At 45.7% G+C, this 72,089-nt stretch overlaps 6 protein-coding genes across 6 annotated transcripts; 4 read left to right on the top strand and 2 right to left on the bottom strand.

Annotated features, from left to right (window-relative positions):
* Nucleotides 1-29,445: 29,445 nt before the first annotated feature.
* LOC147983670 (uncharacterized) lies at nt 29,446-30,499 on the bottom strand. The gene has a single exon (XM_087540823.1). It carries the CDS (start codon nt 30,497-30,499, stop codon nt 29,558-29,560), a length of 942 nt encoding a protein of 313 aa, XP_087396949.1. The 3' UTR covers nt 29,446-29,557.
* A 5,327-nt stretch (nt 30,500-35,826) lies between these two features.
* On the top strand, nt 35,827-37,197 carry LOC147983669 (xyloglucan endotransglucosylase protein 7-like). The gene is made up of 3 exons (XM_087539576.1): nt 35,827-36,107; nt 36,183-36,283; nt 36,392-37,197. Exons 1-3 carry the CDS (start codon nt 35,936-35,938, stop codon nt 36,971-36,973), a joined length of 855 nt encoding a protein of 284 aa, XP_087395702.1. The 5' UTR covers nt 35,827-35,935; the 3' UTR covers nt 36,974-37,197.
* A 10,891-nt stretch (nt 37,198-48,088) lies between these two features.
* LOC147983668 (uncharacterized) lies at nt 48,089-49,747 on the top strand. Its single transcript, XM_087540822.1, has 2 exons — nt 48,089-48,219; nt 48,901-49,747. Exons 1-2 carry the CDS (start codon nt 48,089-48,091, stop codon nt 49,745-49,747), a joined length of 978 nt encoding a protein of 325 aa, XP_087396948.1.
* Nucleotides 49,748-57,524: 7,777 nt separating this feature from the next.
* On the top strand, nt 57,525-58,685 carry LOC147983667 (putative F-box protein At2g02030; the record flags this gene model as incomplete). The annotated part of the gene is made up of 1 exon (XM_087540821.1): nt 57,525-58,685. A coding segment is annotated over one exon (1,161 nt), but the record flags the coding sequence as incomplete, so codon positions are not given.
* Nucleotides 58,686-60,340: 1,655 nt separating this feature from the next.
* On the top strand, nt 60,341-61,558 carry LOC147983666 (F-box protein At1g11270-like). The gene has a single exon (XM_087539575.1). It carries the CDS (start codon nt 60,341-60,343, stop codon nt 61,556-61,558), a length of 1,218 nt encoding a protein of 405 aa, XP_087395701.1.
* Nucleotides 61,559-65,183: 3,625 nt separating this feature from the next.
* Nucleotides 65,184-69,371, bottom strand: LOC147983665 (uncharacterized). The gene is made up of 2 exons (XM_087539574.1): nt 68,822-69,371; nt 65,184-65,224 (listed from the first exon to the last, which is right to left on the bottom strand). Exons 1-2 carry the CDS (start codon nt 69,369-69,371, stop codon nt 65,184-65,186), a joined length of 591 nt encoding a protein of 196 aa, XP_087395700.1.
* Between the last annotated feature and the right edge of the window lie 2,718 nt (nt 69,372-72,089).

Here is a 72,089-nt window from a genome sequence, read left to right as displayed (position 1 = left end):
CCTATGGCCCCCGGGTCTATTTTCCATCATACAAGTTTCCAATCTATTTTATTTTGTAATATTTACTTTCAATCTATATCATAAAAATACCAAAAATATTTATCTTATTATTATTATCTCTATCAGATCTCACTCTTGCAAGTGGTCGTGAAGGGACTGACAACCCCTTTATCGCGTTGGTTGCGAGGTTCTTAGTTGTTTATGTAGGTACGAGGTGACTCGCGCGTGGCCTCCTACTGGATTGATACCTTGGTTCTCAAAAACTAAGGGAAATACCTACGCTGCTTTACTGCATCACCCTTTCCTCTTCAAGCGAAAACCAACGCAGTGCTTAAGAGGTAGCAAGAAGGATTTGTGGCGCCGTTGCCGGGGAGATCTACGCCAAGTCAAGACATACCAAGTACCCATCACAACTCTTATCCTCCGCATTACATTGTTTGCCATTTTCCTCTCATTTTCCTCTCCCCCACTTCACCCTTGCCGTTTTATTCGCCCTCTTTTCCTTTCACCCTCTCTTTCCGTTCGCCTCTTTTTCCTTCCTATCTTTCGTGTGCTCGTTCTTTTTGCAATCTGTTGCCATCATGTCTGAAACTGGGGAGGTTATCGTTGGTAAGGATAGTAATATGGAAAACTTTGATGCTACTGATGATCCTCTTGAAAATCCTACTATTTTGCACACTAAAAAGTTTCGCATTGGTAGCGGTAATATTATTGGGAAGGGAGTTATCCAAGATTTCTTTACTTCTGTCGGCGCTTTGCCCACCATGAGTGGATCTATCCTTCATAAAACTAGTAGTCCCGCAGATGCTATATCTTTTCTCATAGTTGAACTTGAAAGACAATTTTTACATATGCAACCTTCCATACAAAGGTTTTTTCTAGAATTTTCTAATATTGAGCATTCTTCTGTTAAGCGAGCTACTACCATCTTTTAAGCTCATGAGTTCAGATTTATAATAAAAGAAGCCAATGAAATTTTTGCGCATTATAGGGTGGATGCTGGCCGTCCTCCCATAGAAGCAATCCTTTTCTATCAAGAAGACATTATGCGTTTACGATCGTTAGATCATGTTACTACGGGTGAGAAGGTCTCATCGTAGTCAACTCCTTGAACTTGTCGAAAACCTTTCGCAACAAGTCGAGCTCTGTAGATAGTAACGTTACCGTCAGCGTCAACATTCTTCTTGAAGATCCATTTATTCTCGATGGCTTGTCGATTATCGTGCAAGTCAACCAAAGTCCACACTTTGTTCTCATACATGGATCCCATCTTAGATTTCATGGCATCAAGCCATTTTGCGGAATCTGGGCTCATCATCACTTCCTCATAGTTCGTAGGTTCTTCATGGTCAAGTAGCATGACCTCCAGAACAGGATTACCGTACCACTCTGGTGCGGATCTTACTCTCGTTGACCTACGAGGTTCGGTAGTAACTTGATCTGAAGTTTCATGATCATCATCATTGGCTTCCTCACTAATTGGTGTGGGTGTCACAGGAACCGGTTTCTGTGATGGACTACTTTCCAATAAGGGAGCAGGTACAGTTACCTCATCAAGTTCTACTTTCCTCCCACTCACTTCTTTCGAGAGAAACTCCCTCTCTAGAAAGGATCATTTCTTAACAAAAAATGTCTTGCCTTCGGATCTGTGATAGAAGGTGTACCCAACAGTCTCCTTTGGGTATCCTATGAAGACACATTTCTCTGATTTGGTTTCGAGCTTATCAGGTTGAAGCTTTTTCACATAAGCATCGCAGCCCCAAACTTTAAGAAATGACAACTTTGGTTTCTTGCCAAACCATAGTTCATAAGGCGTCATCTCAACGGATTTAGATGGTGCCCTATTTAACGTGAATGCAGCTGTATCTAAAGCATAACCCCAAAGCGATAGCGGTAAATCAGTAAGAGACATCATAGATCACACCATATCTAGTAAAGTACGATTACGACGTTCGGACACACCATTACGCTGTGGTGTTCCGGGTGGCCTGAGTTGCGAAACTATTCCGCATTGTTTCAAATGAAGACCAAACTCATAACTCAAATATTCTCCTCCACGATCAGATCGTAGAAACTTTATTTTCTTGTTACGATGATTTTCCACTTCACTCTGAAATTCTTTGAACTTTTCAAATGTTTCAGACTTATGTTTCATCAAGTAGATATACCCATATCTGCTCAAATCATCTGTGAAGGTGAGAAAATAACGATACCCACCGCGAGCCTCAATATTCATCTGACCACATACATCAGTATGTATGATTTACAACAAATCTGTTGCTCGCTCCATAGTTCCGGAGAACGGCGTTTTAGTCATCTTGCCCATGAGGCATGGTTCGCAAGTACCAAGTGATTCATAATCAAGTGATTCCAAAAGTCCATCAGAATGGAGTTTCTTCATGCGCTTTACACCAATATGACCTAAACGGCAGTGCCACAAATAAGTTGCACTATGATTATCAACTCTGTATCTTTTGGCTTCAACATTATGAATATGTGTATCACTACTATCGAGATTCATCAAAAATAGACCACTCTTCAAGGGTGCATGACCAGAAAAGATATTACTTATATAAATAGAACAACCATTATTCTCTGATTTAAATGAATAACCGTCTCGCATCAAACAAGATCCAGATATAATGTTCATGCTCAACGCTGGCACCAAATAACAATTATTTAGGTCTAAAACTAATCCTGAAGATAGATGTAGAGGTAGCGTGCCGACGGCGATCACATCGACTTTGGAACCATTTCCCACGCGCATCGTCACCTCGTCCTTAGCCAATCTTCGCTTAATCCGTAGTCCCTGTTTCGAATTGCAAATATTAGCAACAGAACCAGTATCAAATACCCAGGTGCTACTGCGAGCTTTAGTAAGGTACACATCAATAACATGTATATCACATATATCTTTATTCACCTTGCCATCCTTCTTATCTGCCAAATACTTGGGGCAGTTCCGCTTCCAGTGACCAGTCCCTTTGCAGTAGAAACACTCAGTCTCAGGCTTAGGTCCAGACTTGGGTTTCTTCTCTTGAGCAGCAACTTGTTTGACGTTCTTCTTCCCTATACCCTTTCTCTTGAAACTGGTGGTCTTGTTGACCATCAAAACTTGATGCTCCTTCTTGATTTCTACCTCCGCAGCTTTTAGCATTGCGAAGAGATCAGGAATCGTCTTATCCATCCCTTGCATATTATAGTTCATCACGAAGCTCTTGTAGCTTGGTGGCAGTGATTGAAGAATTCTGTCAATGACACTATCATCCGGAAGATTAACTCCCAGTTGAATCATGTGATTGCAGTACCCAGACATTCTGAGTATATGTTCACTGACAGAACTATTCTCCTCCATTTTGCAACTATAGAACTTATTGGAGACCTCATATCTCTCAATCCGAGCATTTTCTTGAAATATTAACTTCAACTCCTGGAACATCTCATATGCTCCATGACGTTCAAAACATCGTTGAAGTATCGATTCTAAGCCGTAAAGCATGGCACACTGAACTATTGAGTAGTTATAAACACGCGACTGCCGGGCATTCACAATGTCTACAGTTGCCGGCGCGGGTGGTACACCTAGCGGTGCTTTCAGGACGTAATTCTTCTGTGCAGCAATGAGGATAATCCTCAAGTTACAGACCTAGTCCGTGTAATTGCTACCATCATCTTTCAACTTTGCTTTCTCAAGGAACGCATTAAAATTTAACGGAACAACAGCACGGGCCATCTATCTACAACAACATAGACAAGAAAAATACTATCAGGTACTAAGTTCATGATAAATTAAAGTTTAATTAATCATATTTAAGAACTCACACTTAGATATATACATCCCTCTAATCATCTAAGTGATCATGTGATCCATATCAACTAAACCATGTCCGATCATCACATGAGATGGAGTAGTTTTCAATGGTGAACATCACTATGTTGATCATATCTACTATATGATTCGCACTCGACCTTTCGGTCTCAGTGTTCCGATGCCATATCTGCATATGCTAGGCTCGTCAAGTTTAACCCGAGTATTTCTGCATGTGCAAAAACTGGCTTGCACCCGTTGTATATGAACGTAGAGCTTATCACACCCGATCATCACGTGGTGTCTCGGCACGACGAACTTTGGCAACGGTGCATACTCAGGGAGAACACTTGTACCTTGAAATTTAGTGAAAGATCATCTTATAATGCTACCATTAAACAAGCAGAATAAGATGCATAAAGGATAAACATCACATGCAATCGATATAAATGATATGATATGGCCATCATCATCTTGTGCATGTGATCTCCATCTCCAAAGCACCGTCATGATCACCATTGTCACCGGCTTGACACCTTGATCTCCATCGAAGCATCGTTGTCGTCACGCCAACTATTGCCTCCATGACTATCGCTACCACTTAGTGATAAAGTAAAACAATTACATGGCAATTGAATTTCATACAATAAAGCGACAACCATATGGCTCCTGCCAGTTGCCGATAAATATGTTACAAAACAAGATCATCTCATACAATAAAATTTAGCATCATGTGTTGACCATATCACATCACAACATGCCTTGCAAAAACAAGTTAGACGTCCTCTACTTTGTTGTTGCAAGTTTTACGTGGCTGCTACGGGCTGAGCAAGAACCGTTCTTACCTACGCATCAAAACCACAACGATATTACGTCAAGTTAAGTGTTGTTTTAACCTTCAACAAGGACCGTGCGTAGTCACACTCGGTTCAACTAAAGTTGGAGAAACTGACACCCGCCAGCCACCTGTGTGCGAAGCACGTCAGTAGAACCAGTCTTGCCTAATGTCGGTCCGGGCCGCTTCATCCAACAATACCATCGAACCAAAGTATGACATGCTGGTAAGCAGTATGACTTGTATCGCCCACAACTCACTTGTGTTCTACTCGTGCATATAACATCTATGCATAAACATGGCTCGGATGCCACTGTTGGCGAACGTACTAATTTCAAAAAAATTCCTATGCACATGCAAGATCATGGTGATGCATAGCAACGAGAGGGAAGAGTATCGTCCACGTACCCTCGTAGACCGTAAGCGGAAGCGTTATGAGAACGTGGTTGATGTATTCGAACGTCTTCACGATCCGACCGATCCAAGTACCGAACGCACGGCACCTCCGAGTTCAACACACGTTCAGCTCGACGACGTCCCACGAACTCCAATCCAGCAGAGCTTCACAGGAGAGTTCCGTCAGCATGACGGCGCGATGACGGTGATGATGTTGCTACCGACGCAGGGCTTCGCTTAAGCACCGCTATGATATGATCGAGGTGGATTATGGTGGAGGGGGGCACCGCACACGGCTTAGAACAATCAACTTGTGTGTTCTAGGGTGCCACCTGCCCCCATATATAAAGGAGCAAGGGGGAGGCCGGCCGGCCCCTGTAGGGCGCGCTAGGAGGAGGAGTCCTCCTCCTAGTAGGAGTAGGACTCCCCTTTCCTACTACTAGGAGGAGGAAAGGAAGGGGAAGGGGAGAAGGAAGGAGAGGGAGGAAAGGAGGAAAGGGGGGCTGGTCCCCTAGTCCAATTCGGTTTGGACTAGGGGGGCGCGCGCCCTGCCTCCTCTCTTCCACCACTTGGCCCATGAGGCCCAATACTTCTTCCCCGTATTCCCGTAACTCCTCGGTACTCTGAAAAATACCCGAATCACTTGGAACCTTTCCGATGTCCGAACATAGTCGTCCAATATATCGATCTTTACGTCTCGACCATTTCGAGACTCTGTGTCATGTCCCTGATCTCATTCGGGACTCTGAACAACCTTCGGTACATCAAATCACATAAACTCATAATATCGATTGTCACCAAACGTTAAGCGTGCGAACCCTATGGGTTCGAGAACTATGTAGACATGACCGAGACACGTCTCTGGTCAATAACCAATAGCGGAACCTGGATGTTCATATTGGCTCATACATATTCTACGAAGATCTTTATCGGTCAAACCGCATAACAACATACGTTGTTCCCTTTATCATCGGTATGTTACTTGCCTGAGATTAGATCGTCGGTATCTTAATACCTAGTTCAATCTCGTTACCGGCAAGTCTCTTTACTCGTTTCGTAATGCACTGTCACGCAACTAACTCATTAGTTGCATTACTTGCATGGCTTATAGTGATGTGCATTACCGAGAGGGCCCAGAGATACCTCTCCAACAATCGGAGTGATAAATCCTAATCTCGATCTATGCCAACTCAACAAGTACCATCAGAGACACCAGTAGAGCACCTTTATAATCACCCAGTTAAGTTGTGACGTTTGGTAGCACACAAAGTGTTCCTCCGGTAATCGGGAGTTGCATAATCTCATAGTCATAGGAACATGTATAAGTCATGAAGAAAGCAATTGCAGTAAACTAAAACGATCTAGTGTTAAGCTAACGGAATGGGTCAAGTCAATCACATCATTCTCCTAATGATGTGATCCCGTTTATCAAATGACAACTCATGTCCATGGTTAGGAAACATAACCATCTTTGATCAACGAGCTAGTCAAGTAGAGGCATACTAGTGACACTTTGTTTGTCTATGTATTCACACATGTATTATGTTTCCGGTTAATACAATTCTAGCATGAATAATAAACATTTATCATGAAATAAGGAAATAAATAATAACTTTATTATTGCCTCTAGGGCATATTTTCTTCGCTCACCGTCGTGCGTGAGTAATTCCATCGTAGGCTTGCTGGACGGTGATGGATTGGATGAGATTTATCATGTAATCGAGTTGGTTTTGTTAGGGTTTGATCCCTAGTATCCATTATGTTCTGAGATTGATGTTGCTATGACTTTGCTATGCTTAATGCTTGTCACTAGGGCCCGATTGCCATGATTTCAGATCTGAACCTATTATGTTTCCAGGAATATATGAGTTCTTGATCATATCATGCAAGTCTATAGTCACCTATTATGTGTTATGATCCGTTAACCCCAAAGTGACAATAATCGGGATACTTACCGGTGATGACCGTAGTTTGAGGAGTTCATGTATTCACTAAGTGTTAATGCTTTGGTCCGGTACTCTATTAAAAGGAGGCCTTAATATGCCTTAGTTTTCAATAGGACCCCGCTGCCACGGGAGGGTAGGACAAAAGATGTCATGCAAGTTCTTTTCCATAAACACATATGACTATATTCGGAATACATTCCTACATTACATTGATGAACTGGAGCTAGTTCTGTGTCACCCTATGTTATAACTATTGCATGAGGAATCGCATCCGACATAATTATCCATCACTGATCCATTGCCTACGAGCTTTTCACATATTGTTCTTCGCTTATTTACTTTTCTGTTGCTACTGTTACAATCACTATAAAACCAAAACTATTACTTTTGCTACCATTACCGCTATTATCATATTACTTTGCTACTAAATACTTTGCTGCAGATATTAAGTTTCTAGGTGTGGTTGAATTGACAACTCAGCTCTATTCTTTGAGTCACTTGGGATTTATATCTGCTGATCACTATGCATATCCCCGTTGAGGTAACCTAGTGTTATTCGAAATTTCTCCGGTTTCATGCGATTTAGAATGAGTTTGTTAAGAAGACTTGATCAACCTTGTTAGTGGATTCCTATTGATGAGCATGAGATGGATGAAGTTAGAAAGCACAACTCTCTATACCCTCATTTTACTTTCTGTTATTTAGTTTAAATAAAGCAAAAATAGTATTTTCTGTCTGTTTTCTGAATTATCCTTGCAATAAAAATACCTCGAAAATAAAAGTTCTCCAAATGCCCTAAAAATAATATGATTTTTTCCAGAATATTTGAGAATTATTGGCATTGAGAACACACCAGGGGGACCCACCATGTGCCCACGAGGGTGGAGGGCGCGCCCAGCCCCTGGACGCGCCCCCTGCCTCGTGGACCCCACGTGGGTCCCCTCCACTTATTCTTGCATCCACACACTTCGTCTTCCTCCAGAAAAAATCACCCACCAGCTCAAACCCGAGTTCTAGCTCATCTTGCTGCCATTTTTTATCTCCTTGCTCAAAGCTCCATTCACAAAACTGCTTTGGGGGTTTGTTCTTCGGTATGTGACTCCTCCAATGGTCCAATTAGTTTTTTTCTAGTGCTTTATTTATTACAAATTTTTGCTGCTTAGGTGACCCTGTTCTTGAGCTTGCATGTCAAATTTATGTGGTCAAAAGTAGTTTTAACGCATGATATGGCCTCTATGCACTTGTAGGAGTAATTGCTATCAATTTTGTTGAGTTTGGTTCACTTCTATTTTTGAGTTACAAAAAATTACAAAAAATTTCAGAATAAGATGAAGAAATTTTTGAGAGGCTCTTCGAGCCGAAGCTCGAAGGATAAGCAAAGTGAAGAAAATAAGAAGCCCAAATATAATCTCCCTCGCACTACGGAGGTTCGGCCATGTGAATGGCCTTGTGATGAGTTCTTGAGAGAAGCCGGGATTTATGAAGATTTTTATTATTTGGCTGAGAATGCAGGCCTCGCCGACTTCTTCCACGACCAGCGTGAACAGTATCTCCTACTCACCAATATTTTTGTGCAAAATTTTCATTTCCATGCTAGGAGATCGCCACCTTTGGTGGAATTTTATTTATATGATGAGCATAAGGAGATGTCACTTTATGATTTTTGCCGGGTTTGTAGGATACCCTTTGAGCGCGGCATACAGGAACCACATCGTAATGATGTGGAGGGATTTATTGATATGATTGTTGTAGGGGAAACAAGGAAATTTTCCGATGCAAGAATCACTAGCATACATTTTCCTGTTCTATGCTACTTTGCAATATTTGCTAGTAGATGCTTAATTGCTCGCGGAAACTGTGGAAATCTTAGTGCCCCTGATATTGTTATTTTGCGCCATGCTTTGTTTCGTGATACCACTTTCAGTTTAGGCGCTATTGTTTAAATCTGAACCGTACAAAGGGTCCCGTCTTAGGAGGCATCTTCGCCTCGCGCCTTTCCGCACACTTTAACATACCTATTAGGCATTATGAGAAAGAGGAAAAGTTGCTGCCTCATATTTTTCTAGATTATAAGAGTATGGTGCACATGATTTTATTGTTAAGAATAAGAAGAAGCTGTTTAACTATAGACTGATATTTGATAAAGACTACTTTGAGACTATTACCTTGCCTGCTCCTTCCTTGTTCAATATATTTTCAGGTATGTACCTTGTTCTCCTGGAGGCCATTCATGCCCTGACATCAGCTCCAGATCCCGAGCCGGAGCCACCACTTGATCCTCACCGTCAGTTTCTTTATCAGTGGGATCCGGAGGAGATCGCCAACCAGTGGCCACCCGAGGACCCTCCTCAGTACACCGAAGAGGGTAGTTTTGATCCGTGGGCATAGACCAACTTAGGCCAAAAGCCTAAGCTTGGGGGAGTACGTATCTCTCACCGACATTACATTCATATTCACACACTCATGCTAGTTGTCGGTGCTCATACTTTTTCATTGTATCATCCATGCTAGTTTAATTTCTTCTTAAGCTTTCTTCTTGTGTGTTTGAAAAACCTTAAGAAAAACAAAAAAATTAGTTGTACCTTTTAGCTAGTTTACTTTCCATGCTTGTAGCAGTAGTAATTAATAAGAAAACCCAAAAAGATTTCTCGTTATTCTTCTGCTTGTTGGGAGCTTTCCCGTGTAAAAAGTTTTATTTCTTTTCTTGTTCTTTGGGGGTCGAGAGGAGAAGACCATGATGAAAATTTTGAGTGGCTCTCATATGCATTATTGTTGATCTAACAAAGTGAAGGAAATATGCCCTATAGGCAATAATAATATTATTATTTTATTTCCTGATATCATGATAAATGTTTATTATTCATGCTAGAATTGTATTATCCGGAAACATAATACTTGTGTGAATACATAGACAAACTAAACGTCACTAGTATGCCTCTACTTGACTAGCTCGTTAATGAAAGATGGTTATGTTTCCTAACCATAGACATGTGTTTGTCATTTGATTAACGGGATCACATTATTAAGAGAATGATGTGATTGACATGACCCATTCCATTAGCTTAGCACCCGATCATTTAGTAAGTTGCTATTGCTTTCTTCATGACTTATACATGTTCCTATGACTATGAGATTATGCAACTCCCGTTTGTCAGAGGAACACTTTGTGTGCTACCAAACATCACAACGTAACTGGGTGATTATAAAGGAGCTCTACAGGTGTCTCCAAAGGTAAATGTTGGGTTGGCGTATTTCGAGATTAGGATTTGTCACTCCGATTGTCGGAGAGGTATCTCTGGGCCCTCTCGGTAATGCACATCACATAAGCCTTGCAAGCATTGCAACTAATGAGTTAGTTGCGAGATGATGTATTACGAAACGAGTAAAGAGACTTGCTGGTAACGAGATTGAACTAGGTATTGAGATACCTATGATTGAATCTCGGGCAAGTAACATAACGATGACAAAGGGAACAACGTATGTTGTTATGCGGTCTGACCGATAAAGATCTTCGTAGAATATGTGGGAGCCAATATGAGCATCCAGGTTCCGCTATTGGTTATTGACCGAAGACATGTCTCGGTCATGTCTACATTGTTTTCGAACCCGTAGGGTCCGCACGCTTAAGGTTTTGATGACAGTTATATTATGAGTTTATGAGTTTGTATGTACCGAAGTTAGTTCAGAGTCCCGGATGTGATCACGGACATGACGAGGAGTCTCGAAATGGTCGAGACATAAAGATTGATATATTGGACGGCTATATTCAGACACCGGAAGTGTTCCGGATGATTTCGGAGAAAACCGGAGTGCCGGAGGGTTACCGGAACCCCCCCGGGAGAAGTAATGGGCCTCATGGGCCCTAGTGGAGAGAGAGAGGGGCGGCCAGGATGGGCCGCGTGCCCCCTCCCCCTCTGGTCCCAATTGGACTAGGAGAGGGGGGGCGGCGCCCCCCTTTCCTTCTCCCTCTCCCCCTTCCTTTCCCCCTCCTAGTAGGAGTAGGACTCCTAGTAGGAGTAAGAAAGAGGGGAGTCCTACACCTACTAGGAGGAGGACTCCTCCTCCTTGGCGCGCCCTAGGGCCGGCCGGCCTCCTCCCCTTGCTCCTTTATATACGGGGGCAGGGGGCACCCCTAGACACACAAGTTGATTCACGTGATCGTTTTCTTAGCCGTGTGCGGTGCCCCCTTCCACCATACTCCTCGATAATATTGTAGCGGTGCTTAGGCGAAACCCTGCGACGGTAGAACATCAAGATCGTCACCACGCCGTCGTGCTGACGGAACTCTTCCCCGACACTTTGCTAGATCGGAGTCCGGGGATCGTCATCGAGCTGAACGTGTGCTAAAACTCAGAGGTGTCGTAGTTTCGGTGCTTGATTGGTCGGGCCGTGAAGACGTATGACTACATCAACCGCGTTGTCATAACGCTTCCGCTATCGGTCTACGAGGGTACGTAAATCACACTCTCCCCTCTCGTTGCTATGCATCACCATGATCTTGCGTGTGCGTAGGAATTTTTTTGAAATTACTACGTTCCCCAACAGTGGCATCCGAGCCTAGGTTTTATGTGTTGATGTTATATGCACGAGTAGAACACAAGTAAGTTGTGGGCGATATAAGTCATATTGCTTACCAGCATGTCATACTTTGGTTCGGCGGTATTGTTGGATGAAGTGACCCGGACCGACATTACGCGTACGCTTACGCGAGACTGGTTCTACCGATGTGCTTTGCACACAGGTGGCTGGCGGGTGTCAGTTTCTCCAACTTTAGTTGAACTGAGTGTGGCTACGGCCGGTCCTTGCGAAGGTTAAAACAGCACCAACTTGACAAACTATCGTTGTGGTTTTGATGCGTAGGTAAGATTGGTTCTTGCTTAAGCCCGTAGAAGCCACGTAAAACTTGCAACAACAAAGTAGAAGACGTCTAACTTGTTTTTGCAGGGCATGTTGTGATGTGATATGGTCGAGACATGATGCTAAATTTTATTGTATGAGATGATCATGTTTTGTAACCGAGTTATCGGCAACTGGCAGGAGCCATATGGTTGTCTCTTTATTGTATGCAATGCAATTGCGCTGTAATGCTTTACTTTATCACTCAGCGGTAGCGATAGTCGTGGAAGCATAAGATTGGCGAGACGACAACGATGCTACGATGATGATCAAGGTGTCGCGCCGGTGACAATGGTGATCATGACGGTGCTTCGAAGATGGAGATCACAAGCACAGGATGATGATGGCAATATCATATCACTTATATTGATTGCATGTGATGTTTATCTTTTATGCATCTTATCTTGCTTTGTTTGACGGTAGCATTTTCAGATGATCTCTCACTAATTATCAAGAAGTGTTCTCCCTGAGTATGCACCGTTGCGAAAGTTCTTCGTGCTGAGACACCACGTGATGATCGGGTGTGATAGGCTCTACGTTCAAATACAACGGGTGCAAAACAGTTGCACACGCGGAATACTCAGGTTATACTTGACGAGCCAAGCATATACAGATATGGCCTCGGAACACGGAGATCGAAAGGTTGAGTGTGAATCATATAGTAGATATGATCAACATAATGATGTTCACCAATGAAACTACTCCATCTCACGTGATGATCGGACATGGTTTAGTTGATTTGGATCACGTGATCACTTAGAGGATTAGAGGGATGTCTATCTAAGTGGGAGTTCTTTAGTAATATGATTAATTGAACTTAAATTTATCATGAACATAGTACCTGATAGTATCTTTCTTGTTTATGTTTGATTGTAGATAGATGGCCCGTGCTGTTGTTCCGTTGAATTTTAATGCGTTACTTGAGAAAGCAAAGTTGAAAGATGATGGTAGCAATTACACGGACTGGGTCCGTAACTTGAGGATTATCCTCATTGCTGCACAGAAGAATTATGTCCTGGAAGCACCGCTGGGTGCCAGGCCTGCTGTTGGAGCAACACCAGATGTTATGAACGTCTGGCAGAGCAAAGCTGATGACTACTCGATAGTTCAGTGTGCCATACTTTACGGCTTAGAATCGGGACTTCAACAACGTTTTGAACGTCATGGAGTATATGAGATGTTCCAGGAGTTAAAGTTAATATTTCAAGCAAATGCCCGGATTGAGAAATATGAAGTCTCCAATAAGTTCTATAGCTGCAAGATGGAGGAGAACAGTTCTGTCAGTGAGCATATACTCAAAATGTCTGGGTATAATAATCACTTGATTCAATTGGGAGTTAATCTTCCAGATGATTGCGTCATTGACAGAATTCTCCAATCACTGCCACCTAGCTACAAGAGCTTCGTGATGAATATAATATGCAAGGGATGAATAAGACTATTCCCGAGCTCTTCGCAATGCTGAAAGCTGTGGAGGTAGAAATCAAGAAGGAGCATCAAGTGTTGATGGTCAACAAGACCACTAGTTTCAAGAAAAAGGGCAAAGGGAAGAAGAAGGGGAACTTCAAAAAGAACAGCAAGCAAGTTGCTGCTCAAGAGAAGAAACCCAAATCTGGACCCAAGCCTGAAACTGAGTGCTTCTACTACAAGCAGACTGGTCACTGGAAGCGGAACTGCCCCAAGTATTTGGCGGATAAGAAGGATGGCAAGGTGAACAAAGGTATATGCGATATAATGTTATTGATGTGTACCTTACTAATGCTCGCAGTAGCACCTGGGTATTTGATACTGGTTCTGTTGCTAACATTTGCAACTCGAAACAGGGACTACGGATTAAGCAAAGATTGGCTAAGGACGAGGTGACGATGCGCGTGGGAAATGGTTCCAAAGTCGATGTGATCGCCGTCGGCACGCTACCTCTACATCTACCTTCGGGATTAGTATTAGACCTAAATAATTGTTATTTGGTGCCAGCGTTGAGCATGAACATTATATCTGGATCTTGTTTGATGTGAGACGGTTATTCATTTAAATCAGAGAATAATGGTTGTTCTATTTATATGAGTAATATCTTTTATGGTCATGCACCCATGAAGAATGGTCTATTCTTATTAAATCTCGATAGTAGTGACACACATATTCATAATGTCGAAGCCAAAAGATGCAGAGTTGATAATGATAGTGCAACTTATTTGTGGCACTGCCGTTTAGGTCATATCGGTATAAAGCGCATGAAGAAACTCCATACTGATGGACTTTTGGAACCACTTGATTATGAATCACTTGGTACTTGCGAACCGTGCCTTATGGGTAAGATGACAAAAACACCGTTCTCCAGTACTATGGAGAGAGCAACAGATTTGTTGGAAATCATACATACAGATGTATGTGGTCCGATGAATGTTGAGGCTCGTGGCGGATATCGTTATTTTCTCACTTTCATAGATGACTTAAGCAGATATGGGTATATCTACTTAATGAAACATAAGTCTGAAACATTTGAAAAGTTCAAAGAATTTCAGAGTGAAGTTGAAAATCATCGTAACAAGAAAATTAAATTCCTACGATCTGATCGTGGAGGAGAATACTTGAGTTACGAGTTTGGTGTACATTTGAAACAATGTGGAATAGTTTCGCAACTCACGCCACCCGGAACACCACAGCGTAATGGTGTGTCCGAACGTCGTAATTGTACTTTACTTGATATGGTGTGATCTATGATGTCTCTTACTGATTTACCGCTATCATTTTGGGGTTATGCTCTAGAGACAGCCGCATTCACGTTAAATAGGGCACCATCAAAATCCGTTGAGACGACGCCTTATGAACTGTGGTTTGGCAAGAAACCAAAGTTGTCATTTCTGAAAGTTTGGGGCTGCGATGCTTATGTGAAAAAGCTTCAACCTGATAAGCTCGAACCCAAATCGGAGAAATGTGTCTTCATAGGATATCCAAAGGAAACTATTGGATACACCTTCTATCACAGATCTGAAGGCAAGACTTTTGTTGCTAAATTCGGAAACTTTCTAGAGAAGGAGTTTCTCTCGAAAGAAGTGAGTGGGAGGAAAGTGGAACTTGATGAGGTAACTGTACCTGCTCCCTTATTGGAAAGTAGTACATCACAGAAACCGGTTTCTGTGACACCTACACCAATTAGTGAGGAAGCTAATGATGATGATCATGAAACTTCAGAACAAGATACTACTGAACCTTGTAGATCAACCAGAGTAAGATCCGCACCAGAGTGGTACGGTAATCCTGTTCTGGAAGTCATGCTACTATGAACTATGGAGAAGCGATGGTGAGCCCAGATTCCGCAAAATGGCTTGAAGCCATGAAATCTGAGATGGGATCCATGTATGAGAACAAAGTGTGGACTTTGGTTGACTTGCCCAAAGATCGGCAAGCAATTGAGAATAAATGGATCTTCAAGAAGAAGACTGACGCTGACGGTAATGTTACTGTCTACAAAGCTTGACTTGACGCAAAAGGTTTTCGACAAGTTCAAGGGATTGACTACGATGAGACCTTCTCACCCGTAGCGATGCTTAAGTCTGTCCGAATCATGTTAGCAATTGCCGCATTTTATGATTATGAAATATGGCAGATGGATGTCAAAACTGCATTCTTGAATGGATTTCTGGATGAAGAGTTGTATATGATGCAGCCGGAAGGTTTTGTCTATCCAAAGGGAGCTAACAAAGTGTGCAAGCTCCAGTGATCCATTTATGAACTGGTGCAAGCCTCTCGGAGTTGGAATAAACGCTTTGATAGTGTGATTGAAGCATTTGGTTTTGTACAGACTTTTGGAGAAGCCTGTATTTACAAGAAAGTGAGTGGGAGCTCTGTAGCCTTTCTGATATTATATGTAGATGACATATTACTAATCGGAAGATATAGAATTTCTGGATAGCATAAAGGGATACTTGAATAAGAGTTTTTCAATGAAAGACCTCGGTGAAGCTTCTTACATATTGGGCATTAAGATCTATATAGATAGATCAAGACGCTTAATTGGACTTTCACAAAGCACATACCTTGACAAAATTTTGAAGAAGTTCAAAATGGATCAAGCAAAGAAAGGATTCTTGCCTGTGTTACAAGGTGTGAAATTGAGTAAGACTCAATGCCCGACCAATGCAGAAGATAGAGAGAAAATGAAAGATGTTCCCTATGCTTCAGCCATAGGCTCTATCATGTATGCAATGTTGTGTACCAGACATGATGTGTGTCTTGCTATAAGTCTAGCAGGGAGGTACCAAAGTAATCTAGGAGTGGATCACTGGACAGCGGTCAAGAACATCCTGAAATACCTGAAAAGGACTAAGGATATGTTCCTCATATATGGAGGTGAAAAAGAGCTCATCGTAAATGGTTGCGTTGATGCAAGCTTTGACACTGATCCGGACGATTCTAAATCGCAAACCGGATCGTGTTTACGTTAAACGGTGGAGCTGTCAGTTGGTGCAGTTCTAAACAGAGCGTTGTGGCGGGATCTACATGTGAAGCGGAGTACATAGCTGCTTCGGAAGCAGCAAACGAAGGAGTCTGGATGAAGGAGTTCATATCCGATCTAGGTGTCATACCTAGTGCATCAGGTCCAATGAAAATATTTTGTGACAATACTGGTGCAATTGCCTTGGCAAAGGAATCCAGATTTCACAAGAGAACCAAGCACATCAAGAGACACTTCAATTCCATCCGCGATAAAGTCCAGGTGGGAGACATAGAGATTTGCAAGATACATACGGATCTGAATGTTGCAGACCCGTTGACTAAGACTCTCTCACAAGCAAAACATGATTAGCACCAAGGCTCCATGGGTGTTAGAATTATTACTATGTAATCTAGATTATTGACTCTAGTGCAAGTGGGAGACTGAAGGAAATATGCCCTAGAGGCAATAATAAAGTTATTATTTATTTCCTTATTTCATGATAAATGTTTATTATTCATGCTAGAATTGTATTAACCGGAATGATGTCATTTGATTAAAGGGATCACATTATTAGGAGAATGATGTGATTGACATGACCCATTCCATTAGCTTAGCACCCGATCGTTTAGTATGTTGCTATTGCTTTCTTCATGACTTATACATGTTCCTATGACTATGAGATTATGCAACTCCCGTTTGCCGGAGGAACACTTTGTGTGCTACCAAACATCACAACGTAACTGGGTGATTATAAAGGAGCTCTACAGGTGTCTCCAAAGGTAAATGTTGGGTTGGCGTATTTCGAGATTAGGATTTGTCACTCTGATTGTCGGAGAGGTATCTCTGGGCCCTCTCTGTAATGCACATCACATAAGCCTTGCAAGCATTGCAACTAATGAGTTAGTTGCGAGATGATGTATTACGAAACGAGTAAAGAGACTTGCCGGTAATGAGATTGAACTAGGTATTGAGATACCGACGATCGAATCTCGGGCAAGTAACATATCGATGACAAAGGGAACAACGTATGTTGTTATGCGGTCTAACCGATAAAGATCTTCGTAGAATATGTGGGAGCCAATATGAGCATCCATGTTCCGCTATTGGTTATTGACCGGAGACATGTCTCGGTCATGTCTACATTGTTCTCGAACCCGTAGGGTCCGCACGCTTAAGGTTTCGATGACAGTTATATTATGAGTTTATGAGTTTTGATGTACCGAAGTTAGTTCGGAGTCCCGGATGTGATCACGGACATGACGAGGAGTCTCGAAATGGTCGAGACATAAAGATTGATATATTGGACGGCTATATTCGGACACCGGAAGTGTTCCGGATGATTTCGGAGAAAACCGGAGTGCCGAAGGGTTACCGGAACCCCCCCCCCCCCGGGAGAAGTAATGGGCCTCATGGGCCCTAGTGCAGAGAAAGAGGGGCGGCCAGGGTGGGCCGCGCGCCCCCTCCCCCTCTGGTCCGAATTGGACTAGGAGAGGGGGGCGGCGCCCCCCTTTCCTTCTGCCTCTCCCCTTCCTTTCCCCCTCCTAGTAGGAGTAGGAAAGAGGGGAGTCCTACTCCTACTAGGAGGAGGACTCCTCCTCCTTGGCGCGCCCTAGGGCCGGCCGGCCTCCTCCCCTTGCTCCTTTATATACGGGGGCAGGGGCACCCCTAGACACACAAGTTGATCCACGTGATCATTTTCTTAGCCATGTGCGGTGCCCCCTTCCACCATACTCCTCGATAATATTGTAGCGGTGCTTAGGCGAAGCCCTGCAACGGTAGAACATCAAGATCGTCACCACGCCGTCATGCTGACGGAACTCTTCCCCGACACTTTGCTGGATCGGAGTCCGGGGATCGTCATCGAGCTGAACGTGTGCTAAAACTCGGAGGTGCCGTAGTTTCGGTGCTTGATCGGTCGGGCCGTGAAGACGTACGACTACATCAACTGCGTTGTCATAACGCTTCCGCTGTCGGTCTACGAGGGTACGTAGATCACACTCTCCCCTCTCGTTGCTATGCATCACCATGATCTTGCGTGTGTGTATGAAATTTTTTGAAATTGCTACATTCCCCAACACAAAGAGCCCATATTACCTTGTCTTCTCCCTTGAATTGAATGCTTGCAGATTCCGGCTTAGTCCAATGCACGTGCACTATTATTATTACCCACACCATTCGGTTGTGCAAGTGAAAGGCAATAATGACTATATATGATGAACTGGTTGAGATGAGAAAAGCTGGTATGAACTCGACCTCTCTTGTTTTTGTAAATATGATTAGTTCATCGTTCCTGATTCAACCTATTATGAATGAAACATGTTTGCAATGACAATTAGAGATTATAGTTGCTCATACCATGGTTAATTTTCTAGAAGTTTATAATGGTTTACCTTGCGTGCCAACAAGCTATTAAAATGGTTGTGATGTGGTATGATAGGGTGGTATCCTCCTTTGAACGATTCGAGTGGCTTGACTTGGCACATGTTCACGCATGTAGTGGAAACAAAATCAACATAGCCTCCACGATATTTATGTTCATGGTGATTTAAATCCTACTCATGCTTGCATTCAGTGTTGATTAATTTTAATGCATGTTCATGACTGTTGTCGCTCCCTAGCTGGTCGCTTCCCAGGCTTTTTCTAGCCTTCACTTGTACTAAGCGGGAATACTACTTGTGCATCCAACTCCATAAACCCCAAAAGTTATTCCATATGAGTCCACCATGCCTTCTTATATGCGGTATCTACTTTCCATTCCAAGTAACTTTGTATGTGCCAAACTCTAAACCTTCAAATAAAAATTCTATTTTGTATGCTCGAATAGCTCATGTATCAACTAGGGCTGTCTGTATCTTCCATGCTAGGCGAGTTATTCTCAAGAGGAGTGGACTCCGCTCCTCACTCACGAGAAAATGGCTGGTCACCGGGATGCCCAGTCCCATGCTCAAATCAAATCAAAATAATTGCAAACAAAACTCCCCCAGGATTGTTGTTAGTTGGAGGCACCCGTTGTTTCGGGCAAGCCATGGATTGATGCTTGTTGGTGGTGGGGGAGTATAAACTTTACCATTCTGCTTGGGAACCGCCTATAATGTGTGTAGCATGGGAGATATCGAGATCTCTAAGTTGTTATGTTGACAATGAAAGTATACCGCTCAAAATATTATTCATCTCTATTTCAAAACTGAGCTCTGGCACCTCTACAAATCCCTGCTTCCCTCTGCGAAGGGCCTATCTATTTACTTTCATGTTGACTCATCACCCTCTTATTGAAAAGCACCAGTTGGAGAGCACTGTTGTCATTTGCATGTATTATTATTAGTTTACATTGAGTATGACTGTGACTGGATCTCTTTTACCATGAATTACAATTTCCAGTCACCCCTTGATCTTCAGGGGTGCTCTCCATTTATGTTTTGCGGTCTCAGAAAGGGCTAGCAAGATTCTATCTTGTTATATCATGTTATGATTGTTTTGAGAAAGTGTTGTCATATGAGATTTATTATTATTGCTCGCTAGTTGATAATGCCATTGATATGAGTAAAAAATACTGGCAAAAGAATCAACGTCAGGGGCCCACACCCTATCCACGAGGGTGGGGGCGTGCCCCCTGCCTCGTGGGCCCCCTGACGCTCCACCGACCCCAACTCCAACTCCATATATTCATGTTCGGGGAGAAAAAAATGAGGGAGAAGGATTCATCGCGTTTTATGATACGGAGCTGCCGCCAAGCCCTAATCTCTCTCAGGAGGGCTGATCTGGAGTCCGTTCGGGGCCCCAGAGAGGGTAATCCGTCGCCATCGTCATCATCAACCTTCCTCCATCACCAATTTCATGATGCTCACCGCTGTGCGTGAGTAATTCCATTGTAGGCTTGCTGGACGGTGATGGGTTGGATGAGATTTATCATGTAATCGAGTTAGTTTTGTTAGGGTTTGATCCCTAGTATCCATTATGTTCTGAGATTGATATTGCTATGACTTTGCCATGATTAATGCTTGTCACTAGGGCCCGGGTGCCATGATTTCAGATCTGAACCTATTATGTTTCCATGAATATATGTGAGTTCTGGATCATATCTTGCAAGTCTATAGTCACCTATTATGTGTTATGATCCGTTAACCCCGAAGTGACAATAATCGGGATACTTACCGGTGATGACCGTAGTTTGAGGAGTTCATGAATTCACTAAGTGTTAATGCTTTGGTCTGGTACTCTATTAAAAGGAGGCCTTAATATGCCTTAGTTTCCAATAGGACCCCGCTGCCACAGGAGGGTAGGACAAAAGATGTTATGCAAGTTCTTTTCCATAAGCACGTATGACTATATTCGGAATACATGCTTACATTACATGGATGAACTGGAGCTAGTTCTATGTCACCCTATGTTATAACTATAGCATGAGGAATCGCATCCAACATAATTATCCATCACTGATCCATTGCCTACGAGCTTTTCACATATTGTTCTTCGCTTATTTACTTTTCCGTTGCTACTTTTACAATCACTATAAAACCAAAATTATTACTTTTGCTACCATTACCGCTATTATCATATTACTTTGCTACTAAATACTTTGCTGCAGATATTAAATTTCCAGGTGTGGTTGAATTGACAACTCAGCTGCTAATACTTGAGAATATTCTTTGGCTCCCCTTGTGTCAAATCAACAAATTTGGGTTGAATACTCTACCCTCGAAAACTAAATTCTGTTTTTGTGATTGCAACTAAACATATTTGTTATTCTCATGGCAATTTTGCCATGATGTTTTGTACATGTCATTGGAAGGAAATTTCTTTTCTATGGAACTATGGAAAATCTAGTCTATATTTCATGGAAAAATTAGTTTATGGGCCATGGCAAATACATTTTATTTATCTCATGGCTATTTTACTTCACATACAATGGCAATTTTTTTGTTATGAAAAATGACAAATTTCTTTTCTAGGGAACCATGGAAAAATTAGTCTATTCAATCATGGCAATTTAGTTTATGGATCATGGCAATCTTTTTTGTGTGCACCATGGCAAATACAGTTTCCGGTTCATGCCAACTTTTCCGAACGATGTCAAGTTTACTGGACCATGGCAATTATATTAATTAGCCGACGGTAGTTTTTGTAGGTAAAATGGCAATCTCATTATTTATACCATGGCAAATTAGTTTAATTAGGCATTGATATTTTTTTTACTTTATAGACTATGTTAATTGTATGTATCATGGCAATTTTATTGTTTATACTAAGGCAACTTCATTTTGCATAAACACCGTATAATGGACCATGAAAAAATACATGAAAAAGGTGCCATGTTTTTAGTGAAAAAAAATCCTAAATTTGCCACCCTTTTCAAAATAATTTACATGTACCTGTTACATCTTTTCAAAAAGTTGCCCTGTGTTTTTAGTGAAAAAATCTCCTAAATTTGCCATCTTCTAAAAAAGCTTAATAAATTTGCCATGTGTAAACTTTTCATGATAGGTCGGATGACAATTTTATTATTTATGCATGCTAATTTTATGTTTAAGATCATGGACATTTTATTAATTGGATCATGGGAATTTTTTTCCCGCCATGACTTCATTTTTTTTGTATAATAGTCATCGTACAATTTGCAATTCCAATGCAGTTTTGCTATGTAAATTAAACATTTGCTGCCATGATACTTTGAAATGATTTTTGCCATATAGACTTGTATACATGTTGCCTTGATTTTTAATACTTAAATATACCATGGTAATATTTTTGAGCTTGGTAATTTATAAAGCAGCATGCCAATTTTTCATAAATCGGTGCATGGCATTTGTATTTTGTTTTGTTCTGCGCCTTTTCTATATACAAATAATTTTTTTCGTTCATGGTATTTTTTCGCAAAGAAAGTGGTTAGCTGGGCCTCTAGACCAACTGCGGGGGTTGCGCTGGGTTTTCGCCATAGCGAATGATTCATAGAGCGACTTTTTCGTTCGATTGATCACTCCTCCCTACCGATTTTTTTAAGGATTCCTAGAGAACCTTTTCATTTGATGTGGGAGGTCTCTGGATCGATCGCCGTGTGGATATTAGGGTCTTTAGTTTTTTTAACACAGTACAGACGCATACGATTATATATACGCGCATATAGTCATCATCCCTATGAGCACATACACGCACATCCTACTCTTATGAGCACCTCCGAGAGACTGATGCGTCATATCAACTTGAAATTGACAAAGTCACCAAAGGCATCTCGTAGTCGACGGGAACGTCTCCTCCCACTAAATACGCATCGCTGAAAATTCTGAAATAATTGCAAGCACTAGGACTTGAATCATGGTGGACTGGGGATACCACTGTCCACCTAAACATCCAACCAGAGGTTGGTTCGCATTAGGGTCCTTAGTTGTTGAATAAGAATACGATATTCAAATTCACTAGGAAGAAATATTTCTTAATTGTTTTTTCTTAGGGCATAATGATGATGACTAGGCATCATTAGTGTGGAGTTACTGTAGCATGATTCTCGGGGTGTTACATCTGGTTTACCAAAACATACATATCCAAACAACCACCTACATCGTGTTTGTTTCGGGGGAGTTGGAGGCTAGGAATGGGAGTTTAGGCGAGGTTGTACTTACCATCCGTTGATTGGTTGAAAGACATGGGATTTCACATAGGAGGGGGAAATGGAGTTCGTATGTCAAACTCCCACAATTTTCATCCCCGGGGGACCCCTGGTAATTCAGATAGGGATAGGGAATTAGTTGCCCACGTTTCAAGGTAGAGTGGTATGTATTTTGTTCCCACGTCAAAACACACGAACCAAACCTGGGAAGATATCTTCCTATCAAACTCCAACGGTAATTCCTCATCACATGCCAAACAGGGGATTGAGACTAATAATGAACTTCCCAAGCCTAATCCTTCAAGAAATTCCCTCCTCTAAATTCCCATTCTGTTAATCTAAAGTTGCCAAATACGTTGTTACAGATGCAACGAGTACACATAAATGGCTCAGACATAACCTGTAGGACAACAGAGAGGGTACCCAAGGCGGCGGCGGACAAGGAGTAGCCGATGGATGCCACCAGGATGACAAACTTACTTTGTCCGCTTTTCAACATACTAGAGAGACGAACCGCTCATCCAGTCTATTGAATCAGACCCTATTGCTTCTATATGGTTTATACGAAACTTTCATATTAATTTATACTCGATTTCTATCATACTATAGTCAGAAAAGTTTATTTTTTGTTCTGTAGTTATGATAGTTTGCAACATAATAATGTTGATAATAACATTTTTAATGCTATTTGTTATACATATGCAGTGTATATCATTTAAAACGTTGTGCCAATTTTGAACTATATTTGGAAAATAAAATTGTGCTAGCTTTTTTCGTGACATTGCCTCTACATCTGAACAAGATCTTGAACCCAATACCCATAGAAACAAATAATAAAGTCCTATGAGACCCTGAATTATTTTTTGTGATTGCGTCTCTACCCCCTCCCCTCTGTCTATGCGTGTGTGCTTGTTAAAGTGTATTTCAATATCCTGGAAGATATCTCTAAATCCTATATGTTCCGGTAAATATCTTAATAGCGATTTGTTGTGTATGATTAAGTAAGCAAATTTTATTGAAACTTCTAGAGTACACACTTAAATCAGTTGGCATGATTTTTTTTACTATTTTTCCATGGTCGAATGTCTCTTACAAGTTTTTCCCTGGTCGGGTGCTTGAGTTGTAGCTCCGTCCCCGAGCTTAAGGTATTAGTTCCAAACATACCTACAGTTTTTGAAGTTTTCATGTGATTTTCTAAGCAATTTATGTTTGTTTTGGACTATCCTACTAATAAAGTGCCAGTCAGGAAGTTTATGCCTATATATATGTGTTAGTGGGTATAGGTAATTTCCGTAATATAGATCTCACAATTTTTTTCATCTGTAATTTAGAGTAATCCATGATGAAATTTTTCATCGGAAGAGTTATTGGGTTGCATGACATTTTTGCCTTGAGTTTTTGGTTTCCTAGGTCTGTTCTTTATAGATTCTTGTTGGAGGTGAAATTCATGGAAAACTATGTGATGTGATGCTAATTCACAAACTTGTATGTGCAAACTTCGTAATGTCATTGCTAATTGACCAAACTTGTATGCCAAAATCAAACTTTTGCACATAACTTTTTCCTAGTTTTGTTGTGATGCTATTTTGACCAAACATATATGTCAATTTTGTACATTTATAGTTTGATGGAAAACTTAATTGTATCTTTCACGACACTCCATGGTCCCCATTTTCAAAATGTTTGCCATGTTTCCCTACAACACATGGCAAATTTCTAACTTGTCATATGGCAAAAATATGATGCTGGATACACATGGATGGTTTTGATATTTGCCATGGCGAAAATACATTTTTCGTATAAATTTGTGCCATAATTATGGTATGGTATGGTATTGGATGTTTCCATGGCAACATTTTCCTTTCTGATGTTATAAGGTTGATGGCAATTTTACGAAAATAAAGTTTGGTCATGGCAAATGTAGGGATACTTTGGTATATGACACAATGCAAATGTAGGGATACTTTGGTATATGGGTCATGGCCAATGTAGGGATATAAAACTTGTACATTATATATAAAACACATGGCTATTTTTATTTACACATTGCAATTTCGTTAGATGACACATGGCAATTTTTGGAGATGTCCATGTCCAAAATGTAATTAAGTTTGCCATGCCTCATCTACAAAAGATGGCAATTTTAATTCAAATACCATAGCAGTTTTTAAGTTGCATCTGCCGTAGTAATTTTAATTAAAATGTCATGATATTTTTCTCATACTAAGCATGCCATTTTTAATTAAAAAATACCATGGTAAATTTTCATTTGCATCTGCCATGGCAATTCTCTACTCCTATAAAAAGCTGAGTTGGTGATGATGGTGTGCCTGCCATCCTTCATTTACAACCGTTCAATTTACATCCAACGCGTCTAAGACAAACTATGCCAGTTTTGCAAAAGACCCCCGCACTCCACTCCTCGTTTGTAGATAACCCGTGTCTCTCACATTCAACCATCTCTCCCTCTCACCTTATCTAGCTATCTCAGGAAAAAAATAAGAAGCATCTGGAGAGGTCACTGCTCTCGGTGCTGACTGCCCCCAACGCCTCTCATTCCTTCTCTCAGGCTGCATCGCCGACCACCACCACGACCCCTTCCAAGTCATCATGTGTTACATTCATGGCGGTCTAGAAAAAATAAACAAAATCGATACTCAAAAAATAATTTTTAAAGATAATTTTTTGCAAAGCACAACAAGTGTTATTTCTTCATGAAGTTTTGGATGCAGGTTGAACACTTGAATGCTTTTGTTTGCACAAGATATTTTTAAATCTATTTTGCTTCCATTTACCATTCACCCACATGGTTGTGAGCTCTAGAAAAGAATAAATATCCGAAGAAACCCATTGATATTTGTTACACATGAGATGACCCCCATATACTTTGTCAAATAAACAACTCCCGGATCAATGCATTCAGTGTTCCATGCGTTGCACTGGCATCTTACTAGTTTTGTCCATAATTTTGTGTTATTGTACATACACGACAAATTTTTCACACAAAACACAACAATTTTAATTAAAATACCATGAATTTTTTTTCATGGAACCATAGCATATCTAGTCTATATATCATGGCAAATTTTGACATGCTTCAACTTTTTTTTTACTTTTTAAGATATGTTTTGAATGATTCCATGTTGATTTTTTTTATCTTCTAACATTTACCATGTCTCAAAATTTGAGTATTTGACATCTCGACATTTTTTTGTCCATAGTAAATTTCTTTTTGTAATTGCAACTAGACATATTTGTTGTTCTCATGGCATGTTTGCCATGCTGTTTTGTACATGTCATGGCAGGGCAATTTCTTTCCTATGGAACCATGGCAAATCTAGTCTATATATCATGGAAAAATTAGTGTATGGAGCATGACAATCTTAGTTCATGGACCATGGCAAATACATTTCATTTATCACATGGAAATTTTACTTGAAGACAATGGCAATTTTTTTCTTTATGCAAAATGATTTTTTTTCTTTTCTACTGGACCTTGGAAAAATTAGTCTATTTTTTCATGTCAAAATTCAGTTTATGTATCATGTCATTCTTTTTAGTGTGCAACATATACCGTTTACGGGTCATTCCAATTTTTTCGAACGATGGCAAGTTTACTGGAGCAAAGCAATTATATTAATTATCCCATGGTAGTTTTTGTAGGTAAAATGGCAATTTCATTATTTATACCATGGAAATTAGTTTAATTAGGTATCAACTTTTTACTTTATAGACCACGATAGTTTAATTGTACGTATCATGGCAATGTTATAGTTTCTACTATGACAATTTCATTAATTAGAACAGGGCAATTTCTTTCTGCATAAACACCTTATGGACCCAGAAAAAATACCAAAAAAGATGTCCTGTTTTTAGTGGAAAAAACCCTAAATTTGCCATCTTTTCCAAAATAATTGCCATGTACCCACTACATTTTTTTCAAAAAGTTTCCCTAGGTTTTTAGTGAAATAATCTCCTAAATAGGCCATCTTATAAAAAACTTCATAAATTTTCCATGTGTAAACTTCTCATTATAGGTCGTATGACAATTTATTACTTAGGTATGCTAATTTTATGTTTAAGATCATGAAATTTGTATTAATTGGCTGATGGAAAATTTTATTTTCGTCGCGAGTTCTTTATTCTTTTGTATAATATAGTCATCATACAATTTGCAATTCCAACACAATTTTGCTATGGAAATTAAACATTTGTTGCCATGATACTTTCAAATGATTTTTAACATATAGACTTGTATACGTGTTGCCTTGATTTTTAATAGTTTTTTAAATATACCATGTTATATATATATTTTTTTTAGAGTTTGGCATTTGTATAAAGCAGCATGCCGATTTTTCATAAATCGGTACATGGCATCTGACACGTTCGATGTGGAGGTTTTTTCGAGCCAATTTTTCATAAATCGGTATCGAGAGGCCTCCACATCGAACGTGTCAGATGCCGGCTCCTATTTGGCGCATAGGGTGTTGCCTAGTGCCCTAGCGCGTACCCCACCCTGGATCATTCGCACAGTGCGCCGGCTCAGTTTCCGGGATTTTCATGTGCATTCTCACCCGGCTTTGGGAAGGTTCTAGAACCTTCTCGGAACTGGGTTTTCTTTCTTTTATCCTTTTTTGTCCCGGTTTTTCTTTTCTTTTTTTTGTTTCGTTCAGTTTTTTCTTTCTTTTCTTTTTTACTTTTCTCTCTTTTCTTCTTTACTTTTTCACTTTTTGGCATAAAAAATAAATTCACAAACATTATTTTGTTCATCAGATTAAAAATATATTTAACAATGTAAAACTGTTCTTAAATTTAAAAAATGTTCATCGAATACAAATTTTGCTCATTGAATTTGAAAATTGTTCATTGAAATAAAATAATGTTCAACAAATTCTAAATTTGTTAATCTTATTTTTCAAATGTGTTCACCAATTTTAGAAAAAAAATCATTGAATTCAAAATTTGTTCATTCATTTTTCGAAAAACTACGTTCTTGAATAAAGAAATTGTACATGAAGTTCAAAAAATGTTCACCGACCTTTGAATTAGCAAACACTTCTTTGAAATTTAAGACAGTTTTTGAATTCACGAACAGATTTTTCAATAAGTGGTCATTTTTTAATATTTTTAAGCCACGAACATGTTATGATTTTTGGAACATTTTCCCAAAATCTTTTTTTGTCTGAAATTTTGAACTTTTTCAATACTCTGAATTGTTTCAAAGAAGAAAAACAGAAAATAAATAAAAAATGTGGAATAAAAAAACTGGGGCGCCCAACCCCACTTATGGGCTGGCCCATGAGAGGCGCGCAGGAGGGGAGTGGGTGCACGCTGGCATGTTCGCCAGCCCCCCATGCGCGAAATAGGAACTCCCGTGTGAGATGGATATACCAAATTCAACCCCTCAAAAGCCCGTAGACACTTTTGTGCGTGTCGGCGGACAATGACTGGTCACGGCTCAGATAATCTTTTCCACACCCGAATACCTCAATTAAGAAATCTCAAATCTAGCAGCCGGCTGCGCCCCTCGAAGTGTTGCTTCGGTCGCCGGTGAGGTAGAGTAGGACATGGGACACACACCGACTCACGAGACTCAAGGCGCCGTCGTTTCCCATGGCCCACTCTTCCTCGTCAGAGTTGGAGCCTTGACGATGCCGATCGATGTGAGGTCGATGACGGGTCCGTTGTGGTCGGAGGCCACGCCCACCAAGACATGGCAGCAACGCCCGGGATTGCAGGCCATCCGTTGAGGCGTCAGAGAGTGCGACTCCGCCTCGACGATGTCTGCTGTGAGGGTTGCCATGGCCTTGGCACCCTCTACCTCGCAGGGCGGGCATGTCGCACCATACACTCAGCGGACGGCCCACAGATGGCCTCGTTGTTGTCACGCCAACAAAGGGGTTGTGCGTCTGCCATGATGTTTGGATGCCAGACGGGGCGCATTACCTCCGGAGAGACAATGACAACCTACCTCACCTGGATCCACGCGCCATTTGGGTGGAGGCGATAGATTCGAGGCAGATCGAGTCCGACCGTTGTCGGGAATTCTCCATGCGAGCGCGGCAGAGCGCAATGCAGATGGCCATCACCTCCTTGGGCCCGACTGGGATGAGGTCCCAGTTCACGGATTGGCTGACGAAGGACTCAGATTCACTGCCCGCCATGCCAGAGAAGGTCGGAGATCGACAGACGGGGCCTTAGGTGGCAGAGTGGACTAGAGGGAGTGGAGTGGAGTAGGTAGGGTTTTGGACCGGGGAGCGGATGGAGACGATTATATATGGGGTCGGGGTGGGCCGGCTCCGGCATGGAGGACGCGCCCGGGCGTCCTCGCCTTAGATTTGGATAAATATGAGGGGTGTCAGTCAGTCCGGACATTTGAAGCCTGTTTGAGACATCAGTCTGGGTCACATTTTTTTGAGCGGTTGGTCGTCCGCTTGGGCGTTTGAGAGCGGCTTGATAAGAATACGAGATTCAAATTCACTAGGAAGAAATAGCTGCCGGAAGCACAATATTGTGTGGGTAACATAATAATAACATGTAAACAGTAATTTGGTATGTCAAACAGGCTGCACAATCCAAAGTCGGGTGATAACTAAAAACGACAAGGAAAGAAAACCCCTTGTGAATCTAAACTAATCTATGGATTGGCGGGGAGCATCCAGAATGCCTTGTCCGAGGACGGAGCTTCATCCAGCTTGTGCGTCTCCATGATACCATCTTTTACACTGAAAACGAGCAAGGTCTGCTCCCAAGGATACGCCATGTAGATGCAGTTCTCTCGCAGTCCAGACTTGCCGACAGAGCAGAGAGCACCAGAGTTGAACAGGGACAAGAGGAACGCTCGATCACCAACATCATACACTTTTCTCCATCTCTGCTTTGAGAAATCCATCCTATGAACTCTTGCACCATAAATTGTTTCCGCCCATAACAGGGAAACCATATAGAGCTCCCCGTCCGATTCCACCAGAAAAACTTGAGCTGGAGCCAGTTCAACACCGTAGATATCATCGACCACGTCGTTGATCTTGATGGAACTGAATACGGGAGCAGGGCAGAAATCAACAACACCAAGCTCGATTTGTGTGCTGTTGAAATAAAACTTGCCCCCGCATGCCGCGATCGGAGTTATGACCTCTTTGTCCTCGGATTGCAGGTCGAGGGCCGGCTGGGTTCCGATGTAGTAGTCGTGTTTCTGCCACTGATCGTCTCGGATGTGACAGTACCATATGAGGGTGGCGTAAGGCTCGACGAGAAGCACGACGGAGTTGGGAGCGGTGGGCTTGTTGGAGAGCAGGCAGGTGCAGTCTATGAACAGGTCCTGCTCGATCGGCAACGGCGGCAGCTCGATCTTGCCGCCTCGGTTCTGGGGACTCCACAGGAAGGTGGACGCGGAGGCAGGGCACCTGACCAGCATGAAGCCGTGCGTGGTTGGGCAGATCTCCTTGCCCTTCAGCTCGGCGATGTCGTCGGCGATCGTCTTCTTCTCCGACACGTGGAAGATCGGCGTGGGTCGGCCCGCGCCGTGGTGGAAGGCGAGGCACGGCAGAGACCCGGCCAGCGTGCGACTCGGCGACATCATGGTGTAGAGTATCTCGCGTTGATGATTACTGAGCTACGGTGGCGGTGGACGAAAGCGGCCGGCGGAATAGAGGTTGCTCGACCTGCCACGACCCGCTTCTTAAATAATCGGGAGCTTAGAAGAAGGTCGGATTGGAATCGGGATTATAGGGAAACGAATCCTCTGTTTCCGTCTTCCGTTGTCCCCAAGTTTCGGGTAGTTCCGATTCCCACTGGAGTCGGGATCCAGCAGCGCCTATTTAGATCCATCCGGCCGTGCGATCAAGAGGAGGGAAGCGGAGGCGATGTCGTCCATGCCATGCCTCGCGGTGGAGCACCGGTGCACCGGCACCAACAAGTCCACGACCACGGTGTTCAGCGTCGCCGGTAAGGAGCCCATCGCCGGTGGCATGGACTCTGACGAGCTCACGGACAAGGCCTTCTGCCCCACCCCGCAGGGCTGGCTAATAGTCCGGGATCGTCTCGCCACCGACGACACCTACCTGCTGGACCACCACAGCCGTCAAAAGATCAACTTGCCGCCGCTGGCGATCGACCAGGACCTCCTGATAAACTGCAGCTGCCTCTCTCCGACGCGCCGACGGCCCCGGGCTGCGTCGTGCTCATCGTCGAGCCTGACGCGCCCATCATCCGGTACCATCGCATCGGACAAGACGACGGCTGGACCGAGCACGAGTACGACATCGGCACCCAGGGAGACGAGATCGGCGGGTTCGAGAAGATCCCCATGGGCGAGACCGTGGCGTGCCGGGGCAAGTTCTATTTCATCGCCTCACCCACCGAGCTCGGCGTGCTGGAGCTCTCCCCTGCAGCTGCAGGGCCGGCGTTCAGCTCCATCTCCGTGAACGGTGAGAGCTACAACTGCGGAGAAACAGCAAAGGCCTTCTTGGTGGAGTCCGAGGAGGAGCTGTACATGGTCAGGCTGCTGCGCGGTCGAGGCTTCAACGAGGCCAACGTCTACAAGATGGACTTCTCCGAGCAGCAATGGCGCCCCATCCGCGATCTCGGCGGCCGCGCCTTCTTCGTCGCCCCGTTGAACTTCGGCGTGTCGTGCTTGGCCGGGGATCGGTACGGGATTCAGCGGAACTGTGTCTACTCCCTGGTTAAGTTGGCTGACAAATCTTTCAACGTGTTCAACGTGGAGGAAGGGACTGCGGAGCGGCGCGACATCGGAGAAGCTTACGCTTCCGTTGCAAAACATGGGACCAACCCCCAGCATCCTATGCTTGGAACACAGCACAGAATGCTATGGATGCATGGTTCCAACCAGCCTCTAAGTTTGTTTTAGACAAACCAAACTCTAAAGCTGTTGCACTTAGTTTAGTTTGCCTTTCTTGTTTTGTTGTTCGACGGCAATGGGGATAGTATCATCTTTGAATTATGTTGTCGCAAATGATCTCATCCACAAGAATAGTAAAAAAGATTGGATTGTATTTTTCTTGTTCTTAGTAAGAACTCCCCGGCCCGTCCCATAATAAGTATCGTTGATTTAATACTAAATTTGAATTACAAACAACACTTGTACTATATCTTGTATATCAGACTAGCACATATGCCCGTGCGTTGCAACGGAAAAAATTGATGTTTTGTGCAAGTATAATGTCCCACAGCACCAGATTCATTATGGAAAAAAAATGCTTCAACGCTCCGTCTACAAAATGAACATAAAAAATACGATGCAATTTAGCCGTGTTCATATTTCCTTTGTTGGGTATAATCTCCCACTGATTCCATCTAAGTATAATCCTTTCTTTAGTTACCGTAACGTCCTCACCCGTTTTAGTCGAAAATCAAATCCTTCATTCTCTAATTTAATATCCCAACACATTGAAGCATACATAGCCTTCTTTTTAACTATCCTACCTTTTTACCTCAAGTCCTTCCTTTAATTAGCCTTATCTATTTGAAAATTCTATTTATTAAGACCACAATCTTTCTTTTAATTAGTCCACCAGTTTACCCATAGTCCTTTTTTTTAATTAACCACATCCATTTAAATATTTTATTTAAGTCCACAATTCTTTCTTTAATTAGCTCATTCGCTTAAACACGAGGACCACCACTTATATATTTAGAGCGAGTTGGGATTTAGTAAATGTGAATGACGCATAGGTTGTTGCATCGAAGATCCAGACAGGAGGTCCTGTTTAAATTCCCATAATGTTAATTTATTTTGACCTAATTATTTTTCGCAGACTCTGTAAAGCCCATAAAAGGCCCATCGAAATGAAAAGGATTAAACCAAACCAAGAATATATAATCCCTTTAATAGTTGGACTGAACCAAACCAAAAATACCTATTCCCTTTAATAGTAGGTATAGATATATTCCCTGCCGGGCAAATAAAAAGGAAAAGAAGATATGTTCCGAGTTGGTACCTAAACCAATATGCCTAAGTCTGACTGGTCTTTCCTTCTAAGATGGGTTATCCCAGTTATTGATAAAATTACACTTTCTCTAGAAAGAAAAATGGTTCAAATCATCAGCTGATTGGAGGAAACTTCCAGACTCCTAGGATTAGACCATCTCCAACTGCGACTCTTAAACCACCTGCAAGCATCCAGACCGCACAGACAAGATGTGCTTTCACCCATAAATCAAAGACAAATGTGGGTGGGCTTTGCGGGCGTCCGGAGAGCATCCAAGCTCGCTTCTAACCACACTGGCCCACCCCAAACCCCCTCCTCCCTCGCCTGCGCGCGTTTCCGTCCGACGCCAGCTGCCCGCATTCATGTCGCTGTAGAGCAGTCGCTCCACATGGAAGACGGCTCAGGGCGTACACGACCTCTGACTGCGTCCTCCATTGAAGCGACGCGCCGGCCGAGGACACTGCCCGTTGCACGCCCAGCCGGTAGAACACGTCTCCTCACCACATTCAAACGCCTCCATTAAACCCGCATGGAAATTGAGAAATCTACTTCGGCCACATATCCGTTCACGAGCAGTTCGACATTAAACACAGAGAGAATTCCCTACTTAACACTGTCTTAAATTTTCTTTCCCTATTTGACACCGAAAAATATTTTCTTCCCTATGTAATACCGAGTCTAAATTTTATGCCATGTATAACACTTTCGTCCATTTTACACCTTCACGGTGTTAAACGACACCTAAAAAGACCTTTTTACCCCTCATATGGTATGTAACCAAAATTTAAATAGATGCTAATAATGGCAAAGAAGACATGTCCAACCAGCTTGTTTGTTGTATGCTACATAGCTTACTAGCTGCATGTGTTTATCCAGCCGGTTCGGTTGCTAGGTGCGTGAGCAAACTTTAAAAGAAAATCAATCAAGTGATCCTGTTAGCTCTTGTGTACGGCGTGTACAAGTACTGCCTTGCTGTTGTGGCGAGGATGTGCGTGATGCAGGCTCAGGTTGCCACGCTGGCTGACACAGGACATGCGACCAAGGATGCCCGCCATGCCCTCCGCCGTGCCGCATCACGGCCCCGTTGGCCACCCATTGTGTAGAGCATGCATCCAACCGGCCCGGATGAGCCGGTGTCTCCGATCGCGGACACAAATCGGACACAACGCCGGTGACTCTGCCGTCCATCGTGCGCCCTCTCGGTTGCCAAACGTTTTTCTCCCAGCCGTCGCGTGCCTCTAACATCTTTGGCCCGTGCGCCCCGTTGTTCCACAGCTCCGCTGGCCGTCTGTCGCCGGCCGGCTGCACACCACGGCGCGAGCTGCACAAGATATGCGTCCTGCCAGTACAGCGGATGTGCGAGCCGCCGCCACACGAGCTCCATGCACAAACTTTGATCACATACAACATGACAGGCAAAATGATCTTTTCAGGTGTCATTTAACATCGTTGAGGCTCAAAACGGATGAAAGTGTCATAAAGGGCAAAAAAAATTAGAGTCGATATTAGATAGGGAAGAAAAAGTTTTTCAGTGTCAAATAGGAAAACAACATTTAAGATAGTGTTAAATAAGGAATTCTTTCTTAAACACAACCTCGGGCAAGCTCCTCCCGTCCGCTCACTATTTAAAGGAGGCCAGATGCCGGGCAAGAATCACACCACTCCGCGGTTCCCCATCTCCTCCTTCCATCATTTTCTTCACCCTTTCGATGGCATCCGACGAGTAGGAAGAGATGTTCTCTGGCATAACATGCACCCCATCTCCTGTTTCGTGATAACTCACCTTTGTTTTGACTGTGAGGACTCAAGTTCGCGTACTATTTTCAAATACATGAACTTTTCCTAAATTCACATACTTTTCTCACGTTCGCGTATTTTTTTCAAATCTGTCAACTTTTCTGAAATCCATATACTTTTCTTAAATTTGCATACATTTTTCAAGTATATGTAATTTTTCAAATTCACGTACTTTATTTGGAAAAAGTTCGTGAACTTGTAAAATTTGTGAACTTTTAAAAAGTATGCGGATTTGAAAAAAGTATGCATACTTGAAAAAGGTACGAGGATCTCAAAAAGGTATGCGAATTGGAAAACGCACATGGATTTAAAAAAACACGCGAACTTGAATAAATTATGTGAATTTCAAAAGTTCATGGGTTTGAATAAGTACCATGGTTAAAGTATGCGAATTTGATAAAATTACGTGTACTTGAAAAAAGTACGCGGCTTTGAAAAAAAACAAGGATTTAAAAAAATGCGAGAATTTTGGAAGTACATGAACTTGTAAAAAGTATAGATACCTGAAAAAATAAATCTGAATTTAAAAAAAGTTCATGGATTTGAAATAAACTACATGAATTTGAGTCAGCACGGTCAAAACTGGGATGAGTCAACACCAAAATCGGTCAAAACAAAGACCAGGGAAGAACCTTGTCTAGTTTCAGTAGTTGGGGAGAGGGGCGGGGGTTGTTCGATTCTGGTGTTGATGGACTAAATCTAAACTCCGTGAAGAACCGAGGGATGAAAATTATACTTTTCTCTTTTCTCAATAATCAAGATTATGTTCACAACGACAGCTTGGAGAAACATATATGTTCACAACGACATTTCGTCCATTTTTATATATAATTATTATCAAACGCGATCGGAGAAACATATGTCTATGTGTAAACTAAGAAACGATTTGTCTTTCTTCGTTCTCATTTTGGCTTTCTAGAGGAAAGAATGATTCACGCCGGTCGCCGGGCAGCGGAACAATGATGCCGGTGAGAGGGGCAACGGCCCGATGCCTTCGAGACGTCCGGCACAAGTATGCCCTGCCTGCCATGTCAGGCACGTCGCCGAAGCAAAGTGATGAGGCTACGTGTCCGCGACACCACCCAGCCTTACTTTCCTCTCCCCATCATTCCACACGCCTCCAATCCACCCGTCGATATCATTTTCCGACGTGCTCAAGGCACTATATATCCCTGTCTCGTCTATCAACCTCTGAAGACAAAACACTGATTCTACAGATATACATAATAGGTAGTCGATCTGGAGGTGTTCGTCCAGCTAAAGGAAAGATGGGGAAGCCGGAAGCGTTGGCTGCAGTGCTAGTAGCTCTTGCCTCGGTTCTTGGCCTCGTGTCCGGCGGCAACTTCTTGGAGGAATGCGACGCTACGTGGGAGCCCCAGAACTGCTGGACCTACGACGGCGGCAACAGCCTCTCCCTCGCCCTCGTCAGCAACTCCTCAGGTCTTTCTTCAACCTCAGAACTTCTGTATTTTTCATGGAGTTCTCTTCTGAATGAATGAATGTTTGGGTGGTTAGGCTCGATGATCCGGTCCAAGCGGCAGTTTATATACGGGACGGTGTCGACCATGATCCAGCTCGTTAAGGGCGACTCCGCTGGCACCGTCACGACGTACTACGTAAGTAGCCGGCCTGCTCCCAATCATCTTATCTGCACCAACTTTTGTTTTCTGGTCAATATACCTATATATTCTCCAAGGATTGATTGATACTGTTGTTCGATTCAGACATCCTCGGTGGGGGACGACCACGACGAGATCGACTTCGAGTTCCTGGGGAACGAGACGGGGCAGCCCTACACGCTGCACACCAACGTCTACGCCGCCGGCGTCGGCGGCAAGGAGATGCAGTTCCGCCCCTGGTTCGACCCCACCGACGGCTACCACAACTACACCATCTCCTGGACGCCCTGCATGCTCGTCTGGTACGTCGACGGGACGCCCATCAGGGCGTTCCGCAACTACGAGCACGCCCACGGCGTGGCGTTCCCGACGAGCCGCCCCATGTACGCCTACTCCAGCATCTGGGCGGCCGAGGACTGGGCCACGCAGGGCGGCCGCGTCAGGGCCGACTGGAGTCGCGCGCCCTTCGTCGCCAGCTACCGCGGCATTGATCTTGATGTTTGCGAGTGCTACGGCGGCGACTGCGTCTACACCTGCGCCGGGGCGTTCGGGGCCTGCGGCGGGCTCACCGGCGACCAGCGGGGGAAGATGCGGTGGGTGCAGGACAATTACAGAATCTACGACTACTGCGCGGATCAGGAGGCCGGCAAGGTACCCGGCGTCGAGTGCACCCTGCCGCAGTACTGATGAAGAGCATTCATTCATTGTCCATCATGTCAACCACATTCGTTTTTGCACTTTCCACAAACTACATTTGGCTTTCTTTTTCTACTCCGTTTCAAAATTTCTCAGTAGGTGTTATATTCGTGGGATCATACATTGAGATCCGTGCAAAATTTTCTTTTTAGATTTTCTTTTTTCTTTCTTACTCTGTTCAACCAGTGATCTAAATGGGAGGGGAACTTTTGTTCTATGGGGACATATACACCCTATATAAAAAATAGTAATTCAACAAAAAGTAAAAAAAAACTGAAAATATTTTTGAAATAAACTTGACCTTACATTGTACTTGTGAGAAACAATTCACAAAAAGAAATCCCCCCTTTGACTTCCTTTCAAAAAAGACAAAATTGATCAAAATAGTGTGAATAGTGACCTACAATAGCCATACGAGCGGGCGGCGCCCCTTTAATGTCGAGATGACGACTGTCGGTGTCAAAACCGGCGGACCTCGGGTAGGGGGTCCCGAACTGTGCGTATAGGCCGGATGGTAACAGGAGGCAAGGGACACGAAGTTTTTATCCAGGTTCGGGCCCTCTTGATGGAGGTAAAACCCTACGTCCTGCTTGATTAATATTGATGATATGGGTAGTACAAGAGTAGATCTACCACGAGATCGGAGAGGCTAAACCCTAGAAGCTAGCCTATGGTATGATTGTTGTTCTCTATCTTGTCCTACGGACTAAAACCCTCCGGTTTATATAGACACCGGAGAGGGTTAGGGTTACACAAAGTCGGTTACAATGGTAGGAGATCTACATATCCGTATCGCCAAGCTTGCCTTCCACGCCAAGGAAAGCCCCTTCCGGACACGGGACGAAGTCTTCAATCTTGTATCTTCATAGTCCAGGAGTCCGGCTGAAGGTATAGTCCGGCCATCCGGACACCCCCTAATCCAGGACTCCCCCAGTAGCCCCTGAACCAGGCTTCAATGACGACGAGTCCGGCGCGCAGATTGTCTTCGGCATTGCAAGGCGGGTTCCTCCTCCAAGTACTTCATAGAAGATTTTGAACACAAAGATAGTGTCCGGCTCTGCAAAATAAGTTTCCACATATTGCCATAGAGAGAATAATATTTACACAAATCTAATCTGTTGCGTATTCCGTAGTGTGACGCACCACGGCCAAGCCTTTATTCGAATCGTTTTATTATCCCACCTCAGCGTGTCACGCGAGGCGGTTTCCTTGGCACGTCTTATTAAAGCAGAGATCGTGTCCCCTTATTCCGGAATTCTCATCAATACGGGCGTGGGTAACCCAACCGCTTTTAGGACTCCTAGACTATAGGCAAGTCCAAACGGCCACGGAGAGGACGCTTGATATTCACCCTCTTTATAAAGGGACAAGGCTTTTACTTTTTTCCCTCCCGTGCTCAATCGAATCCTTCCCCCTCCTCAAGCTCAAACACCCAAAGTTCAGGTCAGGTGTTCTGAACCTTTAACCATGTCCGGATCTAGCCTTCAAGGCCGATGGGTGCCTTCCTCCGTCACGGAAGAAGACGTCAAAAGGTTGAGGGAGGCCAGATATCTGACCGTCGAGGTTGTGCATCGGCTGCCTGCCCGAGGGCAGGCCTTCCCCTCTCCCAAACCCAACGAGAGCGTCGTGTTCGTCTCCCACTTCCTCCGAGGTCTAGGCCTTGCTCTGGATCCTTTCGTCAGGGGCTTGATGTTTTATTACGGGCTAGACTTCCATGATCTAGCTCCGGACTCCTTTCTTCATATCATGACATTTATTGTCGTGTGTGAGGCCTTCCTCCGGGTTACCCCTCACTTTGGCTTGTGGCTCAAGACTTTTGAAGTAAAACCGAAGATGATCGAGGGGCAACATGCAGCGTGGGGAGGTGCCTCAATATGCAAGATGACGAGAGCTCCATGGCCCAAAGGTTCCATTCCAAAGGTGTCTGAATTGTGGCAACAGGAGTGGTTCTACATCACGGCTACTAGAAGTGCCAAGTGGGCGGCCGCCCCTGTTTTCCGCTCGGGCCCTCCACCACAACTGATGTCATGGATCAGCAGAGGTCTGAGCTGGGGCCCAACCAAGGACGTGCCTATACTGCAAAGCCGCATTCGAGATCTCTTCAATGGAGATTTTAGTTTGGTTGCGGTAATACAAGTTAAGCTGGTTCGTCAAGTCCAGCCTTGCGAACGCCGGCCCCTTCGCTTGTGGGAGTTCAATCCCGAGGGACCGCGTGTCATCCAAAATTTCCTCGGCCTGACGCACGAGGAGATGTACAAGTCATTCTTCGGACCTCAGGTAGAGTGTCCGGAAATCACTGAGGACGTGGGCCTGAGCAGTAACCGCGCCGCCGAACAGGTAAGGAATCTTCCGACCAAACATACTATCTCTCATTTGTTACGAAGTTATTTCTGAGAGTTCGCTTTTTGACTAGGACTGGCTAACAAAGGCGAAGTTGATTCGGTGTTTGGCCCCCCTCCCTGAGGGTTTGGACAATCCGGTATTGGAAAAGATGCTCCAGGTCGCACCTTGCCCGGAGCCCTTGAAGGAAGATACTGGGAAGGATAATACGGGCGGACGCGGGCCCCCAACGCTGCCCATTCTAACCGAGGGAGCAAGCGTCTCCATGAAGGAAGACGACCGGAGGAGGAAAAGGACTGCGCCCGGGGATTTGGACGCCGAAGCTTCCAAACGGGAGAAGAAGTCTCCCGCTGAGGGTCCTACCTTGGGGGGGTTCTTTTGCCGCACAAAGTCCGCGGGGGGATCAACTCTCCAGCGAGTCATAAGTGACCCGAAATACTTTAATAGTACAGGTATGCCATCGTTTTCTTCTGAGAAAATAACCACCGCATATATCTTTGCAGTTCGGGCCTTAGCCCTTCTCAAATGAGCTCGTCTTCGGGGGATCTTCTTCCAGAGATGATGGAGAGAGAAACGCCCCCTCCGGACTCCTCCGCTTCGGAAGCGGGCGACCCCGAAGTGTCGTTGCGTAGGGCCTCTCCGGGTCCGGTGAGGCCAGAAGATAATCCCATTGACCCCCGAAGCTCCCAGTGTCCGGCTCCCAAGAGAGCGGAAAAAAGAGTCCGGCACCGTCTGGTGTGCGATCGGATGTTCTGAGGGAGTTGGTGGGGCGAGCGGCCATCTCAGATGAACACCATGTGCTGATGAATACGGTGATGGAGAGAATCTCGTCCGCCGAAAGCGGATTGCATGAAGTTTTTATGAGTCTACTGACAGGCTTTGAGGTACGTAAAATAATGTATGATAGTCCTGCACATGCTAGGTGTGCCCTGTGTAGATAGTAGCCCCTGAGACTCTGGTTGTCATCGGAAACGACGACGAATAGAGGATCATATTCCCAGGTAATAGCCATACTGCCTCTATGTGCAGGTGATGGAAGCTCCGGTAGCTAGCCGGACTAGCGAGTTTGCCCATTTAAAACGGCAGTTGGATGCGGCAGACGCCGACATCGAGCTTGTTAACAAAAGGCTTGACGAGGCACAGGGTAAGTGTCATTATATGGTAAACTCCACATAGTAAGAGCAGCATGATGCCAGTATCTTTAATATGTTGTGACTGCAGATGGAGCTGCCACTGTTGAAGCCTTGCGGGCAGAATTTGCCCGAGCCAAGGAACAAGCGAGGTTTAGTAATGCGGCTGCTTTGAAGGCGGCCGAAGAGTTGAAAACCGAGAAGGCCACGCATGGCGAGAGCCGGGATAAGATGGCCAAGATGGCCATAGAATTAAAAGCCGCCGCCGACCGTTGCCGGGTTCTTGAAAAGGAAAACCTAGCGAAGGCATCGGACCTTGAGAAGGCTGCTGCGACGAGAAAAGACATCCGCTCTGCTATGAGGGCGAAGAAGGAGGAGCTGCGGGAAGCCGGGGATATTGTAACTGGGAAATCCTTTATGTTGCGGAGGAAGTTCGGAGATCCACGGTATGCCTCTCTGGATCGGCTGTGGAGTTCGGAGGATGTGTATATGGATTTGGCGGCGAGCGCTGCCGATGCGGCCAAGTACTTCCAGGGTCAGACGGACCGTGAAGTGGACCAGCTGTTTTGGACACAATTCCATTCTCCCGAGCGTCCGCTTTCATTGACTGACCAATTAGCCGAATGGGTCGAACTGAATAGGTTGTCCGGACTCGCCATGCATGACGTCTATTGTGGATCAGCTATGGCCGGAAAGGCCAAAACCGAACAGCTATTTCAGCTTGGTGCAGCAGCTCCTTGACGTGGTGCCGCGCATTGATGCGATAAAGAGGTCGGCGTGCATAGAGGACTCACGGATGGCCTTTGCCTGTGTTAAATCATATTGGGCGGAGATGGATGCTACAACTGTTGCAGCGCGGGATTCGGCCATAGGCCGAATGGCTGCCGAGCACTACTTTGAAGAAGTTCTTGAGGGTGCTCGTTTGATAGAGACCCAGTGGTCAAAAAATATTATGTTTGAGTGATATGTAATCTCATTGTAAGCGAAATGCTTTTATAAATATTTTATAAGGCTATTTTTATACTTTTGCCTGAAAGTAATATGATGCCTCCTGGGCGGCCGTTTATGTATACATGTGTATAACCTGAAAGATTGCAGCCGTCGGCTTCAACCCCCACGCATATAATGCGGAGGTGCTCGCAAAAAACACGCGTTCACACTTAACCCAATGTCTTGGTCCTATTAAGGAGGTGATAGCGGAGCGAGCGAGGCAACCGGACTATAATGCTTTAGCACTTTCACTTAGCCATAGGAGTTTGACAGTGGGGCTACTAGATAGCCCCTGGTGGCTCCGCACTCTCCCGATCCCGGGGTGCGTACATGCCTGGCCGGAAAACAGCCCTTCGTTAAGGCGGGGGAATTCTAACATTCCAACAGGTCATCGAGTGGTTGACCAGTCTCATGCTATATCATGACAGTTAGTTTTCGGCTTTCTCCACTGAGGTGCTCGTCTGGATGAACCAGGGCACAATCACAGTAGTTCTCCTGGTGCTACCTTAGCCGGTAAAGCGGAACGTAAGGCACCAAAACACAGGAGCCGGGCAAACCCAACATTTGACCAAAGACAATGATTCGGAGCTGATGCATATAAGGCCAAACTCGCGACGCCGAACACTCCCTAAGGTATTTGGTCTTTGTGATATAAACCGGGCCTGAATAATGGCCTTTGTAAGAAGCCCCTTGTGTCCAGGTACGTGCATTGTTCTGGCGTGGCCACATGCCAAGACGTCAGCATCCTTCTCAGCGGTGGATATGTATCAACAATAGACAGTAAAAAAGGTTTACGCAGGGTCTTAATCTAAAAAGAATCCTTAGAGCGGGTCCCTGCTGCACATCTGCGCCTGTGTCTCCGTTGTGCCTTATCCTGGACGGGTGTAGCACGATGATCGTCTGTAAAAGAGAGGAATTTAGGTGAAAAGGTTGTCGTGCAAAAAGATAGTTTTTAAAGAAACCATGTATAATTCAAGATGAGAAAAAATTGCCACTTGTCTGCGCGCGTTGAGCCCCTTGTATTGACAAATAGGGGTGTGACCACTTATTCGGTATAAATAGCGGTGCCGGACTTGATTAGTTGTGTCTGAGGTCTTGACGACCTATTGGATGCTTTCGCTGGTCCGGGCGCCTTTAGTGTGCGGCTGCCAGGGCAGCCGCACTCTCTTCGGCACGCAGAGATCGCTTGATATTTCCGTTCACTGAAATGATGCCACGTGGACCAGGCATCTTGAGTGTGAGGGAGGCGTAGTGTGGTATTGCATTAAAGCGAGCGAAAGCTTCGCGTCCGAGCAGTGCTTGATAGCCACTTTGGAACGGAGCGATGTGAAAGGTTAAATGCTCGCGATGGAAGTTATCAGGGGAGCCGAATATAACTTGTAGTAGGAGGGAGCCCGTACAACGAGCCCCGGGGCCTGGCGTTACTCCTTTAAAGGTAGTATTGCTATGGCGAATTTTTGTTGGGTCTAACCCCATCCCGCGGATTGTATCCAGATATATTAGGTTTAGATTGCTGCCACCGTCCATCAAGACTCGTGTGAAGTGATATCTGCCAATTACTGGATCTAATACCAGGGCAACCCCTCCTGCGCATCGGATACTTGCTGAGTAATCGCGGTGGTCGAAAGTGATCGGTTGAGACGACCAGTGGCAGGACTTCGCGGTGACAGGCACTTGGGTATATTTTCCTGGGAGTGCCGCGTTGTTTTTTCCCTTGATCACGTGTAACACGTTTACTGTTTTGACTTCTGGTGGAAATTTCTTTTGTTCCCCAGTGTCTTGCTTGGGAGGCTCGTCCTCGTCTGCACTTGGTGTATCCTCCCCCTTGTGTACGGCGTTGAGCTTGCCGGACTGCTTGAAGACCCAACATTCTCTGTGGGTATGATTAGCAGGTTTACCAGGGGTACTATGTGTTGGGGAACGTAGTAATTTCAAAAAAATTCCTACGCACACGCAAGATCATGGTGATGCATAGCAACGAGAGGGGGAGAGTGTGATCTACGTACCCTTGCAGATCGACAACGGAAGCGTTAACTTGGTTGATGTAGTCGTACGTCTCCACGGCCCGACCGATCAAGCACCGAAACTACGGCACCTCCGAGTTCTAGCACACGTTCAGCTCGATGACGATCCCCGGACTCCGATCCAGCAAAGTGTCGGGGAAGAGTTCCGTCACCACGACGGCGTGGTGACGATCTTGATGTACTACTGTCGCAGGGCTTCGCCTAAGCACCGCTACAATATGACCGAGGTGAAATATGATGGAGGGGGGCACCGCACACGGCTAAGGAACGATCACGAAGATCAACTTGTGTCTATGGGGTGCCCCTTGCCTCCGTATATAAAGGATGGAGGAGGAGGAGGCCGGCCAAGGCAATTGGTGCGGCCAGGATGTGGAGTCCTACTAGGACTCCAAGTCCTAGTAGGAGTCCACCAAGAGGGGAGGAAGGGAGAAGAAAGTGGAGGAGAAGGAGAGGTGGCCGGCCCCCTTTTCGCTAGTCCAATTTGGACCGGAGGGGAGGGGAGGCGCAGCAGCCCCTTGGCCCTTTCTCCTCTTCCCACTAAAGCCCATCAAGGCCCATTGCTTCTCCCGTAACTACCCGGTACTCTGAAAAATACCCGAATCACTCGGAACCTTTACGATGTCCGAATATAGTCGTCCAATGTATCGATCTTTACGTCTCGACCATTTCGAGACTCCTCGTCATGTCCCCGATCTCATCCGGGACTCCGAACTCTTTCGGTACATCAAAACTCATAAACTCATAATATAACTGTCATCGAAACCTTAAGCGTGCGGACCCTACGGGTTCGAGAACAATGTAGACATGACCGAGACAGTCTCCGGTCAATAACCAATAGCGGGACCTGGATGCCCATATTGGCTCCTACATATTCTACGAAGATCTTTATCGGTCAGACCGCATAACAACATACGTTGTTCCCTTTGTCATCGGTATGTTACTTGCCCGAGATTCGATCTTCGGTATCCAATACCTAGTTCAATCTCGTTACCGGCAAGTCTCTTTACTCGTTCTGTAATACATCATCCCGCAACTAACTCATTAGTTGCAATGCTTGCAAGGCTTAAGTGATGTGCATTACCGAGAGGGCCCAGAGATACCTCTCCGACAATCGGAGTGACAAATCCTAATCTCGAAATACGCCAACCCAACATGTACCTTTGGAGACACCTGTAGAGCTCCTTTATAATCACTCAGTTACGTTGTGACGTTTGGTAGCACACAAAGTGTTCCTCCGGCAAACGGGAGTTGCATAATCTCATAGTCATAGGAACATGTATAAGTCATGAAGAAAGCAATAGCAATATACTAAACGATCGGGTGCTAAGCTAATGGAATGGGTCATGTCAATCAGATCATTCACCTAATGATGTGATCCCATTAATCAAATAACAACTCTTTGTCCATGGTTAGGAAACATAACCATCTTTGATTAACGAGCTAGTCAAGTAGAGGCATACTAGTGACACTCTGTTTGTCTATGTATTCACACATGTATTATGTTTCCGGTTAATACAATTCTAGCATGAATAATAAACATTTATCATGGTATAAGGAAATAAATAATAACTTTATTATTGCCTCTAGGGCATATTTCCTTCACTATGGATCTGACATACTTGGTCCAAAATTTTGTTGAGGCTGGACAGTTCATCCCTGGTGCCTTTAGAGGGCGGCTTTTGCTGACCTGGCCGAGAGCTTTTGAATCCGGCGTTTACTGCCGTGCCCTTCGTGTTGTCTTCTTTATTCCGGCGTTTGTTACTGCTGTTGCGCCGTGATTTCCCGTTTCCATCTCTAACTTCGGATGTACTGGGGTCGCTGGTGCTGCATCTGGCTAACCAGCTGTCCTCACCCGCGCAAAAGCGGGTCATGAGGCTTGTTAATGCGGCCATCGTTCTCGGCTTATTTTGGCCGAGGTATCTGGCGAGCCATTCGTCACGAACGCTATGCTTAAAAGCTGCCAAGGCTTCGGCGTCCGGACAGTCAACAATCTGGTTCTTTTTAGTAAGAAACTATTCCAAAGCTTTCGGGCTGACTCTCCGGGCTGTTGAGTTATATGACTCAAATCGTCCGCATCCGGAGGTCGGACATAAGTCCCTTAAAAATTTGCCCAAAAGGCGTCTTCAAGCTCTTCCCAACTTCCAATGGAGCTTTCGGGGAGGCTTTTAAGCCAGTGATGAGCTGGCCCTTTGAGCTTGAGGGGTAAGTACTTGATGGCGTGGAGATCATCACCTCGAGCCATATGGATATGAAGGATGTAGTCCTCAATCCAGACCCCAGGGTCTGTTGTTCCGTCGTATGTCTCTATGTTTACGGGTTTGAATCCTTCTGAAAATTCATGGTCCAGCACCTCATCGGTGAAACATAGGGGGTGTGCGGCACCCCTGTAGCTGGGTGTACCGCGTTGTTCGGATGTTTGTTGTGTTGCATTGTATGCTGGGGCGCGCTTGCATGGTCCATAGATGGATCTTGTTGCGTCGTCATTTGGGTGCGAGCCCTCGCATGGGTCGCATGTTGTATTGTGAGTGGCGTTGTACGCCGCTCTGTGTTGGCAGAAGGGTCGTCTATCCGGCCAGGTGGCTGCTTTGATATTTGGTTGTGGGGGGTTTTGAGGCCTCCTCATCGAATTCAGGTAGCAGCTTCCGCTTTGGGTAGCTCTTGGAGGGGCGATTGTCGCCGTACCTCGCTGCTGTGTTGAGTATTTTACTCCATCTGATTTGGAGTGTGTCTTACGCAGTCTTGAGCCTTTGCTTCTGCTTTTTAAGACTCCTCGCGGTGGCAACAAGCCTTTTACGGGCATTTTGCTGCTCCGGGTGCCTGTCCGGTGTTATGTCGTCCGGACCATTATTTTTGATAGAATTTGTTTGTTCGGTTTGATTATCCGGATTGCCGTTGTCCGGTAGCGGTTCGCCCTGCTCCAGCGCTGGGTCTGTGTGATCGTTATTTCTCTCGAGGCGGGATTTGGGGTGGCGCTTGCGTCGCCGCTTTGACTGCTTCTCGAGGGAACAAGCCTTCGGTGCGTCCTTCCGCTCCTCGTCGTCATCTTTTGGTGCGTCCACCATGTATACGTCATATGATGAGGTTGCTTTCCAGGACCCAATAGGCGCTGGTTCTTCATCATCTCCTTCATCGGTGTCCATACCGTCGATGTCTTCGGAGTCGAAGTCGAGCATGTCGGTTAAATCATCGACAGTGGCTACAAAGTGGGTGGTGGGTGGGCTTTGAATTTCTTCATCGTCTGTATCCCAACCTTGCCGACCGTAGTCTGCCCAGGGCTCTCCTGATAAAGAGAGAGACTTAGTGTCTTCAGAATATCGCTGAAAGGCGAGTGCTGAAAGATGTCCGCGGCAGTAAACTCCATGATCGGCACCCAATCGGATTCGATCGGCAGGGGCGCGGAGGGTTCGGAGTCCGGAGAGGAGTCCGGCTCCTTGGAGTTACGATTCTCGCGGAGTGCGGGGCTGGTGTCCGGCTCGATCGCCGTTGGGATCGCAGCCCCGAGGCGGCGTCCAACCATCCATTCTCGATCAGCGCAGTTGGCTCCGAATTAAGGGTCGAAGCCGATGCGGATGCGGCCTCCAGGGCACTGTTCGGCGGCAGAGCTAGATCATGCTCGTCGTGACAGTGCGGCGCGCTCGGCAGTGGCTCGAATCCGTCGAAGATCAAGTCCCCGCGGATGTCAGCCGTGTAGTTTAAACTTCCAAATCTGACCTGACGGCCAGGGGCATAGTTTTCGATCTGCTCCAGATGGCCAAGTGAATTGGCCCGCAGTGCGAAGCCGCCGAAGACGAAGATCTGTCCGGGGAGGAAAGTCTCACCCTGGGATTGCATCGCTGTTGATGATCGTAGGAGCCATCAAGCCTAACGGCGATGACACAGAGGAACTCTCAATGAAAGCACCAATGTTGGTGTCAAAACCGGCGGATCTCGGGTAGGGGGTCCCGAACTGTGCGTCTAGGCCGGATGGTAACAGGAGGCAAGGGACACGAAGTTTTACCCAGGTTCGGGCCCTCTTGATGGAGGTAAAACCCTACGTCCTGCTTGATTAATATTGATGATATGGGTAGTATAAGAGTAGATCTACCACGAGATCGGAGAGGCTAAACCCTAGAAGCTAGCCTATGGTATGATTGTTGTTCTCTATCTTGTCCTACGGACTAAAACCCTCCAGTTTATATAGACACCGGAGATGGTTAAGGTTACACAAAGTCGGTTACAATGGTAGGAGATCTACATATCCGTATCGCCAAGCTTGCCTTCCACGCCAAGGAAAGCCCCTTCCGGACACGGGACAAAGTCTTCAATCTTGTATCTTCATAGTCCAGGTATCCGGCTGAAGGTATAGTCCGGCCATCCGGACACCCCCTAATCCAGGACTCCCTCAACGACCGAGAAGCCTACTCTAGACGGTGCGCCTCATTGCCGACTGCCCCTCCCTTCGCCTGGTCGCGGCTATTTAAGCATGTGCCTGACGCCATCCACGCCATAGCTCCTTTCCGCTCACATCCTTTCCTACTGTATCCGCTCACCACCGTCACTGATGCCGAAGTCTTGGTTCTCCATGCCAGTAGGTGGTGGCTTTGGATCTCATTCTATATCGTGGTGTCGTCGTCATCGCTCTCATGGGCCATCATCCTTCACGGTACCAGGTTCCTCCTGGAAGGAGGAGATCATCCTCTCCTCCAGCAACGAGGAGGACAAGGAGCTACAGTGGCGGCCCCAGCCCCGCCATCGCTGCACCGACAGACGAGGAGTACTAGGGGCACCTGGAGCGCCTCCTCGAGCGGTCGCTCAGGGACTCTCCTTGTGGTCCACACCGCCCTCATCGCTAGTCCACCGTGTCAAGACGGAGCCGGCGTCGCTGCCTCTCCGGCGTGTCGAGACGGAGCCTTCGTCCCAACGGCGCAACCGCGACGTCCGATTTGGGGGAGGATCCGCGTGAAGGAGGAGCTTTCAACGCTGCCGCACAACCGGTACGCCGGTATTGACTAGTTTCTATTTGTTCTTGCAAAAGTAAGGTTTGTGTAACTTATGCGTCTAACTGGACATTATTTTTTTCATTGTCGAAATATCTACAGTATTTTAATTTTCATAAAATACTTTATTTGCAACGAATTTTGTTCATGTGCCAAAAGCCTTTATCACAGTCTATCATCTTTTTTGAGGGTACACAGTCTATCATCTATCTCACTTTGATCAAGCCTTTTAATTAGCAATGGGAAGTTGCAGAAGAAAAGCTATGGGCTACAAATGGCCGGCTACTGAACGAGCAGTTTTTTTTTTGGTAGCGTTCACGTTGTGCAGGAAAAATATGACTGGGAACGCAATTTGTTTACTTGCACGTAGGGTGTCCCTAGTAGAGATAAGTCGGTTAAACAACGCACATACGATCCCGTGTCTCTGATCTGAACCACGTTGCCCTTCGAACTTCAAGTCTGTACGCGTGGATAAAATACGGAAGGAAGGGCGATCCTCGGAAGCATCTATCCATCCATGGACGACGAGACGATGGCACCGGAGCTGCGGTACGTGCCGCACGAGCTGGTCACGCAGATCCTACTTTGTCTCCCCGTCCAGTCGTTGATGCGGTTCACCTGTGTCTGCAACACATACAACACGGGACAAGTGGTTGCCGCTTCACCTTCAGGGTAGAGGTGTTTACCATCGGGAGAGATCAGCATTGGCATCAGATGGCAGCGCCACCACCATACCCTATCGAAGCGTGTCGAACAGCAACCTTCTACAAAGGCTCCTTGCTCTGGACAATCGATGAGTCGGTCATGCGTGTGGGGGGTGATGTAGGCGTTCGAGGCTTCCTGCGCTTCAACTTGAAGGATGAATCTTTCAGCGTCATACCAGCGCCTCCTGGGTGCCCTGACCTAGGATACTCGACGTTCAACTTAGCTGAGATGTGCGGGGAGCTATACCTTGCTCATGAAGGGCCCAAAGAGGAGGGATCCTTCCATTCCAGGTCGGCTTGGATATGGGCATGCAATGATGTGGATGGCTCTAATCTGCCACGATGGGTTCGACGCCATGTCATCGATGTCCCACACTGTATACATCTGATAGCTACGTCTAAAGAAGGTATATTGTTTCAAGAAGGACCTTACATTCTCATGTGCTCTAAAAGCCAAAGCATAGAAGGTGTTAGGCATGTGGCTACCATGCATGACTTGACATATCACCATCCAGACTCAAACACATATGTTAATTACCCAAAAGAAATTGTCTATAGCTATGATTTAATCCCTTACGTTCCAAGTATGTTGCCAGTCTAGTTACTTGGTAGAAAACAATATGCAATTGCATTTGCATGACAAAGAAATATAAGTGATGATAAGAAACAATTTTCCAAGTGCCGATGGCGCATCACTTTTTGTTGTACTCTTGTTTTTTTTCCTAATTTTGTCTAGTTTCATAATTTGCCACTTTCATCTATGTTGAAAATGTTTAAAATGTTGTTTGATTAAATTTTGTCCTATGCCTTGCTAAAATGCTTTAATTCATAACTAAATAACCGTAACTCCGAATTTAATAAACTTTATATGTAAATGGGGTGGAAAAATGTCTAATTTAACATGGTGGCATCACTTTGCATGTTTAACAACCCTAAAATTGTGTTTAGGGCAGAACAGTACCAAATCCATTAATATGCACATGAGGATTTTTCCGGACTTGTTGCTTGTTGTTCCGGCCTCATTTAAACTTGCCTAGTTACGTAGTTTTCATTTGCTTCACCCTCTTGCCATGCTAACAACATTTAATCTTGTTGGGTACATAAACGAGAGAGAACTAAATAAGTCATGTGGTGTTTTCTTCAATATGCAACTCCGTTGCATAATGAGCTCCACTTAATTTGTAGAATTGTTTGTGCACTTTGCCATGCCATGCTTCATTAAACCGGACATGCATCATACTCGATTGTGCATCATGCCATGTTGATGTGTTGGTTGTTTACTATGTTGTCTGCCTCTTTCCGGTGTTGCTTCTTCGTCTCGGTAATCCGGTAACGTCGTGTTGTGAGGATTCGTTCGACTATGTCCATTTGTCTTCTTCATGGACTCGTTCTTCTTCCTTGCGGGATTTCAGGCAAGATGACCATACCCTTGAAATCACTTCTATCTTTGCTTGCTAGTTGCTCGCTCTTTTGCTATGCCTATGCTGCGATACCTACCACTTACTTATCATGCCTCCCATATTGTTGAACCAAGCCTCTAACCCACCTTGTCCTAGCAAACCGTTGTTTGGCTATGTTACCGCTTTGCTCAGCCCCTCTTATAGCGTTGTTAGTTGCAGGTGAAGATGAAGTTTGTTCCTTGTTGGAACATGTTTACTTGTTGCGATATCACAATATCTCTTATTTAATTAATGCATCTATAAACTTGGTAAAGGGTGGAAGGCTCGGCCTTATGCCTGGTGTTTTGTTCCACTCTTGCCGCCCTAGTTTCCGTCATATCGGTGTTATGTTTCCGGATTTTGCGTTCCTTACGCGGTTGGGTAATAATGGGAACCCCTTGACAGTTCGCCTTGAGTAAAACTCCTCCAGCAATGCCCAACATTGGTTTTACCTTTCGCCATCTAGCCTTTTCTTTTCCCTTGGGAGTCGCGCTCCTGAGGGTCATCATTATTTTAAACCCTCCCGGGCCAGTGCTCCTCTGAGTGTTGGTCCAAACTAGAGTCCTGTGCAGCGTCCCCTCGGGGAAACTCGAGGTTTGGTTTTAGTTGTATGGAGAGCTCATCTGAGTGTGCCCTGAGAACGAGATATGTGCAGCTCCTATCGGGATTTGTCGGCACATTCGGGCGGTGTTGCTGGTTTAGTTTTACCATTGTCGAAATGTCTTCTAGAACCGGGATGCCGAGTCTGATCGGAATGTCTCGGGAGAAGGTTTATCCTTCGTTGACCGTGAGAGCTTGTCAAGGGCTAAGTTGGGACTCCCCTGCAGGGATTTGAACTTTCGAAAGCCGTGCCCGTGGTTATGGGCTGATGGGAATTTGTTAATGTCCGGTTGTAGAAAACCTGAAGTTGACCTTAATTAAAATACATCAACCGCGTGTGTAACCGTGATGGTCTCTTCTCGGCGGAGTCCGGGAAGTGAACACGGTGTTGGAGTAATGCTTGACGTAGGTTGTTCTAGGATCACTTCTTGATCATAGTTGTTCGACCGTGCTTTTGCTTTCTCTTCTCGCTCTTTTTTGCGAATATGTTAGCCACCATATATGCTAGTCGCTTGCTGCAGCTCCACCATCATACCTTTACCCTACCTATAAGCTTAAATAGTCTTGATCGCGAGGGTTTGAGATTGCTGAGTCCCCGTGACTCACAGATACTTCCAAAACCAGCTTGCAGGTGCCGATGGGTCAGTGCAGATGACGCAACCAAGCTCAGGAGGAGCCCGATGAAGATCTTGTCCTTTATGTTGTTTCGTTCTAGTTGATCAGTAGTGAAGCCCAGTTGGGGTCGATCGGGAACCTTGTCGCTTTTGGGGTTCTTCTTTTATTTTGGTTTCGTAGTCGGACCTTGATTGTATTTGGATGTTGTAATGCTTTATTCATGTAATTGTGTGAAGTGGCGATTGTAAGCCAACTATGTATCTCTTTCTCTTATGTATTACATGGGTTGTGTGAAGATTACTTCACTTGCGACATTGCTTTCAATGCGGTTATGCCTCTAAGTCGTGCTTCGACACATGGAAAATATAGCCGCATCGAGGGCGTTACAGGCGCTGCACAGCATCGACATCTCTCTCCCTTGAGCTAATAATGAGATACATGCACATGTATCTCTGAGAAAGCAAGCCATGCAAGATGGAGAAGTGTATATATGTATGCCGATGGTAATCTGACCTATATCTGCTCCTGCAAGTGTCATGGTCTTTGTCCTGGATGAGGGAATACGTAGCAGGAAGCATTGGCAAAGATGAAACATCTATATGTAAATTAGTTTAATTATGGCAGATGCTCACGTCGCCGGAGTCAGGAATTCAACTGCTATTTCTTTTCTCAGCTCTTCTCTTGAAAGCGAGTTCAAAGAAAATAGATAAGTGTACCCAGGCCCTGAGTGTACTACATCATACTCGTGGCTATCCTCGCCCCGATGATATGGGAGCGAGTAAAAAAAAATCATTAAAAATACTATTTGGCCATAAGAGACGCAGATGGCCGATCGAGTTGTAGGCTGATCGTTTCTTTACGTCAACCCTGCAACTGCTCCTGCACGTCTCATATTCCTTGGGCTCGATGATGGGAGTCGGGCATCTATCTGCCTTATTTTTCCTGCATGGTTCTCTCCGTGAGAGGAAGTAAAAGAAAAAGGATAGGTGTATGTGACCCCAACTTCATATTGGTTCATACTTTGGTGTTTTTTGCCTCGGTGCTACGAGAGAAAGTAAAAAAAATCGCTCAGAAGAAATGCCGATGGCAGGATGAATTGCTGAGTTTATTGTATCGCAAACATCAACTCCGTGCCATGAGAAATCTGGGTGAGCCGATGCAGAGTTTTTCCCAACCCTAGCATACAAAGGACGGTTCGATACTAGCTTTGTTGAGGCTGCGGCGCGCGTCATCAGAGGCGCAACGCGCCACTGTGCAGCCCTTCATATGCATGAAATAATGGAATAAGCCTACCGGTAAGCATGCCGCTCGCGTGCAACTGATTTGAAGATCCCCGGCTGTTTTTTTTAACAGATTTTGCAAAGTCCAGGTAACCTATGGCACCCGGATTTTCCTTCTCTCAAGGCTGCATGGTTTTTGTTCCTTTATGCACCCCTTTGTTGAACTGAATTTTCACCGACCCGAGTCCGGTTCGCTTCGCGCTCGAACTCGACTCGGTGGGGGGCATTTGTTTGACGCCATTTTGGCGAATTTTTGTTATGAAATATAAAAAAATGGTGTCAATATGTATGTGCAAGCATGAATATGACCAAGAATAATATGTTGATATTCATGAGAGAGGGCCATTAAGACAACGGAGCAGTGATTATTTATGTCCACACATACTTGATCTAATAAACCTGATTACCTAGCACCACCTAGTTAGTACGTAGGCATGCAAGAGTTATGCATGGGCACATCTCACGTACAAGTTATGATTATGATGGAAATCCTATGCGTGCATGTGGCTAGCTCGTTGAACGTGATGAGTTAGTTGGCTTGACTATCCACGAAAGCTGATCAGGCCAGGTCTCTACGTGTCAGCCGTGACCGTGTGTAGGTCTAGCTGCTGCAATGCACGCACAGGGGATAAGCTTCAGAGGAGATAACGCATCCTTATCTTGTCATCTCTCCACGAGATCAGGAGCGCCGGTTCAACAACTCTGGAGCGAGACTTATCCTTTCTGGCCACACACCTGCCTATATAAGAAGCAGCCACCACGAGACGAGGGGGACTCCAAAGGGGACGCGCTGACGGCAGGGGCAGAGAGGCCCCGCTGTGCCCTCGGTGATGAGAGAAGGAAGGCGATGGCGGCAGACGACGGGCCGACGTCGGTATGGCACAGGTGCCTGGACCAGAAGCAAGGCCACACCAGGGAAGACCATGCGCTCGGATGAAGCGCCGGCGTCCACTGCACCGTAGACGTGCTGCGACGACGACGATGACGATGAACGCCCGCCGGCAAGCCCGGCGGAGCCTTCTTCCATGCACGCTGCCGCACACTCCATCAACCCAAGCAAGCACATGCACGCGACACCAAGACTCAAGAGTAACCGTGCACGTTGATTCATCTCTCTATTCTCCTTTTATCTTCTTCATCCTGCAGATCGAAGATTCAAAGATCGGCAGCCAAGCAAGCAGTCGGCCAAGAAAGGGGCAGTACCCAGGAGAGCATGCGCCCATGATGGCAGCTGACGGCGCCCTCACACACACACGCAGGCCACGTGTAGATGAAGCAGCGGCGACAGCTACGACCCACACGAGAAAGGCGCTCACACCGGGGGCCGGAGTCAACGCTGGTCGTGTCGGCAAGGCCGGGAAGTTGCGCCGCCGGCGGTGGCGCACACTTGGCCGCTTCATATGGACTTGTCCAAGCTAGCTTCACTAAAATCATCATATGTAGACATCTCATGCGGTATATACATATATCTCGTTCTCTCCGTCCATAATCTTTTAGGTAATCGACACGGAGAAAGGCAGCGAGAAGGGACCTCAAGGCCATCGGGAGATTACCCCGGGAGGAACCGAGCCAAGAGGAGACGCGCCTGTGGTGGCTGCGTCGAGGACGGGACGACGCGTCGGCGGCAGCGCGCACGGCGATCCCACATATGCATGGAGGCCAACACACGCCCCGTTGGAGATGCTCCCACAGTGGAGGCGGCGAGGAGATCGTGAGGATGTGCCCATGGCACAGGCATGCTCGCCAAGCAGCCCGTACAACCTGGTCGTCCGCGGCTGCAGATACACGAAGGAGCCCACACAACAAGCCCTAGCACTCAAGGCGGCCGCAGGCGCCACCCATGGTGCCTTCTTTGATCGGCCTTTATCCATCTACACCACCACAAGGCTGGTGGCGTGTAGCACGACACCAACTCCATCTCAGAGGTGACATTGAAGGGACGACCGACGTGTGGCCTGACTCCATCACCATCGCCACCACAACGTTGGAGCCACCAGCCTCAAGCCTGGCGCTATCTTCACCATGCCGGCGTGCGACCCGGCTCCATCACCATCGCCACGACAACATCGGAGCTGCCGGCCTCAAGCCCGGCGCGCTATCTCCACCATGCCAGCGTGCGTCCCGGCTCCATCACCATCGCCACAACAACGTCGGAGCTGCCGGCCTCAAGCCCGGCGCTATCTCCACCATGCTGGCGTGCGTCCCGGCTCCATCTCCATCTCCACGACAATGTCGGAGCTGCCGACCTGCAGCCCGGAGTCACCTCCACCGCACCGGCGTGTGGCCCAGCGCCATCTACACCACCACAACAACGACGGAGCTGCCGACCAGCAGCCCGGAGTCATCTCCACCGCGCCGGCGCGTGGCCCGGCGCTATCTACGACACCGCGACAACGACGAAGCTGCCGGCTTACAGCCCGGCGCCATCTCCACCATCCCGGCGTGCGGCCCGGAGCCATCTATACCACCACAATGACATCGAAGATGCCGGCTTACAGCCCGACGCCATCTTCACCACGCCGGCGTGCGGCCCGGAGCGATCTACACCACCATGACAGCGGCGAGGCTGCCGGAGAGTATCACGGCGCCAACTCCACCTCGGTAGCGACATCAGGGAGGCCAGCGACATCCGGCCCGACACCATCTACACCACCACGACGGCGACGAGGTTGCCGGCGAGTATCACGGCGCCAACTCCACCTCAGCGGCGACATCGGAGAGGCCGGCGGCATCCGGCCCAACACCATCTACACCACCACAACGGCGGCAAGGCCGCCGGTGAGTAGCATGGCGCCAACTCCACCTCGGCGGCGACATCGGAGAGGCCGGCGGTATCCGGCTCGGTGCCATCTCCATCCTACCGGCGTTTGGTCCAACACCATCTACGACACCACCACGACATCGAAGCTGCCGACCTATAGCCTGGCGCGGTCTTCCCCATTCCAAGTTAAGGGCAGTGATACATCGCGCCCAAGAACTGGGCGGTGATATTCACGTAGACATGAAGAAGAAGCTTGGATGCCATCTCCATGTGGTCGATGAGACACTCGCGGCAGCGACGTAGTACGCGCCACATGAAGATTGCGAAGACAACGACGAACGTCAGCAGTGGTGTACAAGCCGGAGTGAGGAGGTCGTCGTCCAAGGCTGTACCATCATCTACCTTAGAGAGGGAAGATTAAAATCACGTCCTCTATCTTCTTTAAAGGGCATGCGTACATGCATCATTTTATCTTTCTCTTTTCCTATCTTTCTCATTTCAGTGCATCCGAATCACGATCGAGATGGATGGATAATCAGCGCTCACCTGTGTGCAAACGAAGAAGACGGAGGAGGAGCTGCTCACCGTCTTCACATCTTCATCAACCTCGCCAATGTTGTCAACACCAATCCCGGGCTCGACGAGGAAGGCTTCTACATCAACCTGACTTCGCCATCTTCATCAACTTCTTTCCCGGCGAGGGCACCGACTGCCTCGACACGCCACCCGGCTACGTCAACAGGGCGTCGCCAACTTCAGCAGCTCTACATCTGACGAGGATGTCGTCTACATCAACACCACCGGTCATTCATATGTCGTGGCCATTTTCTTTGACTTTGCGTCTAAGCGACGCCGCCGTCTACACCGACATATTGTCATTCTTTTATACCAAGTGGAGGCCGCCCCTGTAGCTGCGACGGTCTAAGGTCTATATCGACTAGCTCGCGTTGTCGTCATCTTCAAGCAACGCCGCCACGCGGCGACACTCGAGTGTACTCCAACTTCTACATCAACACACTCCCCAAACCCCGTCCATGCTCCGACGAGGCGAAGCCACTTCACCGACATGTCTTCTTCCGATGAAGCTACCCATATCTTGCCGGGCACCGACGAGGCGAAGGCAAGACATACCATGTCTGACACCGACGAGGCGGACACCACCAGGCCGGGCACCGACGAGGCGAAGGCCGCCCATCTGTCTGAGCTGACGAAGCCAGACATCTTCATCACCGGACATCGACAAGTTGAAGGGATGTGGCTAAGCATCGCCGGAGCGACGGACGTACCGCTCCACTCTTCTATTCCACCGCATCATCACCATCATCTACACCGAGCACTTGGAGAAGACGAGACTTGAAGACGACGTCCATTGCAGCAGCTTAATCGGAGGTGGTTCGCGGCTCCGGCTCGCGGACGTAATTAATCGGGAGCCTTCCGAGACCCCGTGAACCAGAACCTCACAATCGCCGAAGTCATATTGGCCGAGCTAGCAGGCCATTGAGCGCTTATGTAAAGGGATCATGTAATTTGTTTCTCCGATGAGAGATTAATAAAATACAAGTTTCCCTAATTTTATTTGTGTACTTAGTACACTGGCACGCTCGCAATATTTATTTCCCCTGTCGCGTAGAGAGATAATAAAACGATATCCATGGTTGTTTTTATTATTTTTCATGTCAAACACTCCCCGTCGAGTCGCTGCTGCGGCTCACCTGCGTCTGCAAGGCCTGGCACAGCACCATCACCGGCGACCGGTCGTTCCAGCGCGAGCACGCCCGCCTCCAAGACCCGTGCGTGCTCACCGCGCCGCGGATCAAAATCAACGACGCGGCCGGCCATCCTCGTGCCAGCCCGGTCAAGGTCACCACGCCCGGCTTGTACCGCTGGGAGCAGGGCCAGGGCGCCGCGACCCTCGTTCAGTCCATGGACGCCTTCTTCCCGGCCCAAGAAGCCGGCCGCAGGCACGATCTGGCGCACTGCGACGGCCTTGTGCTGGTGGTGTCCGCGGACGACGCCGTGCGGGTGCTCAACCCGGCCACACGCCGCGCCACGCCCCTGCCCCGGGGCTACGTCACGCCGGCCGCCCTCCATAGGTGCTTCCACGGGGCGGTAGGTCTCGGGCATGACCCACGCTCCAACGCGTACAAGGTTGCGCGTATCTACTACCGTTCCGTGCACATGCCCGGGACAGGTGGCTGCCTCTACACCCTCGGGATGGAGGTGTTCGCCATCGGGAGAGATAAGCATTGGCGTCCGACGACGGCGCCACCGCCATGCCCTGTCATGGCGTGCCGGACAACAACCTTCTTCAAAGGCTCCTTGCTCTGGGCAATCGACGAGTCCGTCTTGCTCGCGGGGGGTGACGTAGCCGTTCGAGGCTTCCTCCGCTTCAGCTTGGAGGATGAGACTTTCAGCGTCATACCAGCGCCTCCTGGGTGTCCTGACCTACGAAACTCGGCGTCCAACTTGGTTGAGATGCACGGGGAGCTGTGTCTTGCTCATGAAGGGCCCAAAGAGGAGAGACCTTTTAGGTCGACTTGGGTATGGGTGTGCAATGATCTGGATGGGTCCAATCTGCCACGATGGGTTCTGCGCCATGTCATGAACAACGTCCCATGCCATATACAGCTGATAAACATGTCTAATGACCGTATATTTTTTCAAGGAGGATCTTACAATCTCATGTGCTATGATAGCCAAAGCATAGAAGGTGTTAGGCATGTGGCTATCATGCATGACTTGACATATCATCATCCAGACTCAAACACACATGTTAAGTACCCAAGAGAAAGTGTATATTGCTACGACTTAATCCCTTACGTTCCAAGCCTGGTGCCAATCTAGTTACTCGGTAGAAAACAATGTGCAATTGCTTTTGTGTTCCAAGCCTGGTGCCAATCTAGTTACTCGGCGTAACAAAGAAATATAAGATACGACGAGGAAAAAAATTCCAAGTGCTAATGGTGAATCACTTTTGTGTTGTATTCTTTTCTTCTTCTTTTTTTCATTTGTTTGCATAGAAGGTGTTCTACTAGTATTTCTTGTTTTTGGTCACTTGTCATTACTGTCCAATTGTTTTCCTTGATGCTCTAGTCGGCCGGGTTGCAACCCTATGTCAGCTGCCAAGACTTAAAGAAGAAGCGGCGGTTGGCCGGCAAGCCAAGTGCCCATAGCGCTTCGACGCACCTATGTTATCTTCTTTTTCTTCAAAAATCTCTGAACTCCACTACAATGGTGTCATTCGACTAGCCTTCTCATAGGTCCAAGGCGTCAGTATCATAGCGGAACTGGAGTTGCGGTTTGCTTGAGAGCGTGGAGGTTCCAAGTGTGTTGGTCTGGTGGCCCTCGCAAGTTCATGAAGTTTTAAAGACATGGCTTGTGCATTTTTTGATGTCTATCAATACTATCATATTATTTGACATTCATCACAAAATAGCTTAAACTTACATTGAACATGCCGGAAAAATATAAGTTAAACTTACATTGAACATGCCGGAAAAATATAACTTAATCTTACATTGAACATGCTGGAAAAATATAAAGATCTTTGGATGGAGAGTTGCTACATGTACGATGGCCACTAAAAAGAACAAATGCAAACGTGCATTAGTGCATGATAGTGTCTGTGAAATTTGTGGTACCGGGATGAGGATGAGTACCATGCCGTTTCCGTCATCTCATACACAAGTGGCAGAGCCCTAAGATACGCCATGAAGGAAGAATGGGATCTGGCATTGGAAAGGGAATTTCGGAACACAGGGAGTGATTGGCTGCAAGTACTGCTGGACAAATGCAATGATAATATGAAAGTTAAGCTCCTGCCGCTGTTGTGGAGGGCCTGGGTTTTGAGAGACAACTGCATGCACAGGGACGGGAAATCAATATATGTTGGCACTGAGCTCTGAAAGTGATAGAGGCAAAAGGTTTTGGTCCTTAACTGAAGAAAAACCGAGAAACCAACCTCTGTTGGTGACAAGGTCGAAATAGCCTCCCCGGCCAGGGGACGAGCGGTCAGAACACCGGCTTCCTTCCTGGTTACAACTTACACGGACCACCGGCATCCAAAGCTCTGCCAGCGTCTCTGCCGACTCAAATTGTAAATCACAAATTCCCGATGGTCATCGATTCACTTGCTTGATTTCTTTCCGTGGGAGATAGTCAGTTATGTTGGAATAAACCACTGCCTCCAGTCCGGCCCGGGCTTGGAACCATCACCGAATAGTGTTTGTATTAGGCTAGCAGCTAGCTTCTATGCTATATATACGTACGTACAGTACGTGCACCTCCCCTTGTAAACTCAGTTCGCTCCTGTTGACATCCAATCGGTGCAAGGAAAGTATACTCGCGGCGGCGTCGTATGGTCAGGACTCAGGACTACCCCCAACAAGTTTAACGACCCCGCCTTCGATCCGACTATATTTTCACTCCAAATCCGAGTCTCTACGTGCCGTGTATAAAACAAGGAAGGAAGAGCCCGCGTTGCAAGAAATTATCCGACCATGGACGACGAGACGGCGGCGGCAGCGACGCGTTACGTGCCGCACGACCTCGTCATGCAGATCCTGCTCCGTCTCCCCGTCGAGTCGCTGATGCGGTTCACCTGCGTCTCCAAGGCCTGGCACGACACCATCACCGGCGACCAGTCGTTCCAGCGCCAGCACCTCTGCCTCCAACAGACGTGCGTGCTAATCGCGCCGTGGATAAGAATCAACTACGGCGGCCATCCTTATGAAAGAAAGCTTAAGGTCACCACACCGGGCTTATACCGGTGGGAGATGAGCCAGGACGCTGCGACTGTCGTTCTAGCCATGGACTCCTTCCCTGTGGTGGAAGCCGGCAGAAGGCACAATTTGGCGCACTGTGACGGTCTTGTGCTCGTGTCCATGGACGACAACGTGTGGGTCCTCAATCCAGCTACACGCCACGTCCTGCCCCTGCCTCAGAGCTGCGTAACCCCGCGTGGGCTCCGTAGGTGCTTTGACGGGGCGCTAGGTCTCGGGCATGACCCTCATTCCAACACATACAAGGTTGCCCGTTTCTATTACCCCTCTGTGGACAGGCTCAAGAGAGGTGGTTACCACTACACCCTTGGGATGGAGGTGTTCACCATCGGGAGAGATCGGCATTGGCGTGAGACGGCAGCGCCACCTCCGTACCCTATCATGGCAGGTCGAACAGCGACCTTCTTCAAAGGATCATTGCTCTGGACAATCGATGAGTCGCTGTTGCTCCCGGGGGATGTTGTACCTGCCCGAGGTTTCCTTCGCTTCAGCTTGAATGATGAGTCTTTCAGCGTCATACCAGCGCCTCCTGGGTGCCCTGATCTCCGATACGCGACGTCCAACTTGGCTGAGTTTCACGGGGAGCTATGTGTTGCTCATGAAGGGCCCAAACATGGATCTTTCAGGTCAGCTTGTATATGGGTTTGCAATGATGTGGATGGTTCTAATCCACCACGATGGGTGCAACGTCATGTCATGAACGTCCCACGTTGTATACATCTGGTAGCTACGTCTAATGACGATATATTGTTCCAAGGAGGATCTTACAATCTCATGTGCTCTGATAGCCAAAGTACATTGGGTGTTAGGCATGTGGCTATCATGCATGACTTAGCATATCACCATCCTAACACAAACACGCTTGTTAAGTACACATCAGAAATTGTCTATGACTATGATATAATCCCCTACGTTCCAAGCTTGATGCCAATCTAGTTGGACGCTAGAAAATAAGGCAATATATAGGCGATGATGAGAACCAATTTTTCAAGTGCTAATGGTGGCATCAGTTTTATAATCATTGTAACCAGTGTGTACTTCTTTTTCATTAGTTTTCATAGACGATGTTATGGTATTTGTTGTTTCGACCGCTTGTTATGGTATTTACTGTTTTCCTCCGCGCTCTACTTGTATGGAAGAGTTAACTGCACAAAACATCAATCTTGAGAACATCGTGGCACAAAGCGACAACTTTAAGAAAACTAGCAAAGTGCACAACCTCTGCCAGTGATTCCGGTCAAAGGGTTGCGAAGCGGGAGCGTCATAGTCAAACTAGTCGATCACGCAAAGAAACAAAAAGTAAATTACACAGAGAAGTAGGGGTAGGGGTAGAGCTCTCTTTATTAATCATTGATCAACTGTACATACAAAGTGAGGGTAGATTAAGATAGCAAAAAGCACCATCAAATGTCATTAATTAAGGGAGGGTAGCATGTCATAGCTGGGATGTGAGCAACCCTTTTAGCCTAAATAAAGCATCGTTTAAAATCTCGTTTGTCCTTGATTTTCTAATTTTCTTAGGGTCAAATGCATTTTTGCCCTTAGTCAGAACCACGCTACAGGTTTTTCCCTTACTTTTCGGCTCTGTCCATTTTTGCCCTTAGATTTGTCTCTGAGGTCGTTTGAATGCCATTGACCAATACTTTGAAAATTCATAGAAAATTCATATGAACTCATAGAAATGTAAATAAGATATCAATATGTTCAGAAAAACATGACCTTTATGTGCATGTCATTTGCATTCAGTAAAAAGGTATTGTTTATAATTACCCAAGATTATTACAGTTATCAGGAAAAAAGTATGGTTTAAACTACCCAAGGTTATTAATGTCTTATGACCTCGGATAGCTTAAACAATTTTTTTTCTTGAATGCAAATGACATGCACATAAAGGCAATATTTTTGTGAACATTTTGATATCTTATTTGCATTTCTACGAGTTCATATGATTTTTTTATGATTTTTTAAAGTATTGCTCAAAGGGCATAAGGACGGCCTCATAGATAAATCTAAGGGCAAAACTGAGTAGAGCCGAAAAGTAAGGACAAAACCCATGGGCTGACACGACTAGAGGAAAAGTGTAATTGTCCCATTTTCTTAACAAGTACAAGTTCAGCAAGATTTGCATTTCATGAAGCAAAACAACTAGAAGAGAGCCCCACCACCATGCAAAATAAGCAAATCGGCAAACTACCTAAAACCAAACACAAAATTAAGCAAAGGGCCAAAGTGTGGTTTTTGATAGGTCGAGCTCCACAATACCCTATATCATGACCGTTCAGACTGGACTCTAGTTGCATGGGGATATGTACAGAGATTTAAAGAACCGCAGTTTTGCTCGGGTGGTCAATGCTTTTGTCCACCAGCCTGTTGTCTCCTCCATGTTGTTCTCTCTCTTAAAAATTGTGTGCTCTCTCTCCTTCCTTCTCTTTGCTCTCTCTCTATCCCCCCACTTTATCTCTCCTTGCTTTTCTTTCCTCTCTTTAGACTCCACTTTCTCTTATGGACGAAATAGACACACTCTCTCCCCGCAAAAAAGAAGAAGAAATAGAAATAGACACACTCTCCTCTCTCTTCTTCTCTCTTCCAACAACTCTCATACGGAAGAGATTGTCATTCTCTCTCCACCATTTCTCCTCACGTCTCTCTCTCTCTTTCTCCTTTGTGTTTCCGCTCTCTCCCATAGCTTCAGGCCAGGAAGCATGCATTCTGGATAGAGCATGCGTCCTATTGTGTAGGGTAGCTCGTGACAGAGTTGGTCCCTTATCTCGCCTCCTACTATAAGGGCATGGCCAATGCATAGCCCCAGGGTGATGCCTGACATGCCATGTAGGATCGGATGTCAGGAAAAGTAGGTTCAGATGGAGAAGCGGGATCCTCTGCATAAGGCGAGTGCTTGGAGAGAGAAAGTGTGGTCCGATGTAAAAAACTGAAAAAGTTGGAGTAAAAAGTAGTGATGCATGTGTACTAGAGTCTTTATTTTCTATTCCTTGATGAGGCCACTAGTGATAGCTTACATTAACGAGAAAAAATCAATGTAGGTGCCTCAAACTATTTTTTCTCATGAGGCATCTATATCCATATGCCACCATAGTTCATGCCTTGAGAGAGTGACATGGTAGGTTTGTCCACAAACAAATTATTCTAAGAGATCTCTTATTCTAACTAAGAACAATTTGGCTAAACGTAACTGGACAGGATCTCGAAGATGTAGCTTCTGCGATCATGATGGTGATCTGTTCACATAGCGTTTAACATTACTCCTTCAAATACCATCCACGCGTTATTTGGGACGTGTCTAGATGGAGTTGAGTTAGAAACAGCGAAACTTATCTGTGTAGGAGTATGTGCTTTATTATGAGTTATATGGAACTGCAGGATCGCTTTGGTTTTTAACAAAACAACACATATTCATTTCTTGCAGGTTATTTTTCGGGCCACTACACTGATCCGTATGTGGTCACTACTCACTCCGGCGGATGCCAGGAAGTGTATGGTTACTGAGTCTATCCATTGGGAGACGGTACCGCGAACTTTCTTCAACCGATTTAGATGACGGTCATATAATAGGATAGGCGTTTAGTTTCCTATCTATCTTTATTCCGCCGGTTATGGCTATCCCGTTTTCTTGTTTTTAGCTCTTTGTGAGCCCTTTTGGTTTTTGAGACTTGGAGACTTTATTGAACTGTTTGCTTATTAATAAGATGGCCTCATGCATCATTCTGGTGCAGAGGCCGGGGGATAACCTCCTTTTTGAAAAAAAAGGTGAGAGAGTAAGAGAAAAAGTTTGACTCACTAAAAAGAAATCTGTAATGCTCCTGGTTGCACAGATTACGAAGCAAACTGACAGATGGAATAGAGGATACCATAGAGCTCGACCTACAATAAAACTTTGCGCAAAGGGCGGTAGCATGCTGCTATCAAGCACCGACTCTATTTATATGCCAACGATGCAGTGCTACTGCTCAAACCGGATGTGCAGGAAGCTGAAGCCACTGTTCAACTGCTCAAAGTGTTTGGGAACGCAACCGGCCTATCTTGCAACATGGCCAAGAGTTCCATCTCGCTGATCCGATGCCAGCAAGAGAACATCTCAGCCGTGATTGGAATACTTGCTTGCTATGTCAAGGAATTTCCGGTGACATGCTTGGGCTTGCCTCTATCATTCACCCGTTTGCCCAAATCAGCGGTCCAACCACTCATTTACATATGGCAGGCAGGCTAGTTTTCATCAACTCAACTCTCACTGCAACATCCATCTACCTCATGCTCGTTCTCGACCTGCCGGCTTGGTTCCTCTCATGTACTGACAAAATCAGACGTGGATTCTTTTGGTATGGCCACGAGGAGGCTAAAGGTGGCAAACATTCTCGACTGGTGGCCGGCTGTGAGCAATGCGGGCCCTTGTGGGATGCGTAGGAAATTCAACACCATGGTTTGCCTTGTGCTTCGCTTCATCTGGCTGGAACGCAACAAGCGTGTCTTCGACAAGGATGCAACCATGCCTACCATGGTCCTCCGGCGAATCAACAAAGGATTTCATTTGTGGACGAGAGCTAGACTAGGTGGACTGGCGAGAGGAGTAACCTAGATAGCATATTTCTGTGCTATTGTAACACCATGTAAAAACTCGCTTCTTTCTTAATGTCAAAGAGCACGCAACCCTCTTGCGTGTGCTTGTAAAAAAATGTTGTTAACTAGCCAAAGTATATCTATTCGTGAGATTCTGCAGGAATGTATCTCGCACAGGCGGAGTAGTGTTGAAAAAAGTGCAGAAATTATGACAACGATACATCTCTCTAGCTGTTGAACCCCCAAACAGTCAAGGCAAGTAATAAACCTTTTTTTTTGGAAAATGAGGATAACCCCCACCTCTGCATCAGAGTGATGCATGCAGCCATAAGTAATAAACCATGAAAATTAACATTCAGCAGTGATCCAGTGACCTCATTGCCACCCACTATCAACTTCTCCCAAGAAATCACCATCCTTCTTCTGTTCTTTGTGCATTTTTCTTGCAGTACAAGATCCCCAAAATCACACTAAATCGCCAAAGAAAATGGAATAACCCTATATATCACCAGATCCCGCTAAGAAATGGATCACATGAAAGCAAATAAGGGAGAGGCAACCCCATGTCCTATGTTGGTAATAATATGACTTAATTTGGTAACAAAGGACTGAATCATTCAGGTTATGCCAGAAAAAAAACACTCATTACTTTTACAGAGACACATCAGACCAGAGCAACATCTTAATACATCAAAGATGCAACTTTTAAATATGAAATAACAGTGGGCAGAGCATTAATATGACAAGTAGAACAGCTCACATTACTGCGAATAACAAAGCGTAATGGACTATGCCACATGTAGTACTATGGATAGATATATAATACTCCCTCCGTTCCAAATTACTTGTCTTATTTTTTTCCAAATACGGAGGTACCAGCCTAAGGGAGTTTCTCTTTCCAGATTTCAAAGGATGAAACTGAGTATTCAACCACAGTCAACCAATATAGTTCAACTCTCATCACAGTGCAAAATGGGTAAACCCACATAAGGCTAGATGGTGTTCCTAAGGTACTCACTTGGCGATGGACCTAATGGAAGCAAACAGGTTATGTGCCAAGAGTGCCAATAAACAGTACTATCCAACATAAACCATGCACACCAAGTGAGGAAACATGCAAAAAAAAAAAGATGTATACATCTCTAAGACTCTCATTTACAACTTAAAAAGCAATTAAATAGCAGGGGGGGGGGGGGTATTGTTTATACAAGCACAAAAAGAAAATCTAATAAAAAAACAAGGAAGAAATGCTCAGATAGATAGCTACAAGCAGCCTGATAGATTAAGATAGCAAAAGGCAGCAATCAAACACCACTATTTAAGGGATGGCATGAGCTTGCTGCTATCTGAGCAGCCTTTGTTTAGCCACAAAGCACATACGACATGCAAATAGAGCGTCATTTAAAATACAGTTTCTCCTTGATTTTCGAATTTGCTTAATAACTAAAAGTTCAGCAAGATTAATGACAAAGTTGCAGGCCATACATATATGAACCAAAACACAACCGGAAGAGAGCCCCCAACCACAATGCACTAATGAGCAAGACCACACACTAACACTACATAAAATTAGGCAAAGGGCAGTAGCATTATGTTAAGCAACCAAACTATATCCATTTGTGAGATTATGCATGCAGGAAGCTATCTCATAAGAAGAGCACGGGAGTAGCACTGAAATGATAATTGATAACACATCTCCCCAAACAATCCAGACAAGTAAACCACAAGAATAACATTCAGCAGAGATCCAATGACCACATTGCCACCTGCTATCAACTACTTTGAAGAAATCACCGCCCAACTGCCTTCTCCTCCTGCTCTTTGGGCATTTTGTTTACAATACAAGATCTCAGAAATCACACAAAATCCTAAGACCAAATAACCCCAGAAATCACCAGATCTCTGTGACCAAATAGAAAATGAGATCTCGCTAAGAGATGGATCTCATGGAGCAAATAGCACCTGTCAAAAGTGAGAGGCCAACCCATATCCCATGTTGGTCACAATATATCACGACTTCATTTGATAACAAAGGACTAAATCATTCATGTTATGCCAAAAAAACTCATTACTTATACGGAGAGATCAAACCAGACCGGCATCTTAATACATCAAGGTTGCAATATGAAATAAGAGTACGTAGGGAGAGCAATAAAATGACAAGTAATTAGATACCAGGGGCTGTATTGTTTATACAAGCACAAAAAGGAACCTAATGAAAAAAATAGGGAAGAAATGCTCAGATAGATAGCTACAAGCCTACAAGCAACCTGATAGATTAAGATAGCAAAAGGCACCAATCAAATTCCATTAATATAATCAAGGGATGGAAGCATGTGCTTTGCTGCTATCTGAGCAGCATTTATTTAGCCACATAACGCATAAGACATGCAAATAGAGCATCGTATAAACTCCTGCTTCTCCTTGATTTTCAAAATGTCATTTACAAGTAAAAGTTTAGCAAGATTGATGACAAGATCTGCAGGCCATGCATGAAGCGGAGCAACAACTGTAAGAGAACCCCAACCACCACACACTATGGGTCTATGGAAAAGCTGAACACTACCTTAAACCAAACACAAAATTAGGGAAAGGGCGGTAGCACACTGTTAAGTTACTAGCATATATATCTATTTGTGAGATTATGCATGCAGGAAGCTATCTGGGAACAAGGCACGGGAGTAGCACTAAAATGCCAACTACTTATCTCTGTAGTTGTTGATCCCCCAAATAATCAAGACAAGTAAACCACACAAATAACATTCAGAAGAGTCCAGTGACCTCATAGCCACCCGCTATCAACTAATTTGAAGAAATCACCGCCCACCTGCCTTCTACTCCTGCTCTTTGCGCATTTTGTTCACAATACAGGATCCCGGAAATCGCACAAAATGCCCACAGAAAATAACCCCAGAAATCACCAGATCTCTGCGTACGAATAGAGGATGGTTAAGAGATGGATCTCATGGAAGTAAATAGCTCATCTACAAAGTGAGAGGCCAGCCCATGTCCTATATTGATAAGAATATGTCATGACTTCATTAGGTAACAAAAGGACCGAATCATTCAGCTTACGCCAAACAAACAACAAAACTCATTACTTCTATGGAGAAATCAGACCAGAGCAACATGGTAATACATCAAGGTTGCAGTCTTAAATATGAAATCAGAGTAGGGAGCGCAATAAAATGGCATGTAGAGCAACCATGGAACAACTCACGCTACCGCCGATACCAAAGCATAATGGACCATGGCACATGTTCTATGGATAATAGGTTCACAACACTACCATGACCTGTTACAGCAGCCTTATAAGGAGTTTATATTCTCTTCCAGATTTGGAAGGATGAACTGGAAATGACATAGGTTCTCTTGGAAGCAAAATGCAATGGAACCCAACCACAGGCAATTAACATAGTGCTACTTTTATCACGGTGCAAAACTGGTAAATTCACATAAGTCTAGGTGTTGCTCTGACGACTCTCACTAGGTGGTGGACCTAATGGAAGCGAACAGGCTCCGTGCCAAGCGCGCGCGAGATGTACACTTGATGACGGAGAATCAAGGCAGCTGCTTCGATGTGTCCCATGGTAGCTTTTAGATGGTGAACGAAGGAGGCGTCCTCACCTGGATGGAGGGAAGCATGGGCTCGGATCAAGCAAGCCTGGGCGTTGTTCACATGGTTGAAAGCATCCCTCGTGCGGTCCACAAAGCACTGATCAACGTCGATTTCGAGGTTCAACTCCAAGTATCGAAGAAACTCCAGAAGCTCATCCTCGGCGTAATCTAGCCAGCCGACGCCCCAGAACCCGGCGAAGGCGGCCCCCACCGACGGCGCGAAGAAGTTCAGGGAGCTCAGGTAATACTCATCACCGGCCTGAAGCTTGAACCCTTCGTTGTAGTCCTGCGCCTCCGCCTCCGCCTTGGCAGCAGCAGCGGCGAAGTCGGCGGCCAGCTCGAGCGGGTCTCGGACCTGGTGCTCGATGGAGTGGAGGAAGCAAGAGAGGCACCCCTCGCAGTTGAGGATCACGCCGCGGAGACGGGTGAGCTGGCCGCGGGCTTCAGCCCTCATGATCTCCGCTGCCGACGGCGGCTGCTTCTTCCTCTTGCACGGCTCGATCCGGACATGGTACGGACCGCATCCTCCACTCCGCCTGCACCAGCCATCTCCATCCATCTCGCCTCCTCCTCCGCCGCCGCCGCCGCCCGCCGGTTTCCCCTTCCCCTTTTCCTCTCTAACTCGTTTCGGATCTGAGTGGCGGCGCTGGGAACGGGACGCCTGTGCCGAGGAGAATGGGGAATGAAGCGGCGCGTGCTCAACTTCATGTCGGAAATATGAGCAAATTACTGCGAGATTTAATCCGAATAAACAGAAGATAAATCATGATCACAGCAGCAGAGATTAAACTAATCATGCGAACTAGCATAGCAGATGAACATATCACATCTAGGGCACATACTAGAAGCATGAATTCTACCACGATCTCGAACAGGAAGGATAGAATCACATGCGATGCAGCGGGTGCAGCACCGCCGGCGTTGACGTTGTCGCCCATGTCGTCGAGGACGAGGTTGCCGAGGTCGGGGAAGAAGTCGTCGCTGCCAGCAGTCGCGCGAGTGCGCTCCCCAAAAATCTGATCGCCCCTCTCCCGTACAGGATCACGAGAGGTGGAGTTCCGGAGGCCTGCTGTCCCTTCTCGCAGTGCATGCCGGAAGGAGGGATGGAGAAGACTTGCTTGGCAACGCAATGATCTGGAACGGTGGTGAGAAACTATACGAAGCGGCGGCGGCTAACCCCACGTCCGAGTCGTCACGATCCAAAAGAATCGGAAACGGTTCAGTAATTAATGCGTCCATTAATTATTAATTAATGACTCATTAATTTTCCCATGCAGCAAAAATATAGACAACATGCATAGCTCTGTCCTCGGCTCGGCTCAATCCCGCAACCCGCGGCACGGCGCGGCGCGGCGTGACGAGGCGTGGCGTGGCGAGGCGAGCGAGGAGGAGGAGCGCATGTGTATGTCTTCTCTTCTCATACTCATACAAATGGTAGAAGAGCTCACCTTATAAAGAGGTGCAACTCTCTCTCAACTTCTGGGGTGGGACTAAAGTTTAGCCTCACTCACTCCACTCACATGTGTGCATGAATGGGCCAAGAGAATTTTAGTTGGGCTTTGGGCCAAAGGCCTACTAGCAAAATTCCAACAATCCCCCACAAAGTTTCATTGGCACATCTCATCATTTAGTTCCAAAACATTGTTTTATATATCGGTGCTTAGTGGAGACTGTGAAGTTGAACTTCCACTTAGAAATTTATGCTACACTAGATCACAACTTGAATAGTGGACTATGCCTTGAATTACAAGTTTTCTATGAAACTAGTTTCACACAAATTCTTGACCGATACTGGGCTTCTGCAAGGCTTCCCCGCGGGTGGAGCGTATACGTCATACTCCAGGGCCTTTCATGAATTTATTAGAGAACACCCAATTATCACAGACTGCGACGTTAATATTCAAATTCATACAGGTGTGTTCCTCAGAAGATGTTCTGCAGGACAACATCTCTGCTTACCCGAATAAGCCACTTGGAACACATTAAGATAAGTATCAACCTGCCATGCAGATCAGGAGAGTATTGCATCTTCACGGAGTGGGATAATTAATATAGGGATACTCTCCTCCCAGTTGACCAACAGCTTGTCTCCCACTTCTACTTCACGGGATCTCCGATCACATAGAGTGGTTTACCATTATGGACAACTCATGTGGTGGGTCTCAAACCCATCTCCATCGATACATTATCTATCACATTACGTGATAGACTCTTTGTGAAGGGATCTGCCAAGTTTTTCGATGTTTGGATATAATCCAACGTAATAACTCCGGAGTTCCTCAATTTTCTGACAGATTTTAGTCTCCTCTTCACATGCCTTGAGGACTTCATATTGTCCTTAGAACTGTTTATCTTGACGATCACAGTTTGATTATCATAGTTCATCAGGATAGGGGGTATTGGTTTTTCAACCATAGGTAAGTCCATCAAGAGTTCACGAAGCCACTCTGCTTCAACAGTGGCAGTGTCTAATGCTGTGAGTTCTACTTTCATAGTTGACCTCGTTAAGATGGTCTGCTTGCAAGACTTCCAGGAAACAGCGTCACCAGCAAGTGTAAAAACATAACCACTTGTGGCCTTAATCTCATCAGTATCAGATATCCAGTTTGAGTCACTATAACCCTCCAATACCCTTGGATACCCGGTGTAGTGAATCCCATAGCTCGCGATGCCTTTTAAATAGCGCATAACTCTCTCAAGCGCATGCCAATGATCATCTCCCGGTTTTGACACAAACCGACTCAGCTTGCTCATAGCAAAAGAGATGTCAGGCCTCGTGGCACTCGCCAAATACATAAGCGAGCCAATAATCTGAGAATACCTCAGTTGATCTCTAGCAATCCGTCGATTCTTTCGAAGCAACACACTAGTATCATATGAAGTTGGAGAAGGCGTGCAGTCGCTATACCCAAAACAACTCAAGACCTTTTCCACATAATGAGACTGAAGCAGTGTGATCCCATCATTCTCATCTCTCAACAGCTTGATGTTTAAAATAACATCAGCTACTCCTAGATCCTTCATCTCAAAACAGCGAGATAAGAAATCCTTAACCTCCTTGATTAAATCAAGTTTGGTTCCAAAGATCAATATGTCGTCGACATACAGACAAAGAATAACTCCTTCGCCCCCACCATAGCGATAGTACACGCACTTGTCACCATCGTTTACTACAAAGCCGGCAGCAGTTAATGTTCTTTCGAACTTCTCATGCCACTCCTTAGGAGTTTGTTTAAGGCCATATAAAGACTTTAATAACTTGCACACCTTTCCTTCT

Source organism: Triticum urartu, chromosome 2A (genome assembly GCF_056163025.1).
Source record: "Triticum urartu cultivar PI428250 chromosome 2A, HENAU_Tu73, whole genome shotgun sequence".
NCBI lineage: Eukaryota > Viridiplantae > Streptophyta > Magnoliopsida > Poales > Poaceae > Triticum > Triticum urartu.
The sequence above is the reverse complement of the archived record's forward strand: the minus strand, read 5'-3'. Positions and strand labels throughout refer to the sequence as shown.

Bases quoted from the DNA above. Each gene is read 5' to 3' on its own strand.
- LOC147983670 (XM_087540823.1), bottom strand. From the start codon at position 30,499: ATGTCGCCGAGTCGCACGCTGGCCGGGTCTCTGCCGTGCCTCGCCTTC.
- LOC147983669 (XM_087539576.1), top strand. From the start codon at position 35,936: ATGGGGAAGCCGGAAGCGTTGGCTGCAGTGCTAGTAGCTCTTGCCTCG. The intron at 36,108-36,182 runs GTCTTTCTTCAA...TTGGGTGGTTAG, and splicing joins CCTCGTCAGCAACTCCTCAG to GCTCGATGATCCGGTCCAAG. The intron at 36,284-36,391 runs GTAAGTAGCCGG...TGTTCGATTCAG, and splicing joins GCACCGTCACGACGTACTAC to ACATCCTCGGTGGGGGACGA.
- LOC147983666 (XM_087539575.1), top strand. From the start codon at position 60,341: ATGGACGACGAGACGGCGGCGGCAGCGACGCGTTACGTGCCGCACGAC.
- LOC147983665 (XM_087539574.1), bottom strand. From the start codon at position 69,371: ATGGATGGAGATGGCTGGTGCAGGCGGAGTGGAGGATGCGGTCCGTAC. The intron at 65,225-68,821 runs GTGAGGACGCCT...ACAATAGCACAG, and splicing joins CCATGCTTCCCTCCATCCAG to AAATATGCTATCTAGGTTAC.
- LOC147983668 (XM_087540822.1), top strand. From the start codon at position 48,089: ATGGGCCATCATCCTTCACGGTACCAGGTTCCTCCTGGAAGGAGGAGA. The intron at 48,220-48,900 runs GTACTAGGGGCA...TCGAACTTCAAG, and splicing joins GCTGCACCGACAGACGAGGA to TCTGTACGCGTGGATAAAAT.